Genomic DNA, 72,089 nt, shown 5'->3' with positions numbered 1-72,089 from the left:
TCACAATGGTCTCTTCTGGCCTTAGAATATATGTATTTACATCAGTTTAGGATCTAGCCCTACATTTATACTGATATCTTGAAACAAAACCTTAGGAACAATCCCTTATGTTATTTCCTGTCAGAGTAGTTCCATATGTATGCTGAGGTTTAAAAATACAGCCATTTCTGAATGTTTGACAATTAAGGGTCTGATTCACCATTGACCTGCACCTTGCGAAATCATTCAAATCAATGCGAAGAGATTGTGGAATGCTATCAAATCAGAATGACAGCATTCTACGTTTATACTGTTGTAACTTTTTATGGGGTATAAATAACTGAACAAGGTACAGGGCAGCTGTGAATTGGGCCCACAGTTTGCTGATTTAAAGCTGCCGTGTGCATGGCAAATACAAGAACAACACTTAGCTCGAGCTATGTAACTGCATCTGGAGCCATGAGGTTAACCAGGTGCCCAAACTGGTCAATTTCCCAAGATTTCTATAAAAATATGTTGCCATATGGTTTCCCAGTTTTGAAGTTGTGAACTCTTACTCTGCACAAAGGAGAATAGACCCTTTACAAGTGGGATGGATGAGATTTTATGAGCCATGGAAGATCGTGTTTCTCACTGACATGGCTCAGCGTGCATATCTTTCAGTTCACACTGGAAAACGCAAAAACTGGCAAATGCTTTTTTTTCTTTTCTTTTTTTTTGGGTAGTGGTGGTAGTGATCTGAACCTTGAAATGTGAATATCAAAATGTCCTTCTAAAACAATCTGAAGACACAGAAGATAATACAGAGAAATCAAGTGGGAACAGAGGGCTGGTGGAATCTCTCAGAACTAGAGAGAGGTTCCAGGGAGAGAGAATTTAAGAAATATCTTTTAAAATAACGAGAGTCCTGTAGCACTTTAAAGACTAACAAATTTAATTTCTGCAGGCATAAGCTTTCGTGGGCTGCAACCCACTTCGTCAGATGCAAGAAATAGAAATCAGATAGGGGGTATATATATACATCCAAGGGTAAGGAACAACAATGGGGAAGGTAGCTGTTAGCAAAGTCCATTCACTTAGAGTAGATGAGGCCTATTCACAACCATTGATTAGAAGGTGAGAATGTGTGAACAGTGACAATTACTTCTTGTAATGAGATAACCATTCCAAGTCTCTATTCAGACCCAGTTTGATTGTGTCAAGTTTGCATATGAGTTCCAGCTCTGCAGTTTCTCACTGAAGTCTGTTTTTGAAGTTTTTTTGTAGAAGTATGGCAACCTTCAAGTCAGCTACAGAGTGTCTTGGAAGACTGAAGTGCTCTTCGACTGGTTCATGGATGTTACCGTTTTTTATGTCTGATTTGTGTCATTTATTCTTTTGCGTAGTGACAGTCCTGTTTGGCCAATGTACATGGCAGAGGGGCATTGCTGGCACATGATGGCATATATCACATTAGTAGATGTGCAGGTGAATGAGCTCCTTATGGTGTGGCTGATGTGGTTAGGTTTGCTGTATACAGACTAACATGGCTACCCCTCTGGATCTTTTAAAATGTGTACTGGTTAAGTTTAGGACTCAGGCTAAGCAGGAAGGCAGAAGTATGAGCTGTCTCAGAGTTTTCTTGCCTTATTTTGAATCCTCCCTACATCTTTATTTTCACACTCATATCAAAAGACAGGCGGTCTTCTATCCCATGTGCACATGCCCTATCATGTAATATCTTGTAAATCTGAAGAATCTGATTTAGAGCTAGTGACTGAGATGCAGGATCACATCCCAAATGACAAACTCCAGGGTTCGAGAAAGAGAGAAGAAATGGGAGATCATGCTCCCACTGAAGTTCATAAGATTTCTGCCATTGACTTCAATGAGAAGAGAATTAATTAACAACTTGGGAGCTGATCTTCAGAGAGGTGCTGAGCACCCACTACTCTTGGATTTCAGTGACAGGTTTGGGTGTTCTCGAAATCAAATCATTGCTTTGCACAGACTATACACCTTTTGGGCGAGGTGTGGGTGTTCTCAATATCAAGTCATTGGTTTACACCGACTATACACCTACTGAGTGATCAGTTTTTCACTTCTTCACAAATTAATGGGTGATTGTTGAAAGCATTCATTGATCTCTGGCTGGGGTTGCAGAGAAATTATTCCCTGTAGCACAGTATAGTATGATGTAATTGTTCAGGTGCACACGGGGGGTGGTTCCTCTAAACCACCTTAAACAGTAGAGGAAATGGACTGGAGAAAATTCATGAATACACAAGGAGTTTCACTGTTCGAGTCACTGGAATGGAATGGAAATCCAGAATGAAATATTGTGCACACTGTTTTACCCAACCCTCAGGAAAATGAGACAGAGCCTCATGTTGTTACCAGTCTAATTGTTCCTACACAGGATGTATCCAAGGTGGTGTAACAAGATGTGCTGTACATTGTGTAGTTTTGTACTGCACTGCAACCCCGACCTAAACTTTCTTGACATACTGAAGCAATAATAATAATAAAAAATAATTAATAAAAAGACGGGCTTCCTTTTAAACCACTTTTATTTCAGGGCGATAAAAAGTACGAAGAGAGTTCTGCTGTCAGTGGAAATTGTCCAACTGACTCCAGTATACTGGATAGTCATTAGGAACTGGGAAAACTCAAACTGCTTGTCAGTAGTAGCTTGGATAAGACCAGTTGGGTTCATGCCAGAAATGAATGTTGCAGCTGTGATGATACTTATGCTTTGTCTCTTCTTTTAGGGTGAATTTTATTCCTATGCACAGGCCAGTGTAAGCCATATACAACTCTTGAGTCCCATTTAAGCCCTCAAAATAAGACTTAAATGAGGTTTGAATGGTGCTGCATAGACCTTCTGGTCCTTTGCATAGAGATGAATGTTGTCAATAAGGTCTATGATTTTCACTATTAATGAAAATAAAATATACACAGAGAATGACTTCATTTCTTTTTATCATTTGAATAGTATCTTAGTTTACAAAAGTGTCTGAGATTTTGCAGCTAAAAGAAGGATATTAGTACTTCTGCATTCAGTTGGTACTCCATCCTTGTTGTCTCTAGATATATGTCTTCTGATGCTCATCTGCAAACATTTCTTTACTTTGGTTTATAAGGTACAACCAAACAAAAAACTCTTGCCCCAAATTCTGGGCCAACATGGAAATAGCACCAAAATGAGATCACATTAGCAGCAGAAGCAACATTACAGAGCATCGATGTTCTGACTAGCAGTGTCTCCCTCCTCCCCTGCCAAGCCCAGCATGTTATAGATACTCCTGCTGGGAGCAAAAATAAGCTACATGAATACTTGGGCCAACCCTCATCCCCCTTTGAGTATGCTCTTCTCTCACTGCTATCTCAGAGGACTTGCAAAGTTCTCTCTCTGCTAGTTTTTGGGGAACCACAATTCAGATGGAAAATTTGTGCACATGGCAACCACGACTTGATCCCTTAAGTGGTGATTTGTGTGTATTAATGCCAGGTCAGATCTAGCACGAGAATTTTTGTTTTAAATGTCTCTTTAATGACTCCTTCAGGTTTACCTTTGAAGTAGAGAGAAGCATATTTTCTAGTTTATGCCTCTGATGACATAGAAAAAGACTTGAGCTTACAATACTGGAATATCATTTATGGGGTCAAATCTTCAGCTGGTGTAAATACATGGAGTTATGCCTCCATCTGTTGCCTATATGGAGTTACACCAATTTACACCATCTTAGAATCTGCACCATCATTTTAAAAATTCTTTTATATTTATTTTATAATAAAGCCCCGGTATTGTGGCTTTAGTGTATATACTTGCAAGAATATACCTAAAATTGGGGAAAGAAAGTATGAACTATATATTTTTATTGGATTAATCAGGCGCTGAATCAGTTTTTAACCCCTCTGCTGTGACATAGCCCTGTTTAAATGATAAGGCAGCAGTGGGAACCGCTGTGATAAGGCATATCACTGACTGAAAGGGTAAGCTTGCGAATGAGGGGAAAGGAGTTGAACGTTTGGAAAACCATTTAAAGGATAAAAGTAAAAATAATACGTTTTTTAAATACACTTGAATTTATGTAAGTTCTGCTTTTTGTGCCACAGATGTTCTGTTCACTAGAAGAGAGATACTCAGAAATCACATATTGGCTGTTAAACTCTGGAACTGAGATTAATTAAATGTCTCCTGCGCCTCACACAAAATAGCCTCTAGAGTTTTTCAGTCCTTCCAATCTCCTGAAGAAACAGCTGTAGAATACATCATATGTATATCTTGTAGTCTTAAAATGTGTTCTTATAACTAATGTCATTTTTTATAAGGAAAATTTAACATTTTACCCTTCCGCTCATTATCTTGCTGCTGTTCAGAGAAAAAGGATATGGGTCCAGCAGCAGCATCTGATACTTCCTGCAGACTGCTGCCTCCGCCCAACATATGTTTCAAACAAAATTCATACTAGGTTCAATGGTCATGATTATTCGGTTTTTTTTATGGCTTGTGAATTCAGCCGTTGCATCAGAGATAGGAAGATGAGAGAACTTGGGCTGTTCCAAGGTGCTCTAAGTTAATACAGAGGAATTACAGTTTGTCATTTGTGCCTTCTTTTGCTAGTCATCCCCTTTTCGTACAGTTCTGAGAGGACAGAGCAGTGGACACTGAACAAAATATCGGACTGCCAACAGAGAGAAATTTGAATCTTTGATGCAGTGTGTGGGATGTCAATTAAATTGGATCATACTATGGAAGTAAATGACTTACTATATGATGTGATACTATACTGAATGATTAATTTTATAGTCTGTCTCACTAGCAACTTTTTTTCCCCTTCCCCAAAAGTGGATACCCTGAACAACCTGATTTTCAGTCAGGCTTCAACTCAGCTTCCTAATTTTAATTTTATTTTGTGCTGGCAAATTCACAGCATCTTTCTGTCATTGTACTAGAACAGTAAAACCATTTAAATTTTGCTCAACCCAACAATAACTCCCATATCCCAAAAGGCAGCTACCTTAGCCCTTAGGGGCTAAATGAAACTGATGTCAAACATAGTAATTTTCAGCCTGCTGAAACTGTTAGACACATGCTATGTTACTTACACTCACACCACTTACAAAAACATAAGGCCTAAGCCAAAGGCGTATCCTTTGCTTCCCACACGGCTGTAGTTGAAGAAGATGTCATTGACCATAAAGAAGAAAGTAAAACATTTTCCCTTAAAGCTATAGTGCTCCACACAAAGAAGACTTAGCTGTGCCTTAGTAAGGAAAGTTATCTGTAAATTGTTGGTCTTCTTGTAATTGAGTAAGTTACTCTTGGAATACTAAATTCAGTTACAGTAAGAGCAGGTAGTTAACTACCACTTTTTAATCCCATAAAAGAAATAACTGGATAATCGTCGTATTCATGAAATAACATATGAATGGGTGCCAGTTTATAGCTCTTCACTGTGAAGATACTTAACCCACTTTAATATTTCAGTCTTAATGCTTTATAAGATAAATATAGTCTCTTAATTTAAAATAATATCACAAATAATTCAGGGCCTACAAAAAATGTTGAGCTGGCAACCTTGGAAACTGAAGTCCTTTCTCTACAGACAAAGTAGAACACAAGCAGCTGGAGTGCGAGCTTCATCTATGTTATCTCCCCCCATGTGCAGGGTGGGAGAGAAGATGTTAGTTCAATCTCCAGATGTATTCAATCTTTGGTTTGTCTGCTGAGACTACCAGGAAGGGTGCAGCTCAGTGCCAGTTGTGGCGATGGCTTACTTATTCACCAGGGACTGGACCAAGCCCACAAGCCCATTTCAGTATCAGATGGTAACAACTTGCTATCAGCTGCTACTGGTAATAATGTTTAGTCGCTATCAAGTGTGGCAAAATATAAACTAGTGGTAGAATTTTCAAAAGCCCCTAATTGACTAAGAAATATAGTCCCAAGGACAGTCAGTGAGACTTTTGCTCCTGTGTCACTTAGGTGCTTTTGAAAACCCAGTTTAGCACCTAGAGCTGGTGAAAGGCTATATATTCCATTACAAACCATGACCCACCTAGTCCTTATTAAAATGTAAAACAAACAAACACATCCCTTAGAACCCTTTGAAATATGAACTTGTACTGCATTTCCTTTAATAATGAGCACTTTACATGGAAATTGCTTAATTGGTTTTGAATGCATTTTCAAAAGAAATGTTTAAAACAAATGGACTAAAAATTCAGGTCTATATGTTTGGATTGTTAAAATTACTGAACAAAGCAATATGCTGCACGGATGGATTTTTATTGTAAAGGCTACAAAGCATTACTAGTAGATTATTAAGAAGAAAAAAGGGTTATGCACCCAATTCTTACTGATCTTGCTTACCTTGTACATCCAAACAACCCATTGATGGGTTTTTAGATTTGCGAGGAATACAGAATTGGGCCCTATGTAGGTATCTTGTGGGTACGAAGGATGTTGTAATTGATGTGGTACAGGACTGGTACTCAAAAAAGCTTGGCTGTAGATGTGTAGATGGCAAAATTTTTTACATGCTGCCTATATGTTCTGCATCTGAATATATTATTTTTGAAATTTCTAAAAAGCCCATTGTAGAAAAATCTGGGTTTGGGTTGATATTCTTTGCACTAAAAACAGTGGGATTTACATTTTTTACACAAATTAATAATTAAAATAATCCCCTTCTAGTGAATTAGGGATATCTGCTATCTATAGCATCAGCCAAAAATAATATATATGTATGTATATATATATATATATATATATATATATATATATATATATATTAGAAGGGTGATTAAAATGGTGAAGGCCAGACTGAGTTGAGCATAGGAAGTCTTTACCCTGAGCCTTGACTACAACCAAAGGATTCCAGGAAAACGGTGTAAAGGTGAGTTTTCCATAGATGGAAAGCTATCTGCACTTTTTCCCTTCCTAAAGGACTTGTCTGATTTTTGTTCTTAATAATGGTTCAGTCCAAAATTATAAAACATGAGTCAAAATAAGGTGTAACTACCCGAACTAATCAAAATAAATTGTTTAACAGTAAGTCAGAATGGTAGTGTTTGCACTGGTGTAAATAGCTACAGAAGGTGCTGGCCAGTGGAAAATTAGGCCCACTGTGTTTCAGTTCCACCCCTTTGATTGTGGAGAATTACTATTTAAATATGTTGCTGTTGAAGATAATGCAGTTGCCATCAGCATGTGAAAAATTTTCTGTACTCATTGACCAATCTACAATGGATTTTAATATATCAAATTTATCACACACAAATTAAGGAATTATTATCAAGAGTGTATTAAACTAATGTCACAGCAATTGCTCCAAAAGAAAAAACAAAGGGAAACCAACTCATGACATAAAAAAAAGTTGTCATAGGCCATCACCACAGTACTGGAATGAGATACCTAGGGAGGAGGTAGAATCTGCATCCTTAGACATTTTTAAGGTGCAGCTTAACAAAGCCCTGGCTGGGATGGTTTAGTTGGGGTTGATCCTGCTTTGAGCAGGGGGTTGGACTAGATGACCTCCTGAGGTCCCTTCCATCCCTAATCTTCTGTGATTCTGTGATAATCTCTTCAAAGAAGAAATGGACCTGAGAACACTGAAGTATGTGAGTAACCTAGTGAGTTGAGTTAGTAGTGTGTGAGTAGTTTCATTGGATTCAATGTAGACTTTACTATTATTGTACCAGTAGTTGATACTTAGTTTTTTCCAAAGCAATATTTTTCTAATATTAGTTACAGTCCATTGTCAGTGTCTGATCCTGCAATGAATTACACAGTGGGACCGCTCACATGAGTAAAGTTATTCAGGGGCTTTAGTATTTGCAGGACCAACCCTGATTATAAAGACTAGGGTCATATTCAGCTCTAAATTCTTTTTCACTTCCTGTTTTAAATTCTTCAGCACTATTGCTATGTGGTATTTAACCATTGCCCTATTCCAACCCAGGTGTGGCTGCAATTCATTTGTAAAGCACTTCTGGATGAAAGGCACTATGTAAATGTATTACAGTCTCATAAATTAAGAAAAAAATAAATTTAAAACATAAAAAAGGCAATAAGAATAGTAACAATGTCCAGAATAAAATGAAAAAGTCTCTCTGTCTTTATGCTTTAGAGCATAAGCTGATCAACTGGAATCAGAAAAAATGTTTTACTGTGATATTGCACATATAGGTGCAGGATGGGGTTTATTCCCCCTCTGCAGTATCCAGTATTAGTCATGGTTGTAAATATGCTACTGGGCTACCAAGACCACTAGAGCATTTTTATATGGCAGTTTTTATTCTCCTTTGTAGACCTTCTTATGGAGAGTTGTCCTGAAAATCAATAAAGGAAAAGGAAAATGTTAGAGCTATGAGTTAAATACAAAAATGTGAAGAGGAGAAACAAATGGGAATATCATCCCACACAAGAAATAGATTTACCACCAGTTTTAGATTAAAAATGATCCCGGGAGATATAAATACAATAAAATGTATACAGATTAATGATAAATTGGTTTTTTGTTTGTTTGTTTGTTTTTTGATACCTTGGATCCATGATACTTCAGGCCCATCTCTGTTAATAAGATTGAGAACCAAAAAAAAAGAGAGAAAATAAGATGGGTATTTTATAAAAAGGTTTCTGAGGGAAGAGCAGCTAAATGGATTAAAATATCACATCATATAAGGATCATGGTGGATTCTCCATCATTGACCATTTTAAAATCAAGATTGGATGCTTTTTCTTAAATGATATGCTCTCGGAATTATTTTAAGGAAGTTCTATGGCCTATGCTATACAGGAGGTCAGACTAAATGATCACAGTGCTCCCTTCTGGTCTTGAAATCTATGAAACTAAACATCTAAATGTCCTCTCAAGAAACATAGACAGCCTAAGTTGTTCAATTACAGGAGAATATACCTTAATGCTGTGGTTTGTTACTTCATGGAGAAATATCTCCCAAGCCACAAAACCCCATTAATCAGAAATCCCATGCTACTGGTACAAACTTATCAGAGGGATTCTAAGCTTTTTCTTGGTCAACAGACAAGGAGTGAGAACCTTAATGTAAGCAATTAATGTAATGTAATTAAGTCCAGCTGCACTATAGTCAATAGGACTGGGTCTGTTTAAACCAGGGCTGAATTTGTCCTAAAGTATTTAACTGTGATTTCCAGATCAGAACTATTTGACAAGGAGTTAGTGCTATCCACAAATTGAGATATGCTAACAGGCTCTCTAGTTTAAAGGGAAAACTGTAAGAGTAGAAGGCACTAAGAAGGCAAAATATAGAGGAAAAGAAGACTATCTTAAGTGATTTACAAAGACTTGAAAATTCTGAAAATAGAAAGCATAATTGAACTAGCTTTCAGTTATCACAGTGCTGAATTTATTACAGTTCTGTAATGTAAATTGTAGTGCTCTCCATACAGTTTCCATGAAATAGTCTGTTATGAGCCCATTTGAGTCTTTCTTAAGAATCTAGATCTTTTCTGGGTGAAATTGTGTCTTCTAGATGCTTAAATTTAAAGGAGTTTCTCTAGCTTTAGGACAATCAAGGGCAACAGAATGGATAAGCAATAACACAAACCAATCTGAATAATCATTTTAACATGTTTCTCTTTTTCCTGGGCTATAACAAAGCAGTTGGAATTGTATTATAATGTGGAAGAACATTACATTGGTCTCTTGAGTCCTATATTTCCTTTCATTGAGAACTAACACTATTAATAAGAGTTCTGCATGGATTATTCAAGCTACATTCTTTATCATCCATCTCATCATTAGCACATCTCTCAAAGGTATTTTGAGGGTTCAGACCAGTACTAAGTATGTACCAAAGGCTCGATCCAGCTCCTACTAAAATAAATAAAAAGACTTTAGAGAGGGTAAATAAGTCTCGTCATATCTAAAATCACTGATGCAAGTAGCAGAAATGTTCAAAAAAGGAGAGGAAGAAAATTATGAATATTTTCTCAAAATCCCTCTTCCTTTCTCCCTCTTTTTTAATTTAAAAAATTTGTTACATTTTTTTTTATCATCAACTCTGTGACCGGTCAAATTTAAAGGTGGGGAAACCATGAAAATGGTGACTTTTCATAAAATTACAAAATTCAGAAAATGTTGACCAGCTCTGGCAAGTAGCTCAAAAAACTTCAAATGATGAGCCCTTCCTGAAGCATGACGTAACCTATCTTTCACAACCAAGAATTTTTAATGCTCGCAAATTACTGTAGCACAGAATAAGTAATATCAGGTCACTGAGAAATGAACTCCTGAATCCAAGTACTAGTATCTGCAGGAACATGAAGGATTGTATAGAGAAATGAACAGCTGCAAACTTTCATTTGTGAACTCTTTTCCGGCATAATCACTGAATGATATAAATTTAAGACTATGGATATGTCAGTTATATTACTTAGCACTTATGTGGTAATATTTGTGTTCTAAATGGTTTACAAATGTTAACTCATTGCTATTTAAAGAAGTATTCTATTCTTTAAGGAGTCCCCAGAAACACAGAAATGCTGAATTCAAACCCTAATCTGCCATTGATTGTCTGATATGGGTCCTGATCCTACAGGAATTTACACGTACTTAAATATAATTCCTGAGAGTAGTTCTATTAACTTCAATAGACTATTTGCCATGTGTGAAGTTAAACACCTGTGTAAGTGAAATGGCACCTATATGTCCTAACCTGCAAAGACTGAATAGCCAAGTGGCATGGGCTCTTGGAACCTTGTAAAGCACCTGTGCCTGACATAATCTTTTCTCTTCTGGAGAACCTCAAAGGACAAATATAGAAAATACATCATACTAGACTCATTTGCTCCAAGCAATGATTTATCTTGCAGTTAGCGCAAACAAAAGTATGTGATTTGACCTTCTCTTAGGTTTGTGAAAGGAAACAGCAGAAGCAATGCTCTCCTATGTTTGTGTACCCTCCTTTTCTTCAAGCAGAGCATGTTAGATGAACATCCATGAGGGATGGTCATGGTGTACTTAATCCTGCCTCAACAAAGGGGGGTGGACTAGATGGCCACTTGAGGTCCCTTGTAGGACCAGTTCTAGTTTTCTATGATTCTCTGAGGGCTGGCTTATAGTGTTTCTTCCCTCCCTCCCTTCTCAGGAACTGTTGTACTGTTTATCAAACAGTTCAGCTTGGCTGGGTATGGATGGCTTTACATGTAATGGTCAGATGAAAAAGTAAATCATCAATTAATTCAGATATCCTCCCTTTGTGGTGTCCATGCTGGAGCACAAAGATTAGGGCGGAGGGTAGAGGGGTTAGTGTGTGTGTGTGGCAATGGGGGGATGAGCTAAGTATCTGAAATCATTCCGAAGGTTAAAGTAAGAGTTAACTCTTCCGCACCCTCTCTCCTCCTTGGGAATTGAAGGAAATTACAATCCACCCAGACTAAATGACAGATTGCTTGAAATAATGACAGGCGTGTTTGCAGAAGAATCACAGTCATACAGACAAAAGATGTTTTTTGCATTTTTTTCTGACCGGGTAATTATGGCAGCTCCTGCATAGAAAAGAGAAGCATGAATCTCCCCCAACTTCCCCATGCAAAGACTCTCTAAAGTCAAATGTTATGGAAAACCTCCTGCAGCGATCTGTGTCCTTGCAGTAGATACAGGAAGCAGTATGTTACAGTAAGACACCGGCTTGCTAATTTTTTCCCCCACTAATCAGAGCAACTCATCCTTCTTACTGGTTGCAAAACTCCAGTCAAGTGAGCTACCGTGTTTTACAGCACTTTGCGGAAAGGATCACTTCTAAAAGCCCCAGCAACTTCCTATCCCCATTAAAAAGGCATAAATCTGTCTCATCCACTTAAAAAATACACAAATAACAATAAGGTAGGGGAGGAACCTTGCGGGACATGAGGTAAGCAAAGCTTAGTCAACCCCAATCAGTTGTGAAATATCAAACGGATCCAGGTGACACTGTGGCTTTAAATGATTCAAAGGAAATCGTATGTTTTTCTTAAACAAACATTTTCTCCCAGTCTCTCTCTCCCCTCCCCTTTCTCCTTCCTCTCTCTCCTGCCTCTCTGTCTCGGTCCCTCTCTCTCCTTTTTTCCTGCCCCCCTCAGTCCCTCTCTCTTCCCCCCCTTCCCCGCCCACCCCTCAGTTTCTCTCTGTGTCTGATTAAATGAGAAGGAAGTGTGGGAGTGGTGGTTTTGAAGCTCTCCCTTTAAGAGGCAGCCTGCAGTGACGAATTGTTGAAATTGCCATTGCAGGATGGCATTCCGCTATAAATTCATTGTTCCACCTCCTCTCATCTTCACATTTCTCTCCCTTCTCCTCTTGTTCACATCGACAGACTGGGGATAACAACAAAAAGTAGAAAAGGAGTTTTTTACAAAATCCAGGGCATTCATTTACCATCTCACCGGAGACGATCGAACCTTTTTTTTTGGAAGATGTGTTTCTTCTCCTCTCTTCAAACAAAAAGAGGGTAAAGGAAGGTAAGGGAATCACCGGAGCTTGTCAAAGGGCCCATCTGGATCAGATCCTCCTGCCCCTGTTGATGATGATGCCGTGACTACGAGAGAGAAGTGGAAGAAGAATAGAAAGTGCTCAAACTTCTCTGCTCGCCGGATCTGAGCCTCGCTTTTTTGCCTCCTGTGCAGCAGTGCTTTAGGATTGTGGTGTTCTCCTTCCATGTGCTCCTGACTCTTCCCTGCTGAGAAACGCAAAGTTCACACACGAGCTGCCTTTGTTGACATTTTTTTTCCCTCCCACTCACGCTTGCCTCAACCTTGGGAGGATTTTTCCGTCTCTCTTAAGTTCCTTTGCTGATCTCCGGCGGGTGACTTTTTTTTTTTTTTTTTAAGAGAGAGACAAATATGGTCCTGAAGTTTGTTTCCCTGCTGCTGGCTGCGGAGTTGCACTTTGCTGCTGCCAAGCCCGGAGCTCCAACAGCAACAGCAGCACCTGCTTATGATAAAACCCAGCCGCCTTCCGGAGCAGCAGCGGCGGCAGCATCCCCGCACCCGGGCCCCCAGCAGCTGCCCCGGAGAAACGGCATCGTGCAGAACATTGACCAGATCTACGCTGAGGGAGGCAAGGTGGGCTACCTCCTCTACGCCGGGGGCAGCAGGTTCCTCTTGGATCTGGAGAGGGACGAGCTGGTGGGTCCGCAGGCCCCTTTGCATCCCCGCGGCTGGGCTCACTGCTATTACCGGGGCACGGTGGACGGCAGCCCCCAGTCCCTGGCCGTGTTCAACCTTTGCGGGGGGCTGGAGGGCTACTTTGCGGTCAAACACGCCCGCTACGCGGTGAAGCCCTTGCTCCGAGTCCGGGCCCGGGCAGCGGCCCCGCCGCCCCTCTACGGGCCCGGCTCCGCCCGGCTCCCGCACCTCTTCCACAAGGACCAGTTCAGCTTCCAGACGCTGCCTTCGCGCCCCAGCTGCGAGACGCGCGGCTCCACCCGGGCCCAGCCGCCGGAGGGCAAAGGCGGGCTGCTGCTGCTGGGCGGCCGGGAGCGCCCCGCCCAGCCTGAGCCCGCGTCCGCCACCAGGGCAGCGCTGGCCCCTGCGCCCTTGGGCCCGCCCGCCGGCGGGCGCAGGAGCAGGCGCTCGGTTTCCCGCGCCCGGCAGGTGGAGCTGCTCCTGGTGGCCGACGGCTCCATGGTGAAGAAGTACGGCAAGGGCCTCCAGCACTACCTGCTGACCCTGGCCACCATCGCCTCGCGGCTCTACGGCCACGGCAGCATCGAGAACCACATCCGGCTGGCCGTGGTGAAGGTGGCGGTGCTGCCGGGCGGCCAGGAGAAGGGGCTGGAGGTCAGCAAGAACGCGGCCACCACGCTGAAGAGCTTCTGCAAGTGGCAGCACCAGCACAACCCGCTGGACGATGAGCACGAGGAGCACCACGACGCCGCCATCCTCTTCACCCGGGAGGTAGGTGGCCCGGCTCAGGGTCCAGCCCCCACCGGGGCTCAGCAGGCGGAGGCAACAGCCACGCGGAGCAGTGATCTCTGGAGTCATAGATTCCAAGGCCTGACGGGACCATTGGTAATCGGCCAGTCCCACCTCCTGGGTAGCACAGGCTAGAGAAGGCGTTCCACCCCTTCCCTTCCAAATAGTTCCTAGAGCAGCTCTGTGAGGAAAAAGCAGCCTCGCTTGGTTTCAGAAGGGGCAGTGATGGAGAATCCAGCATGATGCTTGGTCCATTGGTCCCATGGTTAATCACCCGTCTTTCTTGTCTGGCCTGATTTTCCTTCCTATTCTTGTTTCCCTTTCTTTGACAGCCACTTCTGTAGCCTTCCCCCCAATCTGCAAGGTAGGTGTCTGACCCTCATTTCTGTTGGTGGGGAGGTCACTGATCTGGACAACAAGGCTGGTGGCAAACCTCAGTTGTATGGGATCCGACCTTCATTTCTTTAACCAGTTGCTCAGTTGGCAACACCACAGAATCATTATGCTATTTTGAAGAAAATCCTTCCACACCTCATGCGCTGCGCTAATTAAACTGAGGTGTAGTGAGTGCAGGTGCTTTGCAAGTTTCACTGGAGCATCTGCCAATGCACTGCCTCGCTGGCCTGCAGCACCTTGTGTTTATTCCAGAGTTGGGCCTCTTTTGAATAGAAACTACAGGTGTTTAGGTGTTAGCTTGTATGATCTGGACAAGGGGCTACCCATGACTAAACCAAGATCACCAAATTCATCCCCACTTGGGAGATTACGCTGCTGTCATAATCTGTTTCACATATCCTTGTTAACAATGGTGCATCTTCCATCATTTTTGTATAGTCACAGTAAAGAACTGATAACATCCGTTGGACCAAATTCATTTAAGAATGAATCTGAGCCATTAAGATTAGGAAAACAGAATGAATTGGTGATGACTTCCTTGCTTAGGTGCTCTAATTTAACACTGTATTCCCAACATGAAAGAAAAATGGCACAAGAACTGGAGGAATACAGAATTTGTGTTTCAAGAATAGGACATAAATGTAAGACCCATAAACAAAGCCGCACTAACTCAGTGCAACTCAGTTTGTGGAGGAGCATGTAGTACCTTGCTATCTATATAGTGGAAAACTGGTCTCCTAATCAATAAAAGTCCGGGATTTTCCATCCATGCAAAACTCTGCATCAGTGCCTTAATTGAATTGCCATGCTTAAAGGGCACTGCTCCAGTGGACATGTTGCAGAGTTTATGCAATGATCTTTTGTAAGAGTAGCCCTTTTGGTCATATTTTTCTTTCTTATGTAAGAAAATAATAAAAACTGCAGGAATTTCTGTTAGTTTGAATTCTCTTGCTTTGCTACATCATAGAAGGCTGCCAAAAAGGATGCTTTGTAATGGTTTGTGGAAGGAGTTGCTCTAAAGGAAATGGGAAGAAAAAGCCTGTCTTACTTTTATAGCCCTAAATACTTGAAACATTACTCTCTGTCTCTGTCATCCCAAACTTGTACAGCAGGTGTTTTCTTGTGGCAGTTTAAACCCATCCATCCTGTTTGTTTTAAAATGAGATCTGATATAGATTTTAAAAATCACCTTGCTAAATACAATATAGTTAGCTTCCTCTCATTCAGATTGTATCCGCATGATCTTGCTTTTGATTGTAGACATTAATGTTGAATGGCAATTCTGGGCCAAATTTTGGTCACTCTTACATTTCTCTTCAATTACTCCAGTTGGTTTCAATGGGGCTAATTGTGCTTCTGGCGAATAAGGGTGGCAGATTGTTTCTGAACTTTGAGATGATCGCTGAGGACTGGACCACATTGCATAATATCTTACTCTGTGAGTTACTCAAGTTCAAAGGGACTAAGGGTGGAAGAATCTGAACTTATACATTTATTTTAGATGAAAATTTCACAGCAAAGAGCAAAATATCACAAATTCTGCAGTGTCAGTTTTATTTTAGTGATTATAGTAATAACATACATATGACACATTAGCCGTCATATGGAAAAATAGCTTGCACTCTAACAAGCAGAAATATGTTCCAAAGAACAATCATTGGCTGCAGTCTGCTTGGTATATATTTTTGACACAACTATTAGACATATTCTCAGATGGTGTAAATCAGCATAGCTCAATTCAATTTAATGAATTGCTACATTGATTTACACCAGCTGAAGATCTGGCCTTGTATTTTAAACTCATTGGGGTTGCATCAGAGGTATATTTGGCTTAATGAGGAAAAAAAAACCAGGTATTTTCTTATTATGTGAATTCCTGGACTGTTTTTGAAGGGAATGTGCTGAGATCCATACTGCTTTCATCTGATGGTGTTGGAAGGTTCTAAATAAATCTGTTAGACCTCAAAATGTAAACATGAAAAAGGGTTAAAGGATGAACAAGCCAAAGAGATGCAGGTCCTAGAAAACCGTTCTTTTTTTAACCCCACAGAAAGATTTTTTTTTCCCACCCCAGTTTTGTTTTTCAATGAGAAGAAGCAGCAATTGGCATGACGACCCAACTTTTACAACTGTGTTTTGAATGTATGAAGTCGGTTGCTTAGCAATTAGACGCCAAGCTAGGGTTCCATGTTTTGATGGGCTCTGAATGCCGCTGTGCTAAGTGTTTGTACATCCAGATGTCTTCTAAATGGTTTGTTTTTCAGGCATGGAGCAAATGTGTGAGATACATTTTCCGTCTGTTTATTAGCCAAGGCCACCTTGAACTTTGTGTCTGTGTGTCAACAGAATAATATTTGCAATTCATCTATCAAACTAACACGTTTCACAAACTTTAAGTAATTTATTATGGATCGTCAGTGTGTACATAAATCATGCATATTGCCATATAGATCTCTAGCATAACACTTACCTTGCTTCTGGAAGGACTCTTGTATCAGAACTCACATTACACACAGCAAAACCTTTTAAAGACACACTGATCTTGCTTGAATGGGAAAGTGCTTTTGAGGTCATTTCCCTTGTTTTTGTCTTCCTTTCACTTTTTATTTTAAAGACATATTAACACCTAAACGTTCATAGAACTGAATGCACCGAGGGCTTTCCCTCAGTGTAGAATTAATATCCATAATAATGTTGTTAGTATTTATATTACAGATAGTGCTTATGCAATCCTTTTTAAAACAGAACTCCCACTGAGTCCTGATTTAGAAAAAGCAGTAAATTCCAAACTCTTTGTCACAACATAAACACATGAGTGATCTAGCTTCTAACTGTACTTAAACCAACACCATTGTTTTCTTGGGTTAAGCCTTCCGAGCAAGTACCCAATAAAATCAGAACCAGTGTGCCCTTGCACAGGGCCCCGTAGCAGAACTTTAAGGGCTTGCAGAGCCAGGGAGCCAGAAACCCTGGCCTAAGGAGGAGCCACCAGTCAGATGTTGGGAACCAACTGATGCAGCCAATCAGCAGCTAATGATTGGCTCTGATTCCCAGCTGGAAGATGTAAGTAAGGACCCAGATCTATAAGTGGGGACATGGAGGGACACAGGCAAGACAAACACTTTCCTGAGCAGCGGTGGAAGGCTGCAACAGGGCAGGAAGGCTCTGTGGTCTCCCCCTGAGGCTAAGGGAGGGCCTTGCGTTATTTGGGTGGTAGAGGACCCTGCAGTACCAGTCCAGTTTGGGAACTATCACTTTTATTTCTTGCCTTTGTGGGGCAGAGGAATAAACAAGCCTGTGCTGAAGGCTAAAACAGAGTTAGGGAGGCTGACTGGTTTTTCCCAAGCTGGTGGACTGGCCCCCATCTCAGATGACAGTCCCCATCTCAGGAGGGCCCCAAGCACCAAAAAAAAACCCTCCAAACCTGAGCGATGTTGTGAGCCCCTGCTCCTGGTTGCAATGCCACTTATTCAGATTTGGCCAGTCATGATGGAAGGGTGGCCGGGGCCCTCCACTTCTCCCACAACCACCAAACCAATCAGAAGTCTTGCTGCATGCCCCCTCCTACTCCAAAAATGTGACCACTCCCCACCTCCAGTTGAGACCCTCTCTTCTAGGGGATAGCACTGTTAAGAGTGTATTGTAGAATGTATAGCTGAAGAGCAGCATCGTGAAGTTGTGCCTAGGGTGGCAATTGTCTTGTATATCACATTTCTGTGTAGTTTAAGGATGGGGTGTGCATGTGGCAATTTCCATAGTGTATAGGGTCCCAAAATTCTTTAATCTGGACCTATTTCTTTCGTGACCAAAGCTCAACTTGAATGCAAGCTCCCAGAGGTGAACTACTGACAACATCTGGACAAAATCCCGTTCTCTTCCTTTCCTTGCATTCCACCCTGAATCATGTGAAAACGAAAATAGATACTTCTCACAACAAATACAGGCAACCAGAACATGAAAAAGTCTTTCATAAGTACTGGTCAGTAAAGTCAATGATAGTACCGTCACGCCTGGCTCTAACAAAAAAAGTTCACATTAGAGCCAGAGGCCACAGTCCTACCCTTTTCCACATAGCAATTATATGGGTCCTGCTTGTGTGATTTAGTTTAACTATCCAGCTGACAGTGCTGTTAAAATTTAACAGCAAACATTGGATTATCTCAGCTCAATGGATGGTAATTTCATTGAGTGGAGAACGTGCTTTCTTTGGCTCTTGTTATTTCTCTGTTTTTTAATTTTACTGTCTCATCCAAATTACTATCCTTTGTTAGTAAGCCAGACGTCACTCTGTCATTGTGCCAATTGCCAGCAGTATATCTACAGGAGGTTTTGATGTTTAATGTCCAGCGTAACTGATACTTATTATACCAAAGAAATTACAACATTTGCTGTCACTCTCACTTGCACAGCAGCTCTATTGACCTTAATATTATTATAATATGTTTTGTGTAGAAAATGTCATTGGGGAAAATAGTATGTGGTCATTTTGTGTGTGTAAGTAGATGTGAGCAAACCCATTGAAATATTTCACAATATTTGTGTTGACTTCCCAAAAAGACTAAGCCCAAGGCAGTTATGCACAGGCTTCTAATTGTCTGCCAGATTACCAATTTACTAATCCAAAGCACTTTATCTCTGGCATGTCCAGAAACCTCTTTCAAGGGCTCTTAAACTGCTTTTACAGTTCTAACGTGCAAAAGATCTTACATTATGAAGAATTAAATGTATTTGCTAAAAGTGAAGAGCAAAGTTTATGAGAGGAAGAAATGTGGGTAAATGTTAAACTTATTGCTCAAAGTATATCTAGAGCTTAAGACACTACTCTAATATCAGGCAGGGTTCAAAATTTCCATCTGTTACAGATCAGTTTATTCCAGTTTTCAGATGTACAACTAGAAAAAAAGATTTTCAAGTGAAATTAGTTTCCAGTGTCAATAGGGACACTTCATTGTCATCTTCACTCAAAACAATGCCACGTCTAGGTGGCAAAAGACCAGACTTTCTTGATTAACTTCAAGAATACCAATGCCAAAAAAACTTGGCTTTTACTGAGTTGTCTATTTAACTACTGCTCTTACAATGCACAGTTCATTTTCCCTAAATTATTTCTTTGCCAAGCCTTTAGGATTACCATCTATTGTCTACCATCTATTGTCTCCTGTACAGCAAATGCATTTCCTATTGATACATCTATTTTAAAACTATTGTAATCTAGATCAAAGGGCAGACTGAATTCTTTTTTTAGAAACAGCAAGAAATGTTTATTCTTGGAAGTTATTGCCACTATTTGGGGATAATTAAGTGAGCAAAAGGTTAGACAAAATTAGACAGATATGAATGGGTATCTAACTCTTTAAATGAAAACCACACATTGTGTGGAAATGATGCTTGGAAACTAGCTACAGATATTATATTGGCCCGTGTTTTCTTAGTGCTTTTGAAGCGGTTTGAAAAATTGAGGAGGTCTGCTGATTTATTAGGTTTTATCATTACATCAGGGTCTGATTTTAAGGAAGAATACTTTTCGGGTGCAATAAAAACCTCCAGTATACTCCCAGCAACTTTACTTTAGGAGCGTCTGAGGCTGCATCTAGGGCTTCGCAGGGAAGCTAAGAATGTTATTGATACTGATAACTAACCATCAATAGTCAATGGGGCCACCGGGGGGGTGTACATCAGGACAAAATTTGTTCTAAAATTTCAATCAGCAGAAGTCTAAACAGGCTATGTTTTTAATAATATAGAGTCAAGTCTTTACTATTGAAAAAGACCAAGCAACTAGGGAATGGTAGTGAGTTGAGGTAAAGAGTATGAAAGCAATGTAATTGTAGAACAGTTGTCTCAGAAGCATTACTTGGTAGGATTAAAAATGCATAGTGTGCATTATACGAAACCACAGTAAATATAAGTTACAAAGGTCAAATCTGAGCAGCCCTGAAGAGGCAGGGGAAAGAAAGCGTAATTGAGATTATGAGCTGAGAACAGCATGGAAATGCATGACTAAAAATCTGCCTAAGTTAATGTTGATAATAATAACATTAACTTAAGTAAAAAAATGCATACATGCACAGTTAGCCAGGATTGAAAAATAGGATAAAACACTGCTGGCCATTTGTAAATTTGAATCTCCAAAACCCAGTCAACTCAAGTCTGACTACTTACAGCCATTGTAGAAGAGCAACCCACAGCCACGCTCTTCCAATAACCACACGACACCCAGAAGCTAGCATCAAACAGCAATTCCAATCCCCACACCACGGGTCCTGGCTCCTCCTTTACCCCCCCCCCGCCCCCCTCCTCTCATGCCCAACACTCTACCAAAATTCATAGACTGAGCCTGCAACATATACCTACCTTACCCTTCTTCCACATTGCCTGGCATCTACTGCATCACAGGAATGGATGCTTAGATGACCCAGATGACCAAAGTTTTTACCACCACCCAATACAGGATCCATGGGTCTGCTCCCTACATCCACAGTTTCTGTTGTTCCCTTCATCCGTTCTTCTTTTTCCCATACAGGGGTTTATGATCACAAGCCTCATTCCTTCCCTAAGAGGTCACATACACCCCTTCCTAACAGTGTGGTACCTTAGGAACATCATGACTCAAAAAGTTTGGCATTTTCAGATTAATATATCTCCTCCCTTGGGATTTTCAGTTGTGACCACTAAATAATGCATCTCATCTGGGACTTAAATCACCGTATTTGAAGTTCTGTAAAGACAAGAAAAATGGTTAAAGAAAATATCGGGGACATCTTTCAGGCTTGTTTTATTTTGTCTAAATTCAAATGTTACGAGGATGAGCGCTGTAGTGACATTTGTTGGTGAGCTATTTGACTATAGGTTTCACTTTGACATGCACAGTACTTTGGGCAACTACTGGAGATGAGGATACACTTCTTGGGTGCTGTTATTGAATTTCTGAAAACCTGTCTTTTGTTTGGTGACACACAGCATGCAGTATGATGTGATGTCAGCAGCATGTCCATATTAACAAATCATTGCTGATACAGATGCCTTTACATGTTGAAAGCAACATGTATATATGTGAGACTCAAGGTAGGTGAGGTAATATCTTTTATTGGACCAACATCTGCATATGTGTATATGTAGCCGTCTTGACATTAATGGAAATGCCATGGTGAAATCCCCATGCACCACTTTGGAAATTTAAGAGTGACATGTATTTTCAGGCAGAATTCATTTAGTGAAGTATTGTAGATAACATCTCTGTCATGAATCTACAAGTTTGCAGAAGAAAATTCAGAAGTGAATCTAAGGGAATTCTAAGGGCTGTTCTACACACAAAGGTCATCCCGCTTTAGCTATCCTGGTATAGTTAAAGCAGTACAATGCCCCTAATGTGGAAGCAATTATGGTGGTATAAAGCACCTTTATACCAGAATAACAGCATCCACACTGTGGGTTTTACCGATACTACTATATTGGTAAAAATCATACCTCTTAGCAAAATAGATATACTAATACAAAAAACTGTGTGCAAAACCAGGACTAACCAGATGTAATGTACACCTTCCTCTCCCTTCCTCAGCAGCCAAGCTATAGCTTAGACTGCTCAAAGTCCATTAAGCTCCTTTATGCCTGATCTGCATACAGCTTTTGTAATCGTCAAAGTCTTGATAGAAGTAGTGCATTTTACCAGGAAGGAAGAAAATCTGAATGATTAAATAGAACAATGATTAGAGAAGTAAGGTACCAAGTAGAGAGATTTCTTTGACAGATGCATTTGAAAATACAGTTATGTCTTCAAATGGCACTTTCATCCAACCATGCTTAAGTAGTAGATGGACTGTGAAATAAGCATATTTTGGCATTTTCTCTTTAAACCATCTGAACATGTTTGTTGCACAGAGTCTGTTAGTTGCATTTTGCACATTAAAGTATGCTAAACTTTCTGATAGATTTAGCAGTCCATATGTAGTGGGTCTTATTACACATATATGCTAAATGCATAAAATGCATCCAAAGCCCACTGAAATTTCAGTGAGAGTCTTTCTGTTGACCTTTACGTCCGGCCAAACATGTATATCTATGTCCACTCAATGTAACATTAATGCTACCATCTAAAAGCAGAAGCATTAGGAAAGTTAATATTTGTTGTTAATTTTGTTGTTGAGAAAGCTCTGTGTAGCTTGCAAGCTTGTGTCTCTTACCAACAGAAGTTGGTCCAGTAAAAGATATTACTTCACCCACCTGGTCTTTCTAATGGGACCAATACGGCTACAACAAACCACACACAGCATAATGTTTAGATAATCTAAAGGCCAGAAAGAAAGGCACAATGGTTCAGTGGGCAAGGCTCTAGTCTAGTACTTGGGAGACCTGGATTCAATTCCCTGTTCTGCCACAGACTTCCTGTGTGATCTGGGGCAAGTCATTGAGTCTCTTTGTGCCTTAGTTCCCCATCCATAAAATGGGGATAACAGCACTGCTACCTCACGTGGGTGTTATGAGAGTAAATACATGAAAGCCTGTGAAGTGCTTTGAGATCTTCTGCCACAGACTATCTGTGTGATCTCTTTCTCTCTGTTCCATTTCTCCCCACCACTGCCTATTTTATCTATTTCGATGATTAAGATCTGTGCAGGAACAGTCTCTTACTATGCACATATATAGTGCCTAGCTCAATGGGACCCTAATGTCAATTGGAGCCTCAAGGCACCACAGTAATTAATTACAAGTCTTATCCAACTCCCCTCAAAGTCAATGAAAAGTCTCCCATTGACTTTAATGGGGGTGGGATTGGACGATCATGTTTTTAAGTGCATTGAAATCCTTAAATGAAAGCCCAAAGTATTATTATTATTATTATCCTGGTCCTGCTGTTTGCAAAAGGCTGGTGACTCTAACTTGTTGTTACCTATTGGTGTAAAAATTCATTTTAATGATTTTTTTTTCCCTTTCTTGGCAGGATTTATGTGGGCATCATTCATGTGATACTCTGGGAATGGCAGACGTTGGGACCATATGCTCTCCTGAGCGCAGCTGTGCAGTGATTGAAGATGACGGCCTCCATGCAGCTTTTACAGTGGCTCACGAAATTGGTATGCAGTGCCTTTTCTGTTCCCTTGCCAAATCAAACACTTGTAACAGCTGCATTAGTAACCAAAATACTCCACAATTAATTCCAGATTTCTCCTGGTTCAGATATACACTTGGGGATTAAAGCTGTATACATATGCACTTTGGGGTTAACTAATAAGAGATCAGAAGGCAAGTGAAGGCGCACAGTAGGTGTTTCCTTTCTGACAATGTCATTTTTAAGCAGTAGTTGAAGTGAAAATTTAAGGGCTGCTACTGTCCAAAACTGACAGTACATGTCTCTTATGAGAAAGAATTGGCACCAGCTATTATGGTTTATGTGCATCTTGTATACTTACTATGGTAAGATACTTATGTTGCACAATCACTTATTGGACCTTTCAGGAACAACCATTATGAACCTTCAGTCAGTATGTTTTTTTTTTATTGTCTGCAGAGTGGGCTGAAATCAGCTTTCATGGAATGGTCGAATGCTGATATTATTTTCACCATATTAAAATTCCAATTTTATGGTGAAATGTGATATTAAAATCAGTTCTGAAAGAACTGAAAACAATAGTCTCAAACTTAGAACTTAGTCTCAAAAATCACTCAGCCATGTGTCAGCTTGATCTTCAGCAGGCAATAATTTACATTATAAATCCACTATATGGCCTTCGGAAGGAGACATTTAAGCCTGCACTAATGATGTCCCCCCTTAATCTCCTCTTTTCCAAACTAAACCGACCCAGTTCCTTGTAAATTACTTGTAAATTACATCTGGTATGATATATTCCTTGAGACAGACTGCTGACACCTTGGTCAGTTTTAATTTACCAATTAATGGCACAGTCAGATCTTCACTTTCCTCAAGCATTCACATTATCATGATTGCTGGAGATTTGTTTTGTATAAAAATGATTAGGTCTGCAGTGTGAACAGCAATGGAAATGGAAAACATAATTTTTTAAACATTCTTGGAAGGAAATAACAAGGCAAGGGAACTTTCAGGCAATGCCAACTTCTGACTTGCCTTGTGCCTCATGCCAAACCAAAGTAAAGTTTGTTTGGGGAGTATCCTTGCACTAGTTCAATTTTCAAATAGCTAGCAGGTAGGGAAAAAGAGTCCTGTGTCTAATCTCCCTAGAAAAATCACTTGGGCTGTACTCAGTCTTTTCATGTTAGAGGCTTTAGCCCCTCACCGGACACCCTCAAGTAACAGGGAGAAACTAATCCCGGCACTCTTGCAATGACACAGTCGAATGAAACTACAGATGGCTTGAGCTGAATCATTAGCTGTAGGAAAATCTATAAACTGATGTCAGAGTGGGTCCTGATCCTGAAAGTTGTTAAACAGGAGGGCTGGGTTCATAATAGGAGATAGAGCCTTTCTAGGTCACCAGTTCAAACCATTGGTGGATAGGGGCCACTATATGACAATTATTCATTGACCCTATATGAAATGAGTTTGCTGGTCTCAGTCCAGTTCCCAGTAGGAAAGGTTCACATCACAAAAACCCACCTTCAGGACTGGAACTGATGGATGCCCTTGTTGACACCCTTAGCAGAATGGCCAAGGAATTAAAGAGCATGCAGATTGAATTATCCTTTCACCTCTAGAGGTGATATCTCCAACTAAAAGTTAATGCACACTGTCAGGGAATGATGTGGAAGCACTTCAGCCACTCATATCTGTTCTGTGGATAAATAGAGAATGGTCTCAAAGACTGTCAGTCTGGTACTTTTCACCAGCAATAAATTCACATCATATTTTAAAATACGTTATACATTAAAGAGAAGAGAGAAGATGAATGAATAATATGACACCTTTAAACTCAGTGAGAAGAAAATATAAACATGCTTGAATTATTTTTAGTGATTTGGAAGCAGATTTTTCTGTTTAAAAAAAAAACCACTTTCTTACCTAGAGGTTTACCGTGAACCTGTAAAAGCTCTATTTTAAAATATAAAAAAGACAAGATTTGAATCTGGTGGATAAATAAGTACCCCAATGTGCAAAAATCTCTAGTTCTAAGTTGTTTAAACTAATAGCCAGGTTTTTCTCACCATAAAATTTTAAGACAGAGGGGGGTATCCAGTCACAGAATGGTCTTTGTATGTGTGTGTGCGACCCAAAGTGGAAAATGCTGGGGAAAAACACAGCTAATATTGCTTATTTTGGGTACTTAGCCATTAAAGGTTAAGGAAGGGTGAAAAATAAAAGTGTGGTGGAACTACACTGTAGTTAAACTCTTTGGAAAAAACCCTAATATGTCTAAATTGGAGGCCAGATTCCTTCCTACAATTCTGGAGTCCTGCAGTTCCCTTTTTGCAGGAAGGGAGTGACTTTAATTTTACAGGAACTTCGTTATTCAGTGGAATTCACATAGCAGAGCAGGAAACACCCTCAAGACAGGGGTATTCAAAGTATTCCAGAACTAGCTGGTCTTTTCTATTAACAGGATTGGTTAAGTAAGCCAGCTAAGAAGCAAATCCGATTGACTGTCTAAGAGATTTGTGATGTGTTGTAACATGAGAAATCAAATATGATAACTAATTAATCTGATCCTGTGAATTGTTGTACACCCTCGCTTTGTACTGAATTCAATGAGCTTTGAAGACATCTGTCACCTGACAGAAGGTGCTGGGCATTTTGCAGGATTATGTCCTTTCTTAGGAAGATCAACAAACTAAAAGGATCAAATCCACAGCTGAGTGCACAGCCAAAATACTCAGGCTGGGGCTGGGTAGATGCATGGGGGCCAGATGGGGACTCATCTGCTTGCTACAGAATGGAACCTCGCTGGTTCTGCTCCGAGCAGGATTTCCAGACCGACATACATGGAGTCTGGATTTACCCATCAAAGAGAAAATAGGTGAATTTTGCTCAGTGGTTTTTGAAAGACAGAATGTGAATGACTAGCAACGACAGAGGACTATGAACATAAAAGCAGAAACAAATTGATGTAGTCTTGAAATAAAAGCATTCATAGGGCACTGGTTAGGAGACAGCGAGTTAGACTTAGAGAAGGTATTATAGCAGGGGACTCAACGAAGTTGGGCCTCAATTTTCTGCTATTTCTGCAGGTATGAAACAGAAATCACTTAACTGAGCCCAGTGAAATGTTAAACAGGTGTATGTAAAGTAAAATCAGGTCCAACATTCTTTATGGTAAGTATGTTGCATCAAAAAAGGTATTTATGGAAGAGACCTCCTTACCTTTGAAAGTGATAATCCAGTTTCCGCCATGAGTAAAAGCAAGTAGCAAGTATGGCATGGGCTACGTTTTTAAAACATAGACTGTAAAGATATTCAACCATTTGTGGTGAATCCATATGTACTAATTTTCCTATATTAAAATATGCATCAGATGTGTAGTTGGGATGATACTGTGTCTCTGATTGATAACATTTGCAACTGTAGAGGTAGTTTTATTATAATCATAAACCCACAGATTGTGTACTAATATGAAATGGGTAGATATCTGAGGTGTATTGGAAAGTATGAGGCTGAAGGCTGAAGTACAATGCCTTTAACAACACGAGAAGGTCATCAGTAGGTTACTGATGCACACCGAGTTTGGGGTTTTAATTTTACATTTCAGTTTTTTAAACAATCTTTGTTAAAAATAAAGCAATTCTGGGAGTGGTTGTGCAATGTATCCTTCTTCCATGACAAATAGTTCCTAGTAGAAAAGCGAGCAAATATAGGCATGAAAAAGTTTGTAACTAACTTTTCCCTGTTACTTTGGATCTAGTTTACTGGCTTCTGTTTCCTGGCAGTTTCTACTTTTTTGTCCTCCCCTTTAAGGAAGGATGATCCAGTGTTTAGGTCTCTAACCTGGACTCAGAAGCACAAGTTAAATTCCTTGCTGTGCCTTTCACTTCCTTTGTCACTTAGTCTCCCCTGTGCCTCAGTTCACCTGGGGATAAAAGCACTTCCCACCTCACAGGGGATAAACACCTTAAAAATTGTGAGGTGTTTAGGCACCACAGTACCTGGAACCACAGAAATATGATAGATACATTTAATTGCTACCACCCCGATCACAATCCATTTTGTTTGGGATTTTGTTTGTTTTTCACTATTGAAGTCCCCGCTGTGCCCTGTTGAGATGTGGGGAAGGTGTGATGTCAGTCAGAATATGGTTTTTGACATCCAGTGTCACCAGCCATACTTTAATTTTCAATATTACACCTCTCAATTTAGTAACCACTTGTTGTTGTTGTTGTTGCTATTTATATTACTGCAGCATCCAGAAACCCCAGCTGATTTCAGGACTCCAGTGTTCGTACACATAATTAGAGACCATCCCTGCCCGGATGAGTTTACAGTCTAAAGAAATAGGCAAAGGCTGGGAGAAAGGACATAATATTACCCCCATTCCACAAATAGGGAGCTGAGGCAGCGAGAGAGTCAATGATCTACCCAAAGTTACAGAGGAACCCTGTGGCAGAGCCAAAAATTCAACCTATATCACATGCATCTCAGTCCACCTGTCTTAACCACAAAACAACATGCAAAACTCCTGTTTACTTCATTGAGAACTACATGTGCATAAGAACTCATCAGGGTCAGACTCCAGTTGAACATTTCATTGTTCTTTATTTCAACTTTGCAGAAGGTATTTTTGGTAAGCAACGATGCAGAATAACATCAGTCTTTGTGCTAGGAATCTTAACGTTAATTTGGCCGTTTGAAAATTGCCTAATTCTCTGTGTATGATGACACTGGCACATCACTGCTCTTTGTATCCTCCTGACTAATGTGGCTCATGTATGCTCTTCCCAGTGTTTTATTTTTAGAATGTAGCTTGACATTTACAACTCGAAATTAATTAAGATTCATTAATTTTCCTCCTTTTTCATGCCATTCCTCCTCTCCACTTTCATCAGACAGGTACGGTCTTGACATTATGGAACTGTGTGGAAGCCACAATTTGGGAATAACATGTTTAATACTGAAACCTTTTCTTTGTGTCAGCATCCCATAGTATATATTAGCGCTTGCTCCCATTGTGTGAGAACCCAATTGACAGTTGAATGTACAAATACTGTTAACAGTGCAGCCGTGCTTCTGAGTTCAATATAAAGACAGTGGAGCAAAATTCTGTCTAGTGCAAAACTTGTACTTGCCATCCTTACTCAGGAAAAACATACTGAAGTACAGAAATAAACCAAAACCCCAGATGCAAAAAGAGTGAATGGCTTGAGGGCAGGTGTTCAGGCCCTGACCCAGATGTGAATTTCATAGTTTGTCTCTTATCTCCATAAAGGGCCAAACCAAGAACCTGGATATGAACCTCCCTCACGCTGAAATAGGCGTGTTTAAACTCAGCATGCAAATTTTGTGGCTCTGACCCTTCTCCACAAGACATTGAAGTCAATGTGAGTTTTGCTTGATATCTGAGCATTGCTTTTGCTCACAGATAAATTATACTATATGACAGATATGTGAGTAAGCAGAGCAAAGTTGACATTTTCTTTGTCTATGTCAGTGTTTTAGCATTTATGCTATTTTCTACATGCATGAAATGTAACTAAATTCACAGTAGCTTTTTGTTTTTCACTGATGAACATGTAGCCCTTTGAGTTTAAGACTGTCAAGATAAAACAGAAAAGAACAAGCCTTAGGCTAGATAGGAACAAATCTTTTGTAGTCCTTCCATCCTAAGAGGATACATTGCCAAGGATACAGAATCTTATAGGCACAAGAAACAATGATGAAGGATATCTAACTTTCATCTTACTGTTCCCACATGAAAGGTAAAGTTTGGGCAAATATCCAGGTTAATATAATAGGCTGAGTTCCTTTCTAAAACCCAGAGACTACAATTCATCCAAACCTTCTCTGATGGTATCCATGGGAAGAATTACTTAATACATTCTCTTTGTGTCTTCTTTTTCAAGCTTACATTTAACCTTTTGGTGCTAGCAAGGCATGTGGGTTAAACCCACATAAACAAGATAAACACTCAGCACTAAACCCTGGTGAGAGGTAAGGAATAGGACAGAGACTTCAGCTGCTGTTTCAATACACAAACACGAGCTGCACAAAAGGTTTTCTAGTTAATGCCAGTTTAAAGTTTTACTAAAAATTCTTGACTTGTAACCATGATAATTGTTCCACTTGCTGCACACATGCTGCTTAAAAATAACCATTTTACTAAAGCTGGGCCACTTTGTAATTGGCTGTAGGCAGAACTGAATGGTGGGGTGGTGGAAGGAGATTGATCTAATTTAGAATACCTGAAACCTCAATTTCTGAAAATGCTTAAGCTTTTCTTTCTCTAATGCTTGTTTTTAAGTCTGTTAAGTGGACTTGGGATCCTTGCTTTATTGAAGGCTCTGGAGTGATTGTGATGGAGAAGTGAGAGGATCCAAAATCAGAGCAAAATGTTCAGCCAGAGTCTTAGGAAATGGCTCAGACACAACAGCATCACTGCCTGAGTTTTGCTGCTGTGGTTAGAGGTTTTCTGGAGTTGTGCTGATCTAGGTATGAACGTACCGCCATAAATGATTAGATTAAACAAGGCTGTGTTTTGAAAAGCTGTAGTGGATCTTGAAACATCATAAATTAAAGCCACAGAGTCAAATATCAGTGTCCCAGCCATCTGAAGGGAAGTGGGAATGAAACCAGACTTTGCCTGAAGTTTCAACATGATCATTATTATCAATAAAAGTGTATGTTGGGTATGTGTGTCCCACCCCAGAGCCTTTCATGTTCTAGAGGAGAGCAAGGACTTGTTTTTACTCTGGTAATGTTGTAAATGAAGATAAACATTGTGGTCCTGACCCTATACTCCTCATTCAGGCAAAACTCCACTGTAGTCCGAGAACCAGTGAATCTGGCACAGGGAGATATAATTTACACATTCCTGAAGCATCTAATCTCTCTGTGTGCGGTAAGAGGATTCATATGGGTTCCTCAAAATTTGGGCTGGGGGGAGAACAGATTTAAGGAACAGGAATCCTGCTGACGGAGGCTGCTGAGAGAATGTGCTGAATCAGCACATCCCCTGGCCATGCCTTCTTCTCAGGCAATGCTAAACATTTTCTGGAATGAGCTACATTTCTACAGCCCCCTAGTGGAGGCGAGGTGGCAGCTGTTTTCTCCTTTTGCTCTTTTTCCTCAATGGCCTTTCTGCCACCAGTGTGCTCCATCAAAGTCTACACCAGCAGAACCTAATGTAAATCCTGGACTGAACTGGCTTTTATGCTGTGTATATATATAGTCTAAAGTCATGTATATGTGGACTCCCATTGAAGCCTGTTATGATAAGTGACTGGTGAGAGTTCTGCCTATGTGAGGTCTGTAAAATGAGGCCCTTTTATATGTTGTATGTTGTTTTCTGTTTTTGTCTGTAATTACACTTTGATGCAATCATTAAGATTCAGGTCAGTGATCCAAAGCTTTATTAACTAGGAGATTTAAAATTGCCTCTGGGCTGAAGATTTAAACTAGAAAATATTTTTTTCTGCCATAATTGAAGAATACAACTCAGAGAAAACGAAGGTTCAAAGGGAGAAAGCAATTTTTTAGATTCTTAATATGAATTGTGTTGTGCTTTTACAATTCAAAACATATTATAAAACAGAACTTTGTAAATCACTATCCCTTAGGGCCATCAGTTTTTATGTAAAGCTCCCATTGACTTCAAAGTGATATCTCCCTATGAGTGATAGCAGGATGTGGCTCTTAATGAAGACCAATTGCTTTCCATAGTTAGAAAAACAATGTAAAAAAAAAATAATTGTTTTTATTCTAAATGAGTTACTGCATGTAAAAAAAAATGTGATTATCCAAAATGTATGGACCAGTGATTAGAGCAAAAAAATCTGAGCTAGGAGAGTAGTGGACTCTAATCCCATGTGAGTTACTGACTCATTGTATAACCTTAGGCAAGTCTCTTGACCTTTTTGTACCTCAATCCTCCCAGCTGGAAAATTAGGTGAAAGGCATGACCTCATTGAAAAACAGATGCTTCATTTTAGCTGAGCTTTCCTAAGTAAACAAATTACAATGTTTATAACATTTTTTAGCATGCCGTGTCATCGCACATGTCCAATGGCCAAATTTAGTTTAGGGACTCTATACTTTAGTATGCTGTTTAATGCAGGGACTAATCTATAGGGCATGCCCATAAACAGACTTCACTCTCCAAACACCATTTTGGATCTTTGATTGCATTTTACGTTGTAATTTACATGCCATATGTTGGGCCTCATTTACTCTGTCCCTGTGCCTGGGACAGGGATGGAGGGTAAAGGCCATTTTAAGCTACTTTTGAACTCCCCACATACAGATGCTCACCTGGGATCTACTTGACCCCCAGCATAAATTAGAGCAAACTCAGGGCACTCAAACTTCTGTTCTGCTTCCACAGGCCCTGGGAAGAAGAGAATTGCCAGAATGTTCTGGCCACAGCTCCCAACACACTCCTTATGCCAGGTGCCGTGAGCAAGGCTAGCATAAAGCCCTTATGCCAGCTCCACACTGGCCAGAGAAGTCCTCTGCGCCCCTTTGTTCTGCCAGAGCACAGTAAAGAAATTTTGGTATAACTGAGAATCAGGCCTATTGTGCATTGGTATTCAGAGAGGATTTAGGCTTTGGTGTGTTTGTAACAGTCCTTGAGGAGTATTCTCATCTTTCTGCAAGATTCTGTGTATCCAGATGGTAATGTAGACCCCAAGCATGCGTGGTGCTAAGAATTCCTCCATGGTGCGGAGTGCTATCCTCTCCCATTGGCTTCAGTAGGTTTTGAGGCCACTGAGTACCTTGCAAAAGGGCATTCAGCATTTCTTAGGACAAAGTCCTTATACTGTTTCTGTATTGTTTTTAATAGTGTGGGTGGGGGAAGTAATCCTTCTCTAATCTCAAAACAGAAGGATTAATGAGGCTGTGAGTCCATTTAGAGTCTCTTTTGCTGTTTTGGAAGAGAGCAGCTTAATTTGTAAGAAAACTAGCATGCACCAGGGGAAACTTGCATCACCTACTCTCTGTTTCTTTTACCATTTTGTGCATTCCTGCAACATAACATAACTAAACACCATCCTTCTGGTAAAATGATACTGTCATTTTCACTCAGTGGGAACTATCAACACCAGTAAGATGCTTCATTAAGTAAAAAACATAACATGATCTACTAACCTAGTCAGTCATTGTTACACAGCTGTTGATAGCCTATTATTATTATTATTTTATTTTATTTCCTGAATTGACGTTCATAGTAGTACAAAATGGTGTCATGCTGCAGTTGGCACCATTTATAAAAGCACTTGTTAGAAGAATATTTTTCCAAGGTTTCTGTTCTTACCGGTAATTTTCAATGGGGTTTTGTCTACTTAAAGGAACACTTCAAAAATTGAGACATACAGCTCTTGTTACCCCATAATGTCAGTTTTACATTTCCAATAGGAAATGTCCTAGCAATAACCACTGAGGTCATGCTTCCCCACCCACTGCAAGCTGTGGGATATCTCAGTGTCTGTGCATTTGTGTAATAATGTTTCTGTGCTCAGGAGGATTCTTCTTTCTACACTTTCTGGATTTAATAGCACTCAGATGTAGGAATACTTTGTGCTGTTTCCAACACTGTGGTATTAAGCAGTATCCAGAGATTGAAGCTGATGGAAATTTTTCTCAATTTTGATGAGGGTTTTTTCAAAAAAATTAAACAACAATCATTTTTTGCACACATTTTCTTTATAAATTCATCTTGTCTTTTGACCTGTGACAGAGCTGGTCCACAAGTTTCAAAATTTGTAGTTAAGGTGAAAAAAAAAGAAGAATTTTCCAGACATTTTTGTGACAAATGTGCCTGTTTTTCAACCAGCTCTAATAGTGACAGTCAAGTCCTGTGTGGGGCTGATGGAGAAGAGCTAATATTTTGCAAATACTAGCTCTTGATTCAGCCATATTGAAGCTATTTTCTCAACACCCCTGTACGATGAGGAGGATTGCTATTGCCATTTTACGAATGGGGAACTGAGGCAAAGAGAGAGAAGTCAACAGTTTCTGCTAATAGGGGGAACCAAACTGAGACACCTAGGATTTGATTTTTCTGGGTACTTAGGAATTTGCAGAGTAGAAACACTCACTGACTTCAGTTGCATCTGTGAGTCCTCAGCACTTCTGAAAATCAGATCCGAGGGTCCCATGTTGGGTACCAAGAAAATGGACAACACACAATTAGTGGCCGCCTGTGAAAAGGTTGGTTTAACTGCATTTCATAGGAACTCTCTTGCAGAGGCAAGGGTAGATTCAAGATCCCAGGGCAGCATTTGATTGCCTTGCCCATCCTTTCTGTTCCTGCAATCCGCTGCTTCATTCACTGCATAACATCTGACTTCTGCACCAAATGAAGCAAGTGTCCTACAGATAACTTCTTTCACTATTCAAAACTGATTCAGCACTGTCCAACCTGGGCACTGAATTAGGCAGAAATAGAAATAGCATGTGATCATGTAGTTAAAGGCTCTGTCATGACGCATAAGCACAGGGTGCTGGAATTAAGATCGCATGGGCTTCCTTAATTCTGGCATTCCTTAATTTTTAATTGCTTGACTTTGCCATCCTAATATTCTTTTAATGTGTGTATGTTTGTATAATTTTACATAGATTTTACATGGATAGATGGATGGATAGAAAGGAAGGTACATATGGCAAGTGGGAACAGTAATACCTTTTCCCCACTTGTACAATGGGGATAATAATACTACCTTTTCCCCACTCTTTGTCTGTCTTGCCTGTTTAGATTGTAATTTCAAATTTACTATTTCAGAAATCAGTAAGCTACAAAAATTGTATTCTGACAATTGCTTTCTCACTTTTTTTAACATGCCAGGAACATTGATTCTTCATTCTCTAAATGTACTTTGTTGATAGAATTATAGCAGTATGAACAAGCTCCAAAATCAGCTGAACCTTTTACCTTGAGCTAGGAAACCTAGTATGATCTAAACTGAAGGTGATTAATTGTTTCCCAAGCAGCAACAGTATCATTCATGAATTATAGTGCTGAGTTATTGCACTATTCTTAAATGAAAAAAATAACAAAAGGCTATATTGCTCCTCTAAAACAATAGGCCAAATTCTGTTGTCATTTACCCTGATGTAAATCTGGAGTAGTTTCAGATTCTGCTCTCAATTATATAGGTATAAATCTTGAATAGTTTCAGTGTACAGTGTGAAACATTGATTCACTACAGCGCTTGCAATTGTGAAAAGTTTAGTAGTCCATTGGGTGATTTTGGTCCCCATTTTGTTAGGTAGTAATTGGACTACATGAGCAGATGGCATGTATTTATAGGGCCAGCTTTGTGGTGCTCCAGCTATGCAAAGCATCCATAAACCCAGCCATTTGCCCTAGAACATACTGGTGAATATGTAAAAATGTATAAATAAATTTCTGATTTAACCTCACTGATGCTTAATATTAACTTCAGTGGTTTTCTCTTTTTGTTGTTAAGTTTTGTACTTGCTGATTCACAGCCAATAACTATCTATGTCCAAATACTAAGTGTCTAGTGTGTGCCATGTAACATTTTGTATCCCTATATTCTATGGTAATCACAGAGTATTTATAGGCACTTAAGGGCAAATATTTAGCACAACACCCAAAGACTTAGAAATGCAGCTCCTCTTGTTATTGATGGGATTCAAATGCCTTATTTCACAAACACACTGTCCTGAAAGTAATTAATGCAACCTCAGTGTCCTCTAATGACCTTTGATATTTAGACATCACTCTAAATTGTTTTTGAGCAGCAAAAGCTGCCATACATGGTGCTCTTAGATTTCATCAGCACAGCATTCTCATGGATGTTGGGCTCTTTTTAATGATGTTTTTGGGCTAATACTCCTATTAATTTGATTGGAAATATATATATATATATATAATCAGTGCATCAAAAAGTTCATTTCGCTTTAGCCACAGTAATAGCCAGTTGTTCTCATTAGAAAACTACCCAACACTCCTGCAACATGTCAGCAGATTTGTCTGAGCTACTGGTGTAAATTTGTTACAAGGCAGTGATTTAACAAGTCAGCACAAAGCAGTTCTCGTTACAATGGCTAAGATGCTTACCTGAGTCAGACTTTCTTAATATGTCAGCTGCATTGCACCTAGAGTTCTTTTCAGACATTGAATTACATCCTGGTGCCTGCTGTTCATTTCATTAGTGTGATACAAGTGCTGTGATAACATCCTGTAGTGAGACAGCTGTCAGCACTGTCTTGGGGTTTCTTGAAGAAGCTCATTGTTTGAGTAAGGGCTTGTAGGGCTTTTGGCAAAGTCAGAAGCAGAAGTTGCATATCTACTAAGCAATCAGTCTATAACATCATAGAATTTGTAATATAGATTTCCACTGGCACATTGATTATTCAATCACTCTTTCTAAGAAACATCTCTTTAAAATAATAATATTGCCAGTAAGTTTTTATTCAGTATCAGTATTGGCCTTAAACAAAAAAATTGTCAACTCTTTTTTAAACTGGTGTTTGCATGGGGTATTTAAATAGTGATATAGGGCCAGAACTGACTACCCTAAAACATGAGAACTACCTTACTGCAGAGTGAGGGTAGCAGAATCTGACTCATGCATATTAAATAGTCTCAAAGGCAAATATTTGTATGTACAGAGAAAAAAACAATGCCTACATGTCATAGATATCACACGTCTATAATGAGACATTCATTCCATATAAATATTTGATTTAGAATATTGTTATAGTAATGTATGAATGAGTGCAAGGATATTGTTTTATAGAATTGTTATTTACATTTTAGTACCATATAATATCACATTGCTATAGCAGATAGAAATGGGTATCAACTTTCATTGCAATGTACTATCTGACTCTAATTACATTTAAGTGAGTTGTATAGCTAAATTCTTCGGAACATTCATGTTGCAGTATGTAGGAATATATTATATCTTTTCTTGAAATAGAAACTGTATTGGAATGAATACAGGAAGCAGGTTGCTTCACAGTGACTGTGAGATGTAGATGTTGTTGCTAATTTAGCAGTTGAGTAAATCTGGCATTTGAACACACCAGGGTATCATCTTGAGCACCCTCCGGAGCAGTCAGTCACAGAATGTCAGTATATTTGTCGAGATCGATATTTGTCCTCCTTGTTACACCTTTTGACCCCAATCCTGCAAACACTAAGGATTAGATCCTCAGCTGATATAAATCAGTGTTCCTCCCTTTACGACTCAACTGGTGTAAAGTAGCAGAACTCTGTTGACTTCAAGCTGAGAATCTGACCCATGGGAAGCTTAAAAGTGGACATCTTCATGTTGTCCTTTTAGATTAGAAAATGAAGGGTATGAACTGATTCATCCCACTCTGAATATACACTTCAGCTGCTAAAGTCCTAGTCGCTGGGAAATAATATAATTACATTTCCTAATTGCATTCCCATAGGACACCTGCTTGGGCTTTCCCATGATGACTCCAAATTCTGTGAGGAGAACTTTGGCTCCATGGAAGATAAGCGCTTAATGTCCTCCATCCTGACTAGCATTGATGCTTCCAAACCCTGGTCCAAATGCACTTCAGCAACCATAACTGAATTTTTGGACGATGGTCATGGTACGTATTATTATACCTGGTGTCAGATATAGCTTTCAGCTTTGCACACTCCTCTTATGTATCAAAGCAACGTTTACAAAAAGCTTATTCTTATCTTACGGCGGTAAAATTGTGGCCCAGATTCTGCTGTCCTTAGTCCCGTTGAGCAGTACCATGCAGCTGCTTGCAAGCAGTAGGCAGTATATAGCATGCCCAGGAGTTTGTTTACATGAACAGTTTGTGCATGGCAAGCTGGGGTATAAATCGACTCCTGTTTCAAAGTGGTGTAGATCAAAGTGCACTATGGAATGTTTAATGTGGTAGCAGGGTCCATGTGGACAGTTAGTACACGGCTGGCTAGTGAAAGATAATTTCCACCCAGCTTGCACTGCATGCTAACTGTTTGTATAGACAAAGGCCTAAGGCTGGCAAAATCGAGCCCCTTGAGCATCCTGCCTGATAGCACAGATAAACACTGGGTAGAATGTCGGTGGAGTATGGGCCATGATGTTTTCGCTGGGAATGTTGGTGTTTGGCTAACAATCATGGTATTAGCTTTTGTTTCCAAACACTGAAGAGAGTTCAGAGACCACTAAGGCCAAAGGGTGCATGAATACCTTGGCCCATCAAGTGATTAAAATGGGCATTAAAGGCTACCAAATATTCTGATCAAAAAGGGAAGATGCTACACGTAGAAGCCTCATTCCGCCTACTTACGATTATTTGTTATTTATGTCATGTTAGTGTCAAGAGGCTCCAGCCAGGCATTAGGACTCCTTTGTGCTAGGCACTGTTTACACACATAACAAAAAGACAACCTCTACCCCAGGGATCTTAGGGTCTACTATATGGTTCTCTAGAGGACAAAACTAATACTCTGTCTCTTGCCAAAATGAGGTAGCTATTCAGAAATTTGGTCACTCTTTCTAGCATACTCGGAGGAGAAGGGCTCCCCAGCTGGCAAGCTAGAGTCATTAGTCAGGGTCTTTGATTATTAACCTGATCCTGAATAAGTAATATACAGTGTAGTATGTTAACATTTTATTGTAACTTTGCTTTAATAAAATGCTTTTTTTAAAAAAAAGTATAATCAATAATCATAAATGCATTTTAAAGTCTTCATTGTGCTTACAAGGCACCTGCAATTATTAAACAAGCCATGCAAATTCCAAAATGCTGAGATAAAAGTTACGTAATTGAGCAAATGGATCAAGTTGTTATGGTAACTGCAGTTCTTATGGATGAAAGGTACTGTATGCCTGCAGAATGTATGGGATTTTTTTTTTAAAGCAAGTACATATTTTATTGGCTTATTTCAGTGCTGTCCAAAGTATGTTATCCTATTATTGTATCTGGAAAATTATTTCATTTTTTTTCTCTCTTAATTTTATGAGCTCCATTAATCTTGGGTTGTCCTTTTTTTTTTTATTGTACATATCACTTTGGTATTGATTTAATTTTAAGAGGTTAGTTTCCACATGTGCAAGAGCAGATCTTTATCACATAACTCTGCCACCCCTGGAGCAGACCAAAGAATGAACTGTGACTCAGAACCACAGTTTATCTCCTTCTCCCCCCATCTTTCTCTGGGGAGGGAGTAAATTACTTCATCCCTTTTCTCCCCGTACTGTGAACCCAGCGAGCTACTCTATGAGGGACAAGAAGTGTGAGTGCAAAGACAGGGCTTCTCCCACTCTCCTCACTGCCAACTTGCTTGCATTGGGAAGTGTATAGTGAGTAGCCCCTGCTTCCTACCCTTTGGCTGGAGTCACAATCTGAAACTGGAGAGTAACAGGTGGTGTGATAATCAAGCCCAAAGAGTTTTGCCGTTTACTTCAATCGAAGCAGGATTGGACCGCAAACTATTTAGGGCCACATTCCAGTCCACTTACTCACCGTGCGTAGTATCTTACCATACGAGACATCCCCGAGATTTTGGTGCCACTTCTCCCACAGTAACGTACTCCACAAAATGAGTAAGGGTCTCAGAATCTGGCTTTCATTTAATATGATTGGGTCAGGTTGCGTTGCTCTTACCCTGGTGAGCACTTAGTCACTGACACCAATAGTCCCACTGAAATCTCCAATGTGGTGAAGTGCTCCACAATCTGACCTATGAGCCGCTTTCATGCCTGGCATTACTCCATTTATTTCAAAATCATACTGGAGTCCCTGTGGAAGGTCAGGCAGTCTGATTGTGCGATCGTCTGGACATTCAAAGACATCTTTTCTAAATAGAGAAGACGTTTGTTTCATTCTACTGTTTCCCCTGTGGGTGGGATCTTCTGACTATTTATTTTTAAATCAAAGATTCGTATTGACAAAAGATAAATGTAACCTATGAAATAATTCCTCCCTTCCCCCCCAAAAAAACCCTCTAGCCAACAGTCTAAGTTTTCCCAAACAGCAATGTTGCAGGGGCATTTGGTGTACTAGGAATGAGAATCTTTTAGTTTATTCTTTTTCAAGCCCACTGAAATCACAGATCAACAGCTCCCACTTAGATTATTGCCCCAGCATTCTCTTTACAAATTATGTCACTTCAGACGCTGAACCCTATTGGCTTCTGAAGTCAGTTTGCAGGCCAGGGTGTATTAAGAGTAAACAGGACCCAGATACACGAGATTTTCAGGGTTCCCCAAAATAATATTGTGCCAGTCCTTCCCCACTGTACTCTTTCCCCTCTTGGTCAACTCATGGTGGCTGAAGTTTAGGATGACTCCCTCTGACTTTTTCTTTTGAAGAAGTTTCCTTCCGGCAGTCCCCCACGTAGACAGGGAAAAAGACAGTGACTCCAAAATGTTATCATGCAGAGAGAGGGATCTACCCATTAATTCAGACATAATGAGTGAGTAGCTGCAGCTAGATAGAAGAGGAGATACCTTACAGAACACACTGTAGCATCTCTGAGAGAGAGGGAGAGAATCTCCATATAATTTCAGGTTGTTTGTCTCTGATTGGCTTTTACATTGTCATGTGTGATCTAATATGTGAAAGATTGTGCAAGAAGAAGAGTTTCTCTCTCTGGAACATAGTAATCTTGCACTGTATTTGGACAGACAGGAGCTTCTTTATCATGAACTGTGACAGCACTGACATGAGAAAATAAATAAATAAAACATTGCATCTGCTGCATGTTACAGCTAAATTTAATTAAACTGAAATGAAATCCAAATTGCTAGAGTTATTGGTAGGCTGTCTTCATAAAAGAAGAGTGATTTCCTTACTGAGACTTTAGTTAACCTTCCTGTATAGGTTTTTTTTTCCTCTATCTAAAGTAATTTTATGGCCCCTGTTACCATAGTATCTGAGCATCTCACAATCTTTAATATGTTTATCCTCATGACGCCCCTGTGAAGTAGGCAAGTATCATTATTCCCATGTTATTGAAAAAGCATCAGAGAAACTAAATGACTCGTCAAAGGTTACAAAAGAAATATGTGGTGGAGCACTGAATTGAACCGAGGTCTTCTGACTCCTAGGCTAGTGGATTCTTCTTCTCCCTTTACACCTGTGATTTAATTGCTGACTTTATATTATTGATTTGACTTAAGTCACCAATATGATATTGTGGGTGGAAAAAGTCTAGTTACTCTTCAGGAGACAAGAGAAAAATTATTTCCATTTGCCTTTATCCTCTCTCTATCATATTGTACTGATTATCTGTATTTTTTGGTCATGTCAACCCTAGAAATATTGTTCATTATTTATTGCATGCCATCAGTATGTTCAATGCTATATGAATTCTAGACAAAGAGAATCTCTGTCCCAAGAAGTTTATAACCTCTGCTCATGTGCTTCTTGCAGGATTTTATTGTGCAATTTTTTTGTGCGGCATGGGTGTAAGACTGCTAGGAGAGAGAATGAAATGGCTTGGGCTTCGTTGCCATCAAATGTCAATAACACTTAGTTCTAGATCTTTGTTTAATCATATCTGGACTATGCACTCAGTCACAATACAGTTTTGTTCACAATTTTTGGCTGAGATAGGGACTTGGATGAGAGCTAAACTGGCTGAAGCTCACCTTGTATAAGACATAATAATGCAGGTAGACTGTAGGGGAAAATAATATCTGACCTTTTCACTTTAGGGGTGTGCCTTCATTTGGTTACTTGAATTTACAATTTGGCAGCAAAAAGAGGTCTTGTTGGGTACTTGTCTGCTCCTAGAAGCCCTCATGGTTGCATTGATCAAGTGTGCTTTTCTCCATGTGTGCTTAATTAACTTGGAGAGGGCAACCTTTTCTTTCAGATGTGGACTTCGCTTAGTTATCCATGTTTTTGTCACGTACAGATTTGATTACTGCAGTTCAGCCTACTTACATCTACATGTGACATTCACTCAGAAACGTTAGCTACTGCAGAATGATATTGCCCACTTCAGTGGTATTTCTCACAGTGAGCATATTGCTGATGGGTTCAATAGATTGCACTAGCTTCAGATTCATTTCTGAGTCTAATCCAAGGTGTTGGTTTTGCTCTGCAATGTCCTATATAGTTTAGATCCTCAGGCTGCATCTACACTGAGCTTTCTCTTAAAACTTCCCACAGTTGTATTACCATCCATGCAACTTCACCATTGGTAGCATGAGTAGCAGCGCTGTTACAAGTAGAATACCAGGGCATTTCTGATCCTGTTAAGAAGTAGTCTAGGTGACATGATGGTAAAAACATTAGATAGATGCCCTTGGCATCTTATTTAAACAAGAGCTCCCATTGTTGCTCCCTGTACAAAACAGTAGAAATTTAAAGAAAATATCTCTGTAGACAAGGCCTTTGAGACCTTCCTCTTCTCATGTTCTAATGTGTCAGCTGAGATCAGCTGGAATGCCTGAGTTTATAGTCCCTAGTTATATTTGTCCTGGGGCTGGACACAAGGCATTTTCAGTAAAGGGAACTAGTCTCTGGAATTCACTCCCCACCCCCAGTCAGAAAAGGCCAGACTTTGCTAATTTTCAGGGCATATTGCAAAGTGTAAATATTACTCAGGGATGAGGGTCCACATGTAAAATGTCTATTCTTGAATTAACAATTGGGTTTTAGCATGTGTTAAATAACACAACTGAAAATTCTAGTGTATAGACGGGCACAATCGTTTTAGCTAGTCCTGGTAAATCCAAGGGCCAACTAAAATGATTGTGCCTTGTCTACATTAGAATTTTCAATCATGTCAGTTAACACATGTTAAAACCCAATGGTTAGTTCAAGTGTAGCAAAGCCATTGGGGGCTGAGGAGAGTATGAGTGTTAATACTATAGCAGCTTTGTATTATTTTTATCATATGTTTTAAAGAATTGAATAGTTGGTACCCTTAGAGTTTGATAAGCACTATCTATACCTATTAGTAATGAAAACAGCTAAGTCTAACAAGCAGGTCCCCTCTTGTCAGCATCCCCAAATGCTGCTAACTTTCTCCATCAGCAGGAAGCACATGAAAGGTGTGGTAGGGGACAGACATTTGCTGTTCTTTATTTTTACTGAACATGGTTTTTGATAGAAACTGCTGCTAGTTGTTGTTTTCCTTGTAAAAATCCCAGCCCTTCATCTTGTAGAAAACATCTCTGTCCTCATTCTCCTCTATGTCTTTAATATTTTATGGTACAAGACACATTGCACAGTAGGGTCCCTTTAAAGACTTTTATCTTGGGACACCAGCCTATCTGTTGGTAGAAGCACACCTTGTTTTTATTTTTAAAAAAGTAGTTCAGACTAAAGATAAGATCTACATATTGGGTAAGTCAAGGCCATCAGGGGACAAATGGAGCAACAAACTTGATGAGATGGGTCTTCTCAGTAATAAATTATGATGCTGATAAGTTTTTTGGCTGAATTTAGCTGTCGAGGGACCTTAGAAGTCTTTAAGGAAAGCAAACAATTGCAGTAAATGTTGGGGTTTTTTTTGTTTGTTTTTGTTTTGTTTTGTTTTTTTGTTTTGTTTTGTTTTTTTGAGGGAAATGAAATCTGTTCATTTTTTTTAAAGCCTCTAAACTAGGTTTTGAAACATGATGCCAGACCTTGAATTCTCATCTGCTGTAAGCTACTGTAATTGTGAAATATTTATGTTCTACATTTTTTCACTCATGTTCGGGCAGGGGTGGTGCTGGTGTTGGTTGGAAAACGAGATGGGTTGTGGTAAGTTAATCTGGCAGAGGATAAGTGAAATGTGCCCATACCACATAATATGACAGAGTTCAGAGTGAAGACTGAGTTTCCCATGTCAGCCTGTGAGCATGTCAGTGGTGTGAAACAATTCATTAGAACAGGACTCCTGGGGACTGGGAATGTGGCTTTGCATTTTTCAAGAGAAAGTGTGCCAGACAGACTTTTGACATTTGCAAATATCAGTGTTCTATCTTATATTTTAATTTTTTTCTTTTTATTTAATTTCAAGATAAATAGAACTGTTCAAACTGGGTCCAGAAGTGCCTAACTTTGATTCCTTACATGAGGAGTCCAATGCAAATTTACCACCGACGTTAGCTTTGATATGCTGCTTATATTTTTCTTTGAACTGATTTTTTTCTTAAAGGATCCCACTGGCTACAAATCCATTTTTGCTTTTTCTGGCTTTCCTTTAGAAGCTTTGCCTTTTCAAATGTTATGGCACAAAATTCAGATGACAGCTTTGCTTATTTTATGTGTCTCTTGATCATGCCTTAAATCACAGATTGATAAATAGAGTGGAACCTACTTAGAATGAACTCAAATACAATGAAACACAATGCACGTCCCAAATTGCCTCAGTGCAATTCAGTGTTCAAATATGTATAGTTTTGGGGGGCAGGGAGGAAGAGTTCACCACAAGATGAATAAACAGTGAGACAAACAAGAGTTTGATACTTGATCCCTGGAGCACTGCAGATAGAGAATCCAGTTGCGATAACAGTGCCTGATCCAAAGCCTACTGAAGGCAATGTGGGAGTATTTATGTTGGCTTCACTGAGGTTTGGATTAGGGTCCATAATCATTATCCCTCTGTCTAGCTTGAAGGCTAGAGGTCCTATAATACAGATAACCAGGAAGTGAGTAATAAACTGGATTGTTCTTTCAGGGAACTGTTTACTCGATCAACCAAGAAAGCAGATCTTGGGCCCTGAGGAGCTTCCAGGACAAACATACGATGCCATTCGTCAGTGCAAACTGGCATTTGGACCTGAGTACACAGTGTGCCCTGGCATGGATGTATGCGCTCGCCTGTGGTGTGCAGTTGTTCGCCAAGGTCAGATGGTGTGTCTGACCAAGAAGCTGCCTGCTGTGGAGGGGACACCATGTGGAAAAGGAAGGATCTGCCTCCAAGGCAAATGTGTTGACAAAACTAAGAAGAAATATTATTCGGTATGTTACTGCTCCAAGGGCCAAACAATGGGGAAATCTTAGAAGGCGTGATCCTGCAATTTGCTGATTTTAGTGGATATTAAAGGGACATAGCACTGGCAAGGTTATGCCCATGGTCTATAGAGTAAAAACTGCCTTCTTGTTTATTTGATACACAGTTAAATTGTTGCTGGAGACCCTCTTCTGATCACTTTGGGAAAATGTTGCTGAATGTCAAGAAGCATGTTTTCTTCTCCCTGGGTACTGGAGCTTTCACTCTAGGAAAACTGGAAACATTATTTTAAAATATAGACTTTGATTCTGCAGTGAGGTGGAGTTCAGTAGATGAAGGAGCTTTCAGGCAGCCATTCATAGCTCCCTGACTCTCAGGCACCACTGATGTAAATTAAATATGCATAGCTTAAATGTACACCACAGAAGAAAAGTTTCTTGAGGTCTTTACACAAGAGAATCAGGTGTAATGGAGCTCCTCTTCAAACATGCCTCTTATACCAGGAGCTGTTTCTAGAGCAGGAGGCTGCAGAGCCGGTACAAGAGGTGACAGTCCCCTCCACCAGCTTACACCGATGGAGTTTCTTCATATACAGGGGAACTGTCCTGTGCAAATCTTGAGCTGCTTTAAGTTCACTTTTCACAACACTGGTGCTAGAAACTGTACAAACCCAAAAGGAGCAGTCCCTGCCCCAAAGAGCTTTGTAAAAATGTTTAAGAAATGTTGGAATAATTCAAACCTAATTGCATTCTCTCTTTATGTAACTGTATTTTCTCAAATGACATATTCCCCCCCTTCCTGGTATAACATGCATATATTTAAGAAGTATAATTACAGTGGAAGTGTTGCATTGTGCACAGAGTTTTTTCTCTTAACTGAGCCAAGTTAGTAGAGTAGCAGGCTTAACTGCAAACAGTATCTGACTGCTCTCTCTGATGCCAATGCCTTTCAACGCTTTAGGTCACTGTTTGAGAAGTTGTTTTAACTGCATTCCTTTCACCCAGCACTGTTTTACCAGCTCATACCTTTGCTGATTGAACTTAGAACAGCTATGAAATTCAATCTCTATTTCTATTTCTGCACTGAATAAATTAAAGGCAATCCCTTAATTTGGGAAGATTATAGCAATATAATTTGGGAAGATCATTCTGTGATATGGCTGGCATGCATGTGAAGTGTCTCTCTGAAAACAAAAGTGATTTTAATAAAGATGTCAGGAATGCCGTTGGCATTTCTTTAGAAATCTAAAATACAAATAGGAGTCACATCATCTTAGATTGGTCAGGTCTGGGGCCGGATTTCCAATTATGCACAGTAGGCACGTGCTGAGCGGTGCTGGCATTCTAGGGGCACCTAAACTGTGGCGGATTACCGCACAGGCCAATGGGGCCTTTGCCGAGGGGCCCCGGCCAATTTGTGGGCCCCACACAAGCACGGGAACTCAGGCCCCACTCCCAACTTCTCCTCTTCCCTCTGGAGCCCCAGCCCCTGGCACAGCTGGAAACCAAAGCCCAAGGATGAGCATATTCTCCCTGCCTGGAGCTGGCCAAGCTGGTCACCCCAGCTCCTCTCCCTCCCTCAAGCCCCCCCAGCCAGCCCCACTCTCCCCTGTCGCCTCCCCCTGTGTGGAAAACACGAAGGTCAGCTGTATGTGGGGGGGGGGGGGGGGAGCTGAAGATGCTGTGCCTAGGGGCGCGTAAAGTGTAAATCCAGCCCTGGTCAGCTCAGCTATTTATATAGCTGGTAATCTAGCAAAAGGACTCCATGATGAAGAACAATATCTCCTTACCACAAGCAGTGCCATACAACTGTACTACTTAATTATTCAGGGGGTCACTGATCATTATTCAGTGATCAATAATAGCAGCAATCACCTAGGCAGAGTGGGGCTAAGTGAAGTGGGCCTGGCAGAACAATTAGCACATAGGAAAGAATGGAAATCTGATTAGGATTCCTTTACACTGAAGTACGTGTTCACAGTGAAATGGGTGGAATTTGGTTCTGCAGAGTCAAGCTACGTGCTGCCCGGGACCTGCCTCTAGAATTCCCATGGACATCTACGTAGAGATCAAGGGCAGTAAATGGATATGACTGCAAATGAAAAGTTTCTCAGAGTTACTACACATCCTAATATGAGGAAAGCTCCAGTTTAAATGAGGAAAAACTCTTGCCATCTTGGGGACAAGTATCTGTGTTTTTGAGATATATCATCTTTCCTGAGGTTTGGATTGTCTTTTCACATCCCACTGTTTCATGTGTTCCAGGCTTCAAGCCACGGTAACTGGGGTTCCTGGGGGCCTTGGGGACAGTGCTCCCGTACCTGTGGTGGAGGTGTTCAGTTTGCCTATCGTCACTGCAACAACCCAGCTCCTAGAAACAATGGGCGGTACTGCACTGGAAAGAGGGCCATCTATCGCTCCTGCAATGTCGCGTCCTGCCCGGCAAATGGTATGTTCTGCAGCAGCCAAAGTTTCTTGACATTACACCCTTTGTTCCTAGGTAAATACTAACCGCCACAGGAGGACAAAAAGAAAATACTGTCCATTATAGCTTCTCCCAAATGTACCACAATGTGGAAACATGAGCTGCCAATGATATCAAGTCACTGTAACCCAGTGTAAATTCAAAAGCCTAATTAACCCTGCAAAGTGATGGTGGCTACTGAAAAGAGGATTCCATAAACAACCCACCCCACTCTTGAGAAATGAACTGCATGAGCAGAGTTTTGTCATTAAGATGCCTATAATGTCATGGGAGTATTGCCAAAATAAAAGATTCAGAGGATTTTCAAAGGCCATTAAGAGGTGCTAGGGCAAAGAGGAGGAATGGGGTGAATTAAATATAGTATTGTAAGACCAAAGAAGGTAGTTGTACATACTGACATTTATAGTGTATCCTAAGATAAACACTAATGAGATGATTGATAATTCTCCAGCTAAAGCCTTTCGACAAGAACAGTGTGAAGCAAGAAATGGCTATCAATCTGATGCAAAAGGTGTCAAAACATTTGTTGAATGGGTCCCTAAATATGCTGGAGTGCTTCCTGGAGATGTGTGCAAGCTCACATGCCGAGCCAAAGGGACGGGTTACTACGTCGTGTTTTCTCAAAAGGTAATGTACCTTCAGTGACAATTTCAGTTCCAGGTTCTGAGGGAAAGCTCTGTAGCTAGGCTGTACCAAGGAGAAAAGTACCTTTTGTTTAATCACACATTCCAGAAGAGTATTGACCAGAATTTTAGGGCCAGAATTGACCTCCAAAATTAGACCCAGTTTTCCACATCTAAGCATATGGATGCACATGAAATTGTGTTTGCTAATGCAGTCAGTCCTAGTTTCACTTCAGTAGTAGGTGAGATGTTTCTATGTGTAGTATCGGCAGTGCGCTTTGAAATCTTTCTGGTTGAAAGAAGTTGCTGTGTATGTCTGTAAACAGTTAAATTTTGCTTCAAGTTGCACTAATTATATGATTCCAGAGTCGCTCCCTTAAAGGCAATGGTCTGTTATGTGACCTCTGATCAGAGTTTATTATTTCCGACATGATAGAATCAAGAGTGAAGTGATTCCTATGTATCCCTTAGTCATGTGCCTTTCTGCCTCTAGATGTTTATGAGGCTTAATTAATTCAAGTTTATAAAGTACTTTGAGATGGTCAGATGAAAGGCTGTCTATAAGTGCAAAGTATTACTGTTAATAAAATCATCATTTATAATCAGAACTTCTGCTTTAATGCCTGTGGCCCCTTTGCTAATGGGAAGAGCTATATGTCAGATGCCTGTGGCTCCTTTGCTAATGTTTCTGCTGCTTTAGTGCCCTGTGGGTTAGAGTACATCAATCCTGGCTAGCAGAATAAGAACTGTATTCTGTTAATCATCACACCAAATGCCAAGCAAGCAGAAAAAAATTCACACATACAGTGGGCACCTTTAAAAAAAATACTCCGAGTACTGCTCCTCTACAGTACAGCTTTAGATAACTCACCGTAGGTATGCTGTGGCTGAAGTAAATAAGTAACAATGCTTGACAATCAGGTACACCATAGCAAATCTTTTCCTTTACAGTTTTAACTAACGAAGACTTAATTCCCTAGGTGACTGATGGAACTGAATGTAGGCCATACAGTAATTCAGTATGTGTCCGGGGAAAGTGCATTCGAACCGGTTGCGATGGCATCATCGGTTCAAAACTCCAATATGACAAGTGTGGTGTGTGTGGAGGAGACAATTCCAGCTGCACGAAAGTCATGGGAACCTTTAATAAAAAAAGGTAATAATCTTGGATGGAAACAAATGTACGCTGTTGTGGAAGCAGAATTATTAGTGGGCTTTTATCACTATGGGTGCAAATGAAGCTCGCTAAGTATCTGTGTCTAAATCAGAAGTAGAAGTACTGCTCATAATGCCTTGTAAAGGCATGAGTCTGACTGGGTGCCAGATTTCTATTTATGAATTTCATTCATATCAGACATCCCAGACAAGTGCATTTCCTAAGTTTTATTGCACTTCTCAGATGTTTAAAACAAGTTTCCTAACAATATCTGAGGTATGTAATAATCACATAGAAAAATATTGCACCCAGTTCACTTCTGAGGTACTAATACAGAACCTAGGCTGCAGCCCAAGCAAATGGAACATCTGCCCGGAGTAGGAACATTGTGTTTGAAAGCTACCTGCAACTATTGCTGTACCAGAGGGCCTGGAGTCAGGTTAGTGTCCCTTAGAATGTAGGGGACCAATCAGAAAGGGCTGAGGCTGGAGCAGTCAGGTTATGGCTGATATGGTGACTTTCCCAGGTGACCTTCACTCGGGAAGGTCCTATGGAGTCACAAATTGAGTTTAAAACTCCTGGCAGTATTGCTTGTCCCTTGCTGGGTTAGGTGCACTTGCCGCAAGGCTGGAGGCATGGTTGTAAATTACATCCCTCTGTAACCATGTGCTCAAATCAAGCATATTGCCTTTAATATCTCATTGTCTGTATATCATTCTCTACCCATGGGCACCAAATCAGTCAACTTTTGGTGCCCTTATTTCCCACGCAGTTGAAGAATTGTGATTAATGCAGGTCACCAAGGATGAATTTTTATTCAATTAAAAATATTTACAGCAAGTTGTTGATCAGAAGTTTTACCACCATCACTATGGGGTTGTGTGTTAAGCTATCATAAAAATTGAAGAAAATTAAAAACTCCCATATGTCCATATTTCAGAGTACATGTGGCAAGCAAGACTGTGCTCTGCCTAAATGCCTGACTCCCTGTGGCCTTATTCAGCTCTAGAGAAGACTGAGATCAGGGCCACATGGGACCATGATGATCTAACCCGACCTTCTGTAGATTTTCACCCAATAATTCCTGCATCAAGATCAATAACTTGTGGCTGAACTAGAGTATATTTTTAGAAGGGCATTCCAATATTGATTTTGTTTTATATGTTCCTATTACAGTTTTTCTCAAATTCTTGTAATGGACCAAAAATTACCAAAAGTTAAAATCTTATTCCAGAAATTGTCTGCTGTTTTCTATTCATTTTGATATATTGATTGGTCATGGACAAAAATGGTTTGACCGATCTGACGTCAGCTTTTAAAAATATACACAAAAAATCGTATTTATGGGTAAAACAATGATTATTCACCTATGTATGCTACAGCATCTGTGCCAAAAATAATTTCTTTCTGCGTAATTTGGGAATTATATAAAACAAATCCTTTCCAATGTGCAAATATTGAAATGCAACTGAAATAGATTTCAGAATGGGACAGAGAAAAGTGTGGACTTACCACAGACATTGCAACAGGTATCAGCGGTGAAATCTTGGGTCCTCTGAAGTCAATAGCAAAACTCCCATTGACTTTAATGGTGGTCAGGATTCCATCCCAGCTTTATTCAGAAACGTTGAGGATTACTTTATTTTTGAGTCATCCCACTCATTAAAATGAGACAGCTCAGAGGGTAAAGTATGCCTCTGAATGTGTAACTGTGACAGAATCTGGCCCTAATTGAATGACAGTCACTTTTTTTTTTTTAATCAAGTTATGTGTAACAAAGATTTTTTTTTTTCAAAGTGAGGGTTTTTGTTGGGGGAGGGGTTAGTTCTTTTAAACAAATACAATAGTTTATTTAAAAGAAAATCCTCCATTTAAAAAATATGTCTTTGTTATAGAAAAGACAGAATTGCTGCTGAACTTACTGGTACAAATTAATTTCTGTTCAACCAGTATATCCTTCACAGTAAAACAGTGGCTGTCATTTTTCTATTTATAAGGGGAACAGTAACATCCTTTATTTTAAATTTACCTCATAACTCCCATTATAAACATTTCACATAATAGAATTCATTTATCCCTTTTACTTATGTATGTCATTATGTATGTCATTTTCTTAGGGTTCTTTTTAATGTTAAAAGAACCTTAAAGCTGCAAAGTCAAGCACTCAGATGTTAGTAAATGCTGGAATTAAAGCTCTCTGTGCAATCTTGTGTCTTTGCATTATGATACAATCTTTAATTACATAATGACATACTATTTTTTCCATGATTCTGACATTTCCTAACTTTTGGGTTTTTGATTTTGCAACCTTAATAACATTCTTTTAACACAGATGTTTGGTTATGTTTACATAAAAAATTTCCTTCAGTGCTGAATGGTACAATTCATAGACTTTATCTGTACTGCATTGCTCCTGGCAGTGTAACTCAATTTTAATCAATAATTATTCCAGCAAAACAATGGAATAACACAAGTACTTAATCTAGAGTATCACAGTAACTTAGTCTTTACATAAATACTCAAAGCTTCACAAACATAGCAGCCTGTCAGCTAACAAGCTCCCAAGAAGACATCTTCATTTTTGTATTTTTATCACATTTTCTCATGATCTCCCACCCCATCCTTTTACTGTAAAAAAGATATTAAACTGCACTTTTCAAACACAAATGTGATACTTCCAGCATCATCTTATTTGTCAGAGATTTATAAATGAAAACAAATGTATCTACAGTCCAGCTGGTAATTTATAATTATGTATTTATTATTTCTGCATTCCTCTTTATATAGTAAATATTCTAGAGAGGCTACAGTTTTGAATGCTTGTGACCTTGAGCATAAGAATTAGAGATCTCTTTCTAAATCTGAATTGAAACAAGATACCTTGGAAATCATGGTTGACAAATGAAGTAAAGATGGTGTAATTATCTGAGTTGAGCATTTGGCTGTGCCTTTCATTAGATATTTTACAATTAACCTTTAGCTTTATGAAGTTTTAAAGGAAACAGTTTTTTTCAGATCAAGATTATTTTTAAATGTTCCCAAGGTACCTTTATCCAGCTGTTAGCTTGCTCACTCTTTCCTTAATCATAATTATAGCAAAGGCAGTATGAAACAGCTGTAACCCTGCATCTAGAGGTGGCAGAAAATCACTTTGAATGGGGGGAAGCGGTGGAGCTGAGGTGCTCTGCATGGGGTCTGGGGGAAGTGAGGCAGCAAGGCAGAGTGGAAAGGTTGAGGTGTCAGGAATAGGAGGGTGACTAGGATGGGTGCTCTGCATTGGAAGTGAGGACTGTTACTGAGACTCAGCTGCGGGGAGGTGTCTACTTGCTGCCTGATGTATATCTTGTTAGCTTTCTTTGGCAGACCTAATGTGCTTCAAATTTCATAACCCCCATCCTGTGCTCAAATATATAAGCTTCAGGTATATAACCTATCAATCAGTTATTGTTCATCCTTCTTGAATCCGTCCGACTCATGTAAGATTAGTACTGAAACCAAAGATTAAGTCATTTGAAGTAAGGGCAGTGAATTTTCTTCAAGGACATAAAAATTAATTAAAAAAAAAACCAATGAAAATATGTTAAAAATTAATCTGATGGCATCAATCTGAGATGGACCTCAAACTGAAATCTTTCAAGGCCTGACCCAAAGCCCACTGAAGTCAACCGGTATCTTTCTGTTGACTTGAATAAGCTTTGAATTAGGCCCTCAAAGCTTGTCCATTTATTTCCTACTAGCTACTTAACATGCTCCTTTCCTCCTTTCAGTAAGGGCTACACGGATATAGTGAAAATACCCATAGGGGCAACTCACATCAAAGTCCGGCAGTTCAAGTCTAAAGACCAGAACAGGTTCACAGCTTACCTGGCCTTGAAGAGAAAAAATGGTGAGTATCTTGTCAATGGAAAATACATGATCTCCACTTCGGAAACAATCATTGACCTCAATGGAACTGTCATGAACTATAGTGGCTGGAGTCACAAGGATGATTTCTTGCATGCAGTGGGACATTCTGCCACAAAGGAGATTCTTATCATACAGATTCTTGCAACTGACCCAACTAAAGCAGTGGATGTCCGTTACAGTTTCTTTGTGCCAAAGAAGCAAACAGAAATGACTAACTATGTCACAAGCAATGGCAACAGTAATAAAGTAACACCACAGCTCATGCAACCACAGTGGGTGACTGGACCGTGGCTTTCTTGTTCTCGAACATGCGACACAGGATGGCATACCAGGACTGTCCAGTGCCAAGATGGGCATGGAAAACTAGCTAAAGGATGTCTTCTCTCTCAGAGACCATCAGCATTTAATCAGTGCTTGCTAAAAAAATGTTAACTTGTGGTTGTGACCTTCTTTAAAAGAGGTCTAATTAAGCCATTGTTGACATACTGATATTAGGTCTACCCAGACAAACAGAAGCCAAGGCTTCCATACAATCTCAAATTATGGGCAGAATCTGTCTATTTGGACCAAATGAAGATGTGCACTGTTCTAAGTGACAGTGGGGTGATCTTAGTATGTCACAGAAACTAAACATTAGAATTATTATAAGCCCTCTGTGTCTGCAAAAAAGAAGAGGAAAAACCAGTGAATGGACAATCATGGGATATTTGAAGGTTACAAAATCATCTCCCCTTTTTCACCTACCTCTAATATAGTATGTCTTTAGAAATCTTTGTCATACTTACCCATGATATCACAGTAGCTTATTTTATACTGTTTATAAATACCTTTCCTTTGGTGTGTCACTTTATATCACTTGGTTCTACTAATTAAAAAAACAATGTTTATATAAGCAAAGTGATTGACCAAAGTACATCTGCAGCCTTTGGGGACCTCTTCCATTTTTCAGAAATGGCTGTGGATGATTTACTGGAAAATGAAGAGCTTGCTGTTGTTTTTAAGAGTTAATACATTTTTCTGACAACAGGAAATGCATTTCCATTCTAGGAATTTCCTGACAGCAAAACTTAATGGTATAATAAACAATGCTTTTCCTCCAAGAAATTCTCACAGAGGGAGCATCTCAGCAGCCATGCAGGTGAACAATAGCCGCTAGTTTGAGTCTTTAAATAAAATAAAGGCATATATTATTTCGTAGAAGCAAGATATAGAACCAAAAATTATAGTTAAGATAACTCAGATATTTTGAGACTGTTCTCAGCTGCTTTCTCTGTTGTTTTCTCTGTGGCTTCCATGTGAAATCTAACAATGTGTAATGTACCTACATCTACTGAATAGACTATAAAAGGTCAAAAAACACAGCAAGCAATTAATAGTATTTGATCAGTGTTTTGTCCACAATATCTAACTCTGGTATTCATCTTACCAGTAGAAGTTTATAAAAAAAAAATTGTTTGTTTCATTGTGTTTTAAAAAGCTGTAGAAGTCATTCACGTTTTGTACACCTGCATATTTTGGAGGATTAAGGGTCTATGGGGAAGTCAAACCACATTAAGATGTGGTGGATGTAACCAATCTCAATAAGACTGTTTCCACAGAGTAGGTAGCAGCTCTTAATGTTTTTCAACAATTCTTTCCAGATCACATTGTTGTCTTATGGAAGATCTGCCACTGTACAAGGCCATTTCATTGTAGGCAAGTAACAGGTAGTAGACTGATCCAAGGCCGATTTCAGTCCTTTCCTTTGATTTCAGGGGGTTTTGCATTAAGCCCCGAAAAGAATAAACTTTGGCTAAAGTCTACATAAACCTACTGATACACCTAACAGAACCTAGATTAGAACCAAATAGATTCTGGCCCATCCCTTCTCCACCAGTTTGTCCACATGGTCTGAGTGTATATAATTAGGTGTCTATGTTTTCAGGCCAGGATTTTCAAAAGAGCCTAAGGGACTGAGGTCACCTAACTCCATTAGGCTCTTTTGAAAATCCCAGTCTTTTATGTCACCAGGAACTCAGTAAAGAAACCTGATTCGTTTGCAAAGCCCAAAGGGGAAATTTCCTTTCAGACTGGCACACACGTGTTTTTGAACACTAAAAAGCATTTCCAAATATCAGAGAATTACTACAGCTGCACATTTGGAATGTGGAGAAATGTCTATTTTTGTACAATATAGTAAATAAACTAATAGAAACAGGACATGTTAATTTGTGAAAATGCTTGGGTATGAAAGCATGAGACCAATTGCTGTTGTCAAGAGTTAAGTGGCCTTATTGCTAGAAATGGTCCTGGACAAAAAACATTGAGTTTTAGAATTCCTACACTTAATTACTAGCCCCAGCTCTAGAATGAAATGAATCTAAACAGACACTGAACATCCCCAAACTTTTAGACGGGTCAGATCCAAACTTTCCATCTCTGTTCGTTACAAAGAAAGACTATGTCCACAGTGTCAGAGTGCCACTTCTAAAATTATGAAGACGGAATGTGCAAGCAGTTGTATTTAAATCATATTTCTCCTATATTAAACAGGAATGAGTAAACTTTTCTGGATGTTATACAAATTCCAGAAAATGAAACCACAAAAGAGTTTAAATTTAAAGCATCAAATGTGTACTTTTCCTAGAGTTTCGTGTAACAAGCACATATCAGAACAAACCACTATAATAAATATTTCCCTTTCACAGTCATCCATCCTTTTAACTAAAATTAGCTTTTCTAACTCATGTAGCACCTTAGCGGGATAGTCAAATACATAATATTGGCCTACTGAGTGTAATAGAAATAAAACATAGACAGAATCTCCTTTAGCATCTCCAGTACTAAATTCACAGCTGATGTAATAGGATGTAGCTCCATTGTCTTCCACTAACATCACTACTTCTTGGTGTGTCTTACCCTAAAATAAGATATCTTAGAATAATTATTCTCACTATGACAAAGATTATCACATTTGGTCTGATTATGCTCAAGAAATTCAACTTAGTTGCCTTCTTGTGGAAACAGTTTTATCTCATGGGACGGAGGGGGGGGGGGGGGAAGTGTTTGGGATTAATCACAAATGTAAAAAAGCAACACAGCACTGAAAATAAATAAATAATTTATTGTTTTTTTTACAACCGGTATGTGAATGGATGTAATGAATTTATTTATTTTTATTTAACAAAATTACCAATTGTGCAAATTCTATATTTAAAATGTTTTTCTTTCGTAATCTTATTTTTTTCTTTCTTTTTTTTTTTTTTTTTTAATTTATGCTTTATGTTTGTGTGGAAAGGTTACTTTGTGAGTTTACATGATGTACAGCACTGGTGACTTTTTGAGTTTTGTTTGCTTTTTTAAAGAAAATTTTCTGCATGAAATAGGTGTGCATAGACACATATGCACATACATTCTATATAGGTGTATTCATTTTCTGCTACCAGCTTTTTCCTTTCCAAGAGAAGTTATGAATTTTAGTTTTATGACACATAGTGTGCAAAACTCCTTGATATACTTAATATGCTTCTAAAGTCTCACAACAACCAAATTGTAGAGCCTATTGACCTAAAAAGCACTGAATCACAGGTGCCAGATTCTTGTTTCAGATGCATATATACAGATCCTATTAGAGGCCTCAAACGTTTACCATTCAAGTAAATGGGAGTTTTGCCATTTAATTCAATGGAAGCAGGAGCAGGCCCATAATGAATAGGAGATGGCAATGTGTTTCCAAGAGTGAAATTTGTCTCAGAGTTGTCAAGATGGTGTGTGAGCATTTCAGCCACGCAGCCTCTTGTACATTAATGGGAACTCTATGGAAAGTTCTTCCTTTGTGCCTTTTAGAAAATATACTCCAAATACTGTAGGATTTGATTTGCAGTGACTGTACAGTAGTGACATATGCTATTTTTCCAATCATACCAGCACTAGTCGTTCCATGCTATCAGTTTCCCATCGTTAGGTATAATGAAAAGCCAACTAGAAACACGTGTTGCATTTCAGTTTCATTATTTTCTAGCCATGCACACTATATTGGACATGATAAAGACACACACAAAAATGTGCATTTGCCAAAAAGCACACAATGTGTCCATGGAAATGACTATGAACCCTCATTGCTTCCACTATTTGTCTGATTCAATTCCTGTTGAAGTCAATGGGAGCTGGATTGGGCCCTATTTGAGGAGAAATTTGCAGCGTAAGCAATCTTACAACATTTCTACAATCATTTATTTAATGATGCAAAGTAACATTCTGATCACTTCGGCTTACTGCCATTACTACACAAAGCAAACAACTTGGTCCAAATTATTCAGCTGTGTATCACTTATATTGTGTGTACAGTTTTCCCTCACTTAGGACCTGATTCAAAGCCCACTGATGTCAATGGAAGCTTGTTCCCTGACTTCAGTGGCTTTGAATCAGACCCTTGTGGGGAAGGACAGTTAATCATTTTGTCCTACTGAGCAATCCTTTTAGGCTAATCATTCTCCTCTTATTAAGACTGATAAGAAAAATGATAGGTTGTCCTCCTCATAGAGATGGTAGGAGCAAGGAGCACTTTGTTATATTGATATATCCAAAATCTAATATTCTGAGAGGACTGCAGCCAAAACAGGGAATGTATTTTTTGGCACATCCCTGAGATAGTGTGTAGTTTGTAAATATTTGCCAACACATGTCTCTGCATTAATACATGTCACTAGAAGCATTCCACAGAGGGTGGTTGTTTGTTGGTTGTTACCATCCATATGAGCGCATGGATTATTGGTTTGTTTATAAGGCTGGTTCTCTAATTTGGAATTTTACACGTTTGTCAGTAACTTTGCAATCACTTGATAATGTGGATACTTGTCATTTCCTTCAGCTATTTCTGTTTTTAATATGTACACCTGTAGTGATTCTTAGCATTAGAAAAATTGTCAATGACAGATCTTCAGCTGGAGTTAATTGACATAGCTCCAGTATCTGGAACCATTGTGTTTGCAAATGCAGATTTTCAGTGGTGACACAAAAGTCTTGGAAGAACCCAACTAAAATACCAATCTTCCAGGTGAATGAAATGAGAACTTGTTTCCTGTTGCTCAATATTTCTCCTGAATATCTTGACAGATTTACTGTCTTGCTTCTTTATCTACTGCAGTGTTACGTGTCAAAAACAAAAACCACACAGTTGTTTCTCCTCACTTAGATATTTACAATAACTGTCAGGACATTAAAAACACTTCTATATGTATCAGCTGAAATCTTATATATTCAAAGTTGAACCATTAGGTATTTGTATGTATATGTATAGATTAATTCTGTCTATATAAGAATACATATTGTATTTATGGATGGGTATGTGGATCTCCAGTATGCTCACATCTACCAAATTCTGGTTTGTTACACCAATGTAAATCTAGAGTAACTTCATTGAATGATTTGACTTCACTGGGATTATATTATTGTAACTAAGTCCAGAATTTGTCTCAATGTATAATAAATTAGTTTGCACAATTTGACATAAAATTTGATGTAGTATGCAGTGCACACTTCATCACTGAAGCACTACTCAGTGAAAGTCATGCAAATATACATTTGCTGTGTCTCGTGAGACATTGGCAATCTGCTGAATCTGTATGCTTTTGGGCCATGGTTTCATCCATTTCAATTTTACACAAGGTCATGTACATAAAGTCAGGTAGGACTAAAGTGAGAGGTATTATAGGGAAGACTAAGGGAAAAACACAAAATTATTTTCTTTAGTTTATTTTACATACCTCTTAATAAACTGTACCGGGGGCCACATATTTGTAAGGCATTACATAATGTGTTGTTGACATACCAGCACCTTTTGGGAAATTAATGAGATATGCTACTAAAATTTATTTTTGTTCTGATAAATGACTAATCAAAGTGAATTAACAAAATAGAGCACTATCATGTCAGCCAGTTGACACCATAAAATAATGTGTTATACACAGGCTAAAATCTGTTTGAACTTCATTGTATGAGATCTGTACTGTACCTGGACAATACTTTGCCGATGTACTATTCCCTATGTATAATTTACCAGCTGTAATTTTAAAACACTTGATTCTGTGGTTTCAGTGAAATAAATAAATATAAACTGTATTATAGGTTCAAATATTCATTGTATATGGTATGCCTGTGGACTGTTATTTTCCAGTTGTATCCCAAAGAATGTATAAGCTAAAAGAGGTTGATGTCATCCAGAAAACAAGGCATACATTTCTTCTACATGTAAATATCATATATTTCACTTGTTGGGCTTGGGGTCTTCCATGGTGATTTTTGTGTGTACTGTGGGAAAGGAAAACATCTCTCTGTTTGTTCACAATCACAAAACTTCCAATTGCCCTAATCCTTAAATATGATGAACACAGATGAACGACTGCACCCACAGAGCCTTATTGGAGCCTCACAGATTTCATGTGGGTACAGGAATCAGTCTCTGTGCTTCACATTCCAGGAGCAGGGCCAATAACTTGTCATGCAGAATCAGACACATAATAAGCAATTTAGACCACGTTTCTATAAACTAGACTGAGTAGTTAAAATATGAAACTAACTGTCAAAACAAGTAATAGAGACATGTAAGGTATGCACAGAGGAGATGGAATTGTATATATAACAAAAGGAAAGAAAACAGCAGTAACTCTGATTAGGGTACAGAAATGTGGATAGAGTAGCACTCTCCAATGATTAAAAAAGCAAAACCCACTCTTAATAGAATATAGACGAGTCCTGGCCTTTAAAGGGACAAGAGTACGTTGCTAAAATTATTATTTTTAACCCCAGCAGTTCAGTTGCTCTTTATTACAACTGATTTTAAAAAAAAATCAAACTTACTACTTCTGCTGTGTCCTTGTTTGCTACATCTCCTTTGGTGAAACTAAATTGGTTTCTGGTTCTATATGGATTTCCAACCATGAAGGGGCATGCTGACATATATAGCTCTATTCAAGTGTTTGTTTTTTTTAAATATATCATTTTTTAAAAATGATTATAACATTTCTATGCACTTTATATTTTGCAACACCTATGTTGTAGAAAAAACTTAAATCATGTGAGCGTGTGGGTCTAGTTTTAGGGTTGCTATCTTTCTAATTACTGGTAACCAACCCCCAAGGCCTCGCTTCTTCTCCACAAGGCCACACCTCTGCTCTGCCTCTAACCCAAGGCCCCGCCCTCCTCCACCTCTCCCTCGAGGCCCTGCCCTCTTCTCCAGTTCTTCCCCCAAGGTCCTGCCTTAATCTGCCGCTTCCCCAAGGCCCCAACTCCATCACTCACTCCTCTCTTCTCTTCCCCCCCATCGCTTGCTGGATCATCTTCACCTCCCCCTCCATCCCACCCCCAACTGAGCTCCCTCTGCTCTGGGTCTGGGCCTGGATCTGATGCAGCCTGACAAAGAGCCTGCCTGCAGAGCGGAGGCAGCGTTGGCTGAGCAGGGACTGGCGTGAGTTAATGACCCAGTTAATAAACCTTCCTCTCCCCTTGGTAATCAGACTTTTAGCGTCTGGTCAGTACATCTGATCGGCCAACTGTCAAGTCCCCTTTTTGATCGGACTTTTCGGTTGAAAACCAGGAACTTGGCAATGCTAAATGGCACTTGGACACAGAAGCCAAAAACCGGACTGCCCAGGTAAAATCTGGATGGGTGGCAACCGTAACTGGTTCTCATTTAAACCAAGGGGGCTCCTGCCTCTGAGAATCCAGCCTACTTTCTTCAGTTTGCCTATGTTTGATAAATAATAGTATGAAATGAGAAACACAGAAGTAGTTTCACAAAATGTGATACATAAATTAACATAGATTTAAACTCAGATATGGGTGCTATAAAATTATATATTGGGCTAGCATACTTACTATACCAACAGTAGCTACTATGAGTACATTGCAAACTCTGGGCTAGATTATGGTTTTACTATCTGCCCTGCATAATGCGCTCAAGGGAGGTAGTAATCTGCCACTGGGCCTCACCAGTAATAGGTTACTATCTGCCTTTTCTCCCACCTCCTGTGCTATCTGCCAGTGTCTGATGGGTGGAACCGCACATACCAATATTTCACTGAGCATTTAGCATTGATTAAATATTTTTGCCTGAAAAATGAACAGCACAATCACAAAACTAGTTGATTTAGTTTCACAGGGCCTGCTCTGTGGTTCCCAAACTTCCATATTTAGTTCCAGTTTTAGTATTTGTGATAGTTAAGGGAAAGTCATTACTGGGAACAGAAAGCCATTCATACGCAAATCAGACAGCATGAACAGCAATGCAAACTTTCTCAAATGTCCTACTCTATCATCATCCCATTACAGTGAAGAGAGAGACCATCCTGTACAAAGAAGATGAATTCATTCTCCTTTAATGCCTTTTCCATTTCTTCCCAATGTGACATTTCACCTCTTCTGAAAGCATAAATAATTGCATATGATGAGAGAAGACTCTAGTCCCAGTGGTCTCATCTAAGAATCCACCAATGGGACTTGATCAAATTTTACCATTCTAGCCAAACTGATTTTTTTTTTTTTTTTTTTTTGAACTTTTGGAAACCTCAAAATATAGCAACTAATTTAGATAAATGATAAGAAGCTAAAACAGCTTCACAATTAAACAGAAGAAAACCAAGGCATATTGTATATATTATAATCTCATTCTCCTTATGCCAAATTTAGAGTAATTTATAACATTGAGGACATTCTAAAAGATGGGGTCAGGCAATGTCTGGAAAAATAATTGTAACATAAATCAAAGGGAAAAAATGTATTATTTTCCACAACTTCAGAAATAAGGAAGACAAACAAATTATTTGTTTGTTTTACTGAGGCCAGGACAATTTTTCACATTCCAACCACTTTGCTTTCCTTTGGTTATCCTGGTAAAGTGAACATTAAATGAAAATAACACCTCTGATATTTTCTGTAACAGCAGTACCATAACGCTGCAGTGATCTCATGAAGAACTGAATGACTGTAGAAAACAAGGGTAGTAACAATGCAAATTGACTCAAGTCCACTGTATTACTGGTAACACTATTACTAAACCACTAGCCTAGTAGAGGCCAATCAGCTAAGGTTCCTGGAGCTGTGATAGGGCACCTAAATAAGAAGGTGATGTATGACAAGTATAAGTTTAAGGCCTGATCCAGCGGTGCTGTGCACATACAACACCCATGGGTTTTTAACACTTTTTGCCATAGCAAGTCTGCAGCTGTGTTTCTACCCACCTCCACTCTGCGTCACCCAGCTTTCCTGCTTGTATTTCTCCAACCTATTCCAGTTTCTGGCTAACAAGAGCATTCCTGGAGAGTGTTCACCTGGCTTTGAACTAAAAGAAAACACCCTCACATCATTTTCTCCTAAACCCTTCTGTAATTCACACCAGTAGCAGTGTGTCCAAAACGTACCAATTAACACTTACAGACATGGTTTCGCACGTGTCTGAAATGCATAGGAAGAAGTTTAATATATAGCACTACTGTGCTAACTTACCTGACACTTTAAGTTCATTTTCTCTGGGCGCATACCACATACAATGGCTGCTCTTCAACACTTGCCTCTCTCTGCTATGTTATGCCCCTAAATACACTCGGAGCTTACTCTGTGTGTAGGCACCACAACGAGGACACACACCACATATGTTCCACATCATTCCCCAACCATGCCCCAATTTCACATAATTTTGCTCCAAAGCATGCAATGGGATAAACATAAGGGTGCTACTTACAAAATATAGGTGTCAAAAAGCATTACTATTGGATAGACAGGTATTCTATATGTTAGTGTATTTGTAAAAATGCCCAATGGCCCATAGGTTTGAGCAGACCTGTGTTCTTTCTACAGTTTAAAGTGAAAACTACCATTTACTCTGCGGACCAAGTGGACGTGAGCAGCAGACCGACTGAGAGCTTCTGGGTGAGGATAAAAGAGGAAACGAATAGTAGCAATGTTACGGTGTGGGGGGGCTATTATAGACCACCAAATCAAGAAGAGGGAGTGGCTGTGGCATGCAGGTAACAAAATTAGCTAACACAAGAGCTAGTATTAATTTTAACTTCTCTACTCTCTGTTGGAAGACTATAACAGCAAAACATAACATGTCCTGCAAGTTTTTTGCATGGGTAGGGGACAACTTTTCTGATTCAGAACGTTCAGGAAACAACTTGGGGGGCCATCCATTTTGAATCTGCTATTGGGCAGGGATGAATTAGTTGCGAATGTGAAGGTGGTCGGGAACTTGGGAGGAAGTGAGCATGATCTGATAGAATTCAAGATCCTATGAAAAGGAGGACATGAGAACAGCAAAACAAGGGCACTGGACTTCAACCAACTCAGAGAAATAGTATGTAAGGTCCCATGGAGAGCCCATGTAGGAAGACATGGAGTCAAAGCAGGCTGGCAGTTCCTAAAAGATGTAATATTAGAGGCTCAACATGAAGCTAGTCCTATGCAATGAAAAGCTAAGACACCCCACAGGAAGTCAGTGTGGCTGTACAAGGCGCTTTCTATTGATGCAAAAGCCAAAAGTGTTATGGAAGGAAAGGCATGTCACCAAGAAAGTATACATAGGCCTAACACAAGTGTGTAGGGACAAAATCAGGAAAGCCAAGGCACAGAATGAGGCTATGTCTACACTGCAGCACTAATTCGAATTAGCTTAATTTGAATTACAGAAAGTGATTTATAGAAAGTGCTGCAGACTGTCCACACTACAGTGTTTGTGCTGGTTTCTTGCGTCCACACTGGCCAGCCTTAATTCGAATTAGAAAGCAGTGCAATGTGGGAAGCTAGCCCACAGTGCAACTAACCATAGAGGCTGTTGTGACAAGTGTCATCAGCCCAGGATGCAGTGCTGCTTCCCGCACCCGCTTCCCCCACCCCCAAACAAACAGGAAAAAGATTTTCATGCTGGTTTTTTACTCCCCCGATCGCCATTGCTGCAGGCACATGGAGCCAGCTGAACTATGCTCTCATTTTGACCGTGACAAATACATCACAGCTTATCCTGGATTACTTTAGAACTGTATGCTGTTTGCCTTTTATGGCCCCCCTACTACCCTCTGCATATTGCTTGCCTTTGATTTTGATTCTACAGGTGTCTGTAGAATGAAAGATAAATAACGGAGTCAGTTAGTATATTAATACAGTGATACAAATGTTTCCATTTCACTGATGGAAAGCATGATATAGTGTATCCATATGTAGCACTGTGAATAAACGCTTAAGAAAGTATCAATTTCCATGTTTGGCCACTGAAACAGTGTAGCAAAGAATTTCCTCTCACTGCTGGCATTTAAAACGCATTCACCACACGGGGAGAGGGGGTGGGTGGTGAAATGTTTCAAAGGGACAAACTTTAAAGGGCTAAACTTTCAAAGGGACAAATCTTAAAGGGACAAACGGCAAAGGGCTTGCTGGGCAGTTAAAAGGGGTGAAATTTTCAAACCCTTAAAGGGACAAACTGCAAAGGGCTTGTGTGTGGGGGGGGGGGGGTGATTGCAGCTTGGATTTTAAACCCATTCACCACAGGAAATGAAGATTTAAATCTTCCCGGGGCTGCTTTGGGGGACGGTACTGAAATGGGGCATCATGGGATACAGTCTGGAGGCCAATTAATTTGAATTAAGTCCCATTGCGTCCACACTCACACTAATGCAAATTAATTGTTGTGCTTCAGGCACCAATCCACTTGCAGAGGTGGTTTTATTAATTTGATTTTAAAGGCTCCTTAATTCGAATTAACAATGTGCACGTGTAGACACAGGAGTAATTAATTTGAATTAAGGGACTTTAATTCGAATTAAGCCACCAGTAGACCAGGCCTGAGTTACAGCTGGCAAGGAATGTCAGAGACAACAAGCATGAGCTCTACAAATATGTCAGAAAAAAAGAAAGATCAGGAATGGTGTGGGTCCGCTGGTCAATAGAGAAGGTGAGCTGCTAATGGAAGCTGAATAGAAGGCAGAGCTGCTCAATGCGTTGCTTCAGTCTTGTCACAAAAAAATAACATGTGACCAGAAGACTAGTGAAGTGACAATAAAGGGGAAAAGATGCAGCTCAGGCTAAGTAAAGCATATGTCAGAGAACTTCTGACTAATTTGAATGAATTCAAGTCGGGGGGGGGGGGGGCCTGATGCCAGTCACCCTACGGTGCTGAAGGAATTAGCAGAAGAAATCTCAGTACCACCAACGATAATATTTGCAAACTCTTGGATGATAGGAGAGGTCCCAGAAGACTGACGATGGGCTAACATAGTTCCCATCTTTAAACAGGGGGAAAAGGAGGAGCCAGGAAACATAGACCAGTCAGCCTGATCTTGATACCTGGGAGAAATGTATAAAACATTCAATTTGCAACTACTTGGAGGATGGAGGCGTAGCAACCAGCATGGATTTACTAAGAACAAATCATGTCAAACCGGCTTGCTTTCCTTCTTTGACAGAGTAACTGGACCAGTGGATAGGGGGAATGTAGTGGACATAGTGGCTTTTGACATAGTTCTACATGACAGACTCATAAGTGAGCTGGAGAAATGCGAACTCAGCGGAACTACCATTATGTGGATGCATAATTGGTTAAACAACTGCAAACAAGTAACTATTAATGGAATGATGTCAGATTGGAAGGAGGTCTTTAATGGGGTTCCACAGGAATATGTTCTGGGTCTGGTAGTTAACATCTTTATTAATGACGTGGATGTAGGACTAGAGAGCATACTGATCGGATTTGCAGCTGACACAAAGCTGGGTGGATGCAACAACTTTGGAGACTAGAGCTAAAATGCAAAGGGAGCATTAAGCTATAGATGACAAAATGAAATTCAACGAAGACAAATGTAAAGTGCTACACTTAGTGAAGAAAAATGAAATGCCCAGATACACAATGGGGGATAACTGGCTTGGCAGCAGAACTGCGGAGAAGGATCTGGGCATTGTGGTGGATCACAACCTCAACGTAAGTCAATAGTGCAATGCTGTTGCAAAAAAAGCAAATGCAATTTTAGGTTGCATTAACAGAGGCATAACATGCAAGTCACAGGAGGTGATAGTCTCCCTTTATTCAGTGATGAGTAGCCTCAGCTGGAGTACTGTGTCCAATTTTGGTCACCAATGTATAGAAAGGATGTAAAGAAACTGGAAAAGATCCAGAGGCGAGTGACAAAGATGATTCAAGGGATGGAATGCAAGCCATATGAGCAAAGGCTGAAGGAGCCGGGTATGTTTAGTTTGGAAAAGAAGAGATTAGGGGGAAACATGATAGCAGTCTTCAAATACTTGAAAGGCTGCCATAAAAAAGATAGAGAAAAGTTGTTTTCTCTTGCCACAGAGGGCAGGATAAGAGGCATTGGGTTCAAACTACAGCATAGCGAATTTAGATTAAATCTCACAAAAAAATTCCTGACTGTAAAGAACAGAAGGACAATGAAACAGACTGCCTAGGGAAGTCATAGAATCTCCTTCACGGAGCTTTTCTGAAAGAGGCTGGATAGCCATCTGTCTTGGATGGATGGTTTAAACACAACAAATCCTGTATCTTGGCAAGGGGTTAGACTTGATGACCCTTGCAGTCCCTTCTAACCCTATGGTTCTATGAGTCTATTATTTCAAATTACCCTAAAAAGATGGGCTCACACAACATATATATATGCTGTGTGATTAGATGGAAGACCAGAATGCTACTCAGAAACATTGATTTCCATAGATGATACTGAAAGCTAGCCAGAGCATGTTTGAGAAGGAGCCAGGAAAAGTTCTTCATAATCTAGTGTCAAATGCCTCCTTCATGGCACTCCACCCACTTTCCTCTGGGCAGCAGGCCTCATGCTTTAAGCAGCAAACACAGCAAACTAAAATCTTGCAGGGACTCCTCAGTAGACTTTAATGAGGAGAAGGTGGTGATCTTGCAGATGATCTCAGAGGTGGCTTATATGAGAACAAAATGTATATGGGAAAGAAAACATACTCACTAGCAGCAGTCATGAGGAGAACTAGGTGATGTCCCCAAAAGATGATGATGCAAAACTGTTCAGGTCTTATGGTCACATTCCCCTATTTCCCCTATTAGCCTCTTCCTGTTGCCTACTACTGATCTGGAGTAGGTGAGCCCAGGCAGATTCTGAGACAGGAGATGATGATACAGTAGCTGGGAAATGAGGAGCACTTTATGGATTTCTTTCTTCTCTTGTATTGGTAGGGACATTAAAAATCCTATGGCTTGATTTTCAAAATAAATGGACTGTACAAATAAAACAACTGTCTCAGTGAATTGCTTCCTGTATGTGGTGTTCCTCCAAATTCCCAGTCCTATCAGAATTTAAGACATGGCAGTGAGGAAGAAGAAGAATGCTTTGGAAGACCATAGTTCTTTGAAATAGTTTATAGGTCTTCAGGATTCTTGGGTCTCTGTTTCTGAGGTAAATGCAATTTGTTATCAACTTTGTTTCAAAGAAGAGGTTGAAATAAATAATGTAGCTCATAAATAAACATTGACCACCTTCACAAAATTTCTACCTAGGCACTCAGCAGCCTGCACAGTCAGGGGAAGCAGAGATGCTCAGATACTATCATGATGGGCACAATATGAATATGCTAGATTAGATGCACAGAAATACAGGTATTGGCCATTGCATCCTACTCACAAGTAATCATGCCAGCAAAGGCCAGGCTTTCCAACAGTGACTAGCTCCACATTCTCTGCATTGTTCTTTTCCGCTGCTTTTGGCAGTTGCCAATTGCTTATTAATAGTGACAGTGGTTTGTGTAATGCTAAGGGCAACATATGCAGTGCTGCTCAGTTTGGTGTGTTAGCTGGCTCTGTTTGTGTTTGTTGTCAATTTGGTCTCTAGCGTTTGAATGTATTTATGTATTGAATTCTGTATGGATATGCCTAGGGCAATGGAACTTGTGTCTCCATCAATGGAACTTGTGTTTCTAAATCACTCAGCTGCTTTTGGAAATCCCACCCTTACACTTTAAAAATAATCTAGCACAATATTCAACACCATGGAATGATTCTGGCCAAGTGCTCACATTCCACGCAAGGCTGCTTGTGCTCTGCTCTGTGGCTGTCTACACCCTTTCCTCCTTTATGTACCATGTGAGCCAAGGCTAGAATATAGCCCAAAGAGAAGTATATCTTTAGTGTACCAACAGCAGAGAGACCGCATACAGTACACTATCACCCACCATATTGAACTGATTGGTTCCACCAGGGCTCTTAATAAAAACATGTAATTTAAAAGAAACTTAAAGAAAAGTTTTATTTTAAAAGAATCACATAGTAGTTATGGCAACTGCTTCCTGCCTCCTGCACTGCCAAAAGCCACAACCCATCCATGAAAAGGAACTCCTCCATCCAAACATATTTTTCAGTGGATAGCAACATTCTCTGGCTGGAGCATACGCTTCCATTGCCTTCTGGCAAACTGGAAGCCAAACAAAATCTGTAACTAATGCAATTTGAAAGAGTCATGAATTAAGTAAACTTCTTACTAATATACTTCACATTTTAAAACAAAATCTAAAAAAATCAAAATGTAAACCACAACCAAGCAACACCCCTTTTGTTATAGTAAAAGAAAAGTCTTCTCTTGCATACGTATGTATAAAAGACTCAAAATATTCCCAAATTTTGTCACAGTAAAAAAAAAAAAAAAAAAAAAAAAAAAAACCAGTGAAGGGGTTCTGCTTCCTATGTGTGAACGTGCCCTTCTGGGGGCAGCGTCTGGGGCTCCCCTCTGAGTCCTTCTTAGAGGGGGACGGGTCCTCCTGGCTCTCCCCTGTCGGGAAACAGCCTAGTCCTTCACCCCGGCCCTAGGCAGGGCGGGCAAGCCAACAGTCTTTCGCCCCGGCCCTTGGCAGGGCGGGCAAGCAAACAGGCAGTCTAGTGCCCAGCCCATAGGCAGGGTTGGCAAACAAGCAGTCTAGCACCCGGCCCACAGGCAGGGCTGCCAAACAAGCAGTCTAGCACCCGGCCCGTAGGCGGGGCTGGCAAACAAGCAGTCTTGTCTCTGGGATGGTAAGGAGGGTAAGGTTCTCCCGGGGTGGCTCAGGAAAGGGGGAGGGGGACACAGGCCCACCCGTCTCCACTGTGTCCCAGCCCAGGGCCCTAGCAGTGGCAGAGGTACCTGCCACTGCATTGGCGGGGCTCCTGCAGCAACACGCCAACCGGGTTGCCCCAGACTCAGCCACTGTTTAGGGCTGTCCCTGGGCTTCTTCCTCCTCGTACCCCCAGGTACCTGATTCCTCCGGGTCGCCGGGGTGTGGTAGTCCCATCAGGCCCTCCTCGTCCACCGGCAGCAGCTCTAGCAACTCCATGGGTTCCTCCTCGGAGGGCAGCTCCTCCAGGTCCTCCGGCCCCCAGGCCGCAGGTAGGGCTGGTAGGTTCTCCGGGTCCCAGGCTCTGTACTGCTCAGGCCTATCCTCCTCCTGTTCTCTGGCAGCTGGTAGCTCAGGCGGGCCCTCCTCTGGCTCCCAGGCACCGGGTGACTCGGGTGGGCTCCCCTCTGACTCCCAGGCAGCGGGCGGGTCAGGTAGGCTCTCTGCCAGTCCCTAGTCTGGGGTTAAGACTGGTCGCTCCCCCTCAGCGTGGGCCTCGGGCCTGGTTCTAGCTTGGAGCCTCCGGGGAGAGGCATCCTTCTCCCTCGGCCATCCCCACCTGACTGAGCTCGCAGGCTGGGGTTTTAAAGGCCTGGCCCCACCTCCCTGCTTCCGGTCAGGTGGTGTCCGTCTGGGCTCTAGCAGCCAGGGTGGGTTTGGTTCTCCCTCTGGGTCCCTCTCAGAGGGGAACCACCCCTCCCGGCTACACTCCCCCGCCCTCAAGTCCAGTTCCCAGCCCCCGGGGCTGGTCTCATCCAGTACCCCTAAGCAGGACAGCGCATACGCTTTCGCATGTTGCCAGCCCGCTCAGTGCCGCACTGTAAAGGCAAAGGGTTGGAGGGCCAGGTACCAACGCATAAGGCAGGTGTTGGTTTCCCTCATCTGGTGTAGCCACTTCAGGGCCGCATGGTCCGTTACTACTATGAAGGTACTGCCAAGCAGGTAGTACCGTAGGGCCTCCACGGCCCATTTTATGGCCAGGGCCTCCTTTTCAACCACCAAATATCTTTGCTCCCAGGAGGGAGAGTTTTCGGCTTAGGTACAGTACAGGGTGCTCTTACCCATCAATCTTCTGGGACAGGATAGCACCCAGTCCCACCATTGAAGCGTCCGTCTGTACAATAAAGCCCTTCTTGAAATCGGGGCTATAAAGCACTGGTTCTTGGCAGAGCATGTCCTTGAGAGCCTGGAACGCCCTCTTGCATTGTGCGGTCCAGCGGATACATACCAGCTCGGTCTTCATCAGGAGTTTAGTCAGTGGGGCTGCCCTGGTGGCGGAGTCAGGAATAAATCGTCGCTAGTAGCCCACTAGCCCCAGGAACTCTCAGACCTGTCACTTGGTGGTCGGGGCGGGCTGCTCCCTTATCGCTTGGACCTTCCAAACCAACGGTCAGACCACTCCTCGTCCCAGGGTGTATCCAAGGTAGGTAGCTTCCCGCCACCCGATGCGACACTTCTTTGGGTTTGCGGTCGGGCCCGCATCCTGAAGGGCTCTGAGAACAGCCGCGATGTGCTCGAGGTGGTCCTCCCACTGGCGGCTGTACACTACCACGTCATCTAGGTAGGCGGCCGCATATTCGATATGGCGCTGCAGGAGCTGGTCTATCAATCTCTGGAAGGTTGCGGGAGCCCCATGTAACCCAAAAGGCATCCTCGTGAACTGATAGAGCCCCTGGGGCATGGCGAAGGCTGTTTTTTCTTTTTTGACTCCATGGAAATTTGCCAATAGCCCTTCATTAAGTCGAGGGTTGAGATGTACTGGGCCTCCCCAAGCCACTCAAGGAGCTCGTCGACCCGGGGCATAGAATCATAGGCTATTAGAGTTGGAAGGGACCTCAGGAGGTCATCTAGTTCAACCGCCTGCTCAAAGCAGGACTAACCTCAGCTATATCATCCCAGCCAGGGCTTTGTCAAGCCTCAGCTTAAAAACCTCTAAAGATGGAGATTCCACCACCTCCCTAGGTAACACATTCCAGTGCTTCATCACCCTCCTAGTGAAAAACGTTTTCCTAATGTCCAACCTAGACCTCCCCAACTGCAACTTGAAACCGTTGCTCCTTGTTCTGTCATCTGCCACCACCGAGAACAGCCTAGCCCCATCCTCCCTGGAACCCCCTTTCAGGTAGTTAAAGGCTGCTATCAAATCCCCCCTCATTCTTCTCTTTTGCAGACTAAACAAGCCCAGGTCCCTTAGCCTTTGCTCATAAGTCCTGTGCTCCAGCCCCCTAATCATTTTTGTTGCCCTCCGCTGGACTCTCTCCAACTTGTCTACATCCTTTTTGTAGTGGGGGGCCCAAAACCGGACACAATACTCTAAATGCGGCCTCACCAATGCTGAACAGAGGGGAATAATCACTTCCCCTGTCCTGCTGGCAATGCCCTTCCTAATGCAGCCCAATATGCTATTAGCCTTCTTGACAACCAGGGCACACTGCTGACTCATATCCAGCTTCTTATCCACTGTTACCTCCAGGTCCTTTTCTGCAGAACTGCTGCCTAGCTCATCGTTTCCCAGTCTATAGCTGTGCATGGGATTCTTCCTTCCTAAGTGGAGGACTCTGCACTTTTCTTTGTTGAACCTCATTAGATTTCTTTTGGCCCAATCTTCCAGTTTGTTTAGGTCCTTCTGTATCCTATCCCTACCTTCCAGGATATCTACCACTCCCCCCAGCTTAGTGTCATCCGCAAACTTGCTGAAGGTGCAATCTACCCCATCCTCCAGATCATTAATGAAGATGTTGAACAAAACCAGCCCCAGGACTGACCCTGGGGAACTCCACTTGTGACCGGTTGCCAGCTAGACATGGAGCCATTGATCACTACTCGTTGAGCCCTATGCTCTAGCCAGTTCTCTGTCCATTTTATAGTCCATTCAGCCAACCCATACTTCTTTAACTTGCTGATAAGAATACTGTGAGAGGCATGGGGTAAGCGTCAAACCTAGAAATCAGGTTGACCCTCCGGAAGTCAATACAAAACCAATGAGACCTGTCTGGCTTGGGGACTAGAACGACGGGGCTCCGCCACTCACTCTCCGAGGGCTCAATCACCCCAAGTTCCAGCATGGTCTTCACTTCTTTGTCTATGGCCTTTCGTAAGTGTCGTGGGAGGAGTCTGGTTGGGGCCCGGACCACCTCTCCCGGGTTTGTCTGTATGCGATGGTACACCAGAGTGTTCTGACCAGGCCTGGCTGTGAACATTCTGGAGAAGGCCCTCAAGAGACGCCGGACTTGCTTCAGCTGTCCTTCGGTGAGAGCTTCACCGAGTGCGGGCTCCTGCTGGTCATCGGGGTCTGGGGGTCGTGGCCCCGGCTCCAGTTCCAGGGGATAGGTCGCAACCATGAGGGCCACTTGTTCGCACCAGGGTTTCAAAAGGTTCACATGGTAAACCTGTCGGGGCTTCCGGCGATGGGGCTGATGGATCTCATTGTTGATGGGACCGACCTGGCAGGTGACCTCGTATGGGCCTTGCCATCGGGCCAGCAACTTGGATTCCTCCGTGGGGAGGAGGACAAGGACCCGATCCCCGGGTTGGAAGGTCCTGGTGTGGGCGCCCTGGTTGTAGGTGTATGCCTGAGTCCT

At 40.6% G+C, this 72,089-nt stretch overlaps 1 protein-coding gene across 1 annotated transcript; it reads left to right on the top strand.

The window, feature by feature from the left end:
* The first annotated feature begins 12,823 nt into the window (after window positions 1–12,823).
* Window positions 12,824–52,854, top strand: ADAMTS5 (ADAM metallopeptidase with thrombospondin type 1 motif 5). Its single transcript, XM_067538221.1, has 8 exons — window positions 12,824–13,882; window positions 23,235–23,367; window positions 36,780–36,947; window positions 43,978–44,261; window positions 46,518–46,701; window positions 47,189–47,364; window positions 48,341–48,516; window positions 52,284–52,854. The coding sequence occupies exons 1-8, from the start codon at window positions 12,827–12,829 to the stop codon at window positions 52,852–52,854; spliced, it is 2,748 nt and encodes a 915-aa protein (XP_067394322.1). The 5' UTR covers window positions 12,824–12,826.
* Window positions 52,855–72,089: the final 19,235 nt, after the last annotated feature.

The sequence above is a fragment of the Emydura macquarii genome, unplaced genomic scaffold, assembly GCF_026122565.2.
Source record: "Emydura macquarii macquarii isolate MOO-44397 ecotype Brisbane River unplaced genomic scaffold, CSIRO-AGI_Emac_v2 contig_476, whole genome shotgun sequence".
Taxonomy (NCBI): Eukaryota; Metazoa; Chordata; order Testudines; family Chelidae; genus Emydura; species Emydura macquarii.
This window is presented reverse-complemented; position numbering and strand designations above follow the sequence as displayed.

Excerpts from the sequence above, each read along its gene's own strand:
- ADAMTS5 (XM_067538221.1), top strand. The coding sequence starts at position 12,827 with ATGGTCCTGAAGTTTGTTTCCCTGCTGCTGGCTGCGGAGTTGCACTTT. Across the intron at positions 47,365-48,340 it reads ACGTCGTGTTTTCTCAAAAG|GTGACTGATGGAACTGAATG; the intron begins GTAATGTACCTT and ends TTAATTCCCTAG. Across the intron at positions 48,517-52,283 it reads GGAACCTTTAATAAAAAAAG|TAAGGGCTACACGGATATAG; the intron begins GTAATAATCTTG and ends TCCTCCTTTCAG.